The 72,089-nt window shown below is 46.4% G+C and overlaps 1 protein-coding gene across 1 annotated transcript; it reads right to left on the bottom strand.

Moving 5' to 3' along the window:
• Positions 1-25,507: 25,507 nt before the first annotated feature.
• On the bottom strand, positions 25,508-58,390 carry HTRA1 (HtrA serine peptidase 1). Its single transcript, XM_083149198.1, has 10 exons — positions 58,217-58,390; positions 57,385-57,832; positions 56,458-56,557; positions 52,547-52,754; positions 48,244-48,438; positions 43,984-44,016; positions 42,164-42,278; positions 31,140-31,197; positions 28,675-28,770; positions 25,508-26,666 (listed from the first exon to the last, which is right to left on the bottom strand). The coding sequence occupies exons 2-10, from the start codon at positions 57,788-57,790 to the stop codon at positions 26,498-26,500; spliced, it is 1,380 nt and encodes a 459-aa protein (XP_083005324.1). The 5' UTR covers positions 57,791-57,832; positions 58,217-58,390; the 3' UTR covers positions 25,508-26,497.
• Positions 58,391-72,089: the final 13,699 nt, after the last annotated feature.

The raw sequence follows: 72,089 nt of genomic DNA, 5'->3' as shown, positions 1-72,089 counted from the left end.
GCGAGGGGACACAGAATACTTTTTAAGAAATATGCAGCCGCTCGCCACGCTTCGGGCTCGGTGGCTCGATGCGCTCGCCACGCTATATAAAATCAACTCTATGCCCACTTGGATAGTGGGGAAATGAACAGGACCTTCTTAACATTGAATCCTATGCAAAATCGCATCGAATCGCATCGCATCTGATTGTATGCCTTAAGGTAAGGCATACAATCACAAAATCGGACGCCCAGAAACTACATAAGTACCTCCTTTTGTTTAGACTTAGTGCAAGTTCCATTGGTAATCATCTATCATCATCGTTCACCAGCAATCCCTACTGCCTGCTTCCCAGAATTCCAGCCAATTAAAAAAAACATCAGTTATGCCAACATCCGTAAATTATATCATTGGTGGACTCCTACCCATGCCTGTGTTAGTGGTACCTCATCAGAGCTTCATTTACTTACCTGCAGTATATTGGGTTTAATCAAGCGCTTGTATTTAGTAACTGTGCATGCCGGAAAATGAGAAAGTTAGGATAAAAATAACGATAAAAATAAAAATAAATAAAAATAAAAATAAAATCAAAAGAAAATAAATGAAATTGGACAAAAAAGCAATAAAATATAATGCAATAAGCAAGTATTCACTTTGAATGTTTACAGCTCCTTTTGGAGCTATTGGAGTTTTTTCCGTGGGTGTTGAAACGTGGAGCGCACGGGGTAAGTAGCCCGGAGTTTGCCGTAGGTAATGTTTGGGAGGGTGCAGAGGCCCTAACTGTCCCTAGTCTTACCTCTCTAGGTCCAATTTCATTTATTTTCTTTTAATTTTATTTTTATTTTTATTTATTTTTATTTTTATCGTTATTTTTATCCTAACTTTCTCATTTTCCGGCATGCACAGTTACTAAATACAAGCGCTTGATTAAACCCAATATATTGTACAAATCCTTCCTATCGAGCAGCTAACTTGAGCGCAGTGAAAACCCTTTTTTTCTCTACTTACCTGCAGTGTATCCTCTGCTGTCTTCAGAACACTATCAATTGTCAACATCAGTCAGACCAGGTAACCACACTCCTTCAGTTCCAGTCAATTCCTGAACCCTCACTCCCTCAGTTCCATATGATTTCTGTACCCACACCACATTCAGTTCCAGCCAGGGACAGGGGGGGTCTAGGGTAGGGTTACCACCTAGTCCCTTTAATTCCGGACACATATTAATTACACAGGTTCTGTGGCTGGCTGACTTCAAGACTCCACTTCACCTGTGTAATTAACATGTGTCCGGAATTAAAGGGACTAGGTGGTAACCCTAGTATAGGGAGACAAATGTGATGGGCCCCAGAGGCAGACAGGGGTGTAGGGAGGGGAGGGTGACTCTGGAAGAAGTCTATTACCCACCGCTAGGGCCGGCTGGACAGTAAAACTCCATCTCCGCAGCCCCCACAATTTCTCATGTTATTTCAGGGCAAAGAAATCAATTGCCAATTGTCCTGTGCATGAGAACATGCACAACATCGGCTCTAGGATTGTTAGCTCTGGCCTGTATGGCAGAGAGGCTATTACACAGCACCATGCACCTTCCAGAGCTCTCAGGCTGATAAAGCCAGAATGAGCACTGCTAGCAAACTGCAGGATCGTCTGACCATCACATCTTGCAGCAGGTACACCTGCCTTTCTCTCTGATACCTTCCCCCTCTATCTGTTACTCAATGTCCCCTTCTCTCTGAGCCCTGCCCCATTCTCTCTGATCCTCCATGCCCCCTTCTCTCTGAGCCCTGCCCCATGTTCCCAGAGATGTGGCTGTCTGCACTGTGGGCAGCCATTATTTGGTCCTTCTTGCCACCAATACTACCACCCCCAGCCCTTGCGCCACACCACTACTAGCTTGAGGGGGTGGGGGCCCCAAAAAATATTAGTGTATGGGTCCCCAAGATTTCTGTTGACGGCCCTGGTTCCAGCTGATTCTCAGACTCTGCCCCGGTGCTCTTGGACTATACCCACCTACATTGAACTCATGGACTCTCACTGTGAGGCTTACCCATCTACAGTATGTGGACAGATCGAATTAAAACCCTAAGCTTCCACTTCATTCCAGTCCAAGAGAAAGTCACCCTAACTGATCAGGTTCAATCCTCAGGTTTGGCAGGAAGCTGGTACAAGTGATGTCAGTCTCAGTACACCCACTGATCATGCAGATACAGTTTGTACAACATGTAACCAGTAAATCAGTTATAGATGACACACAATTTGTGGTTGAACAACCTTAAATAAAAAAACATTATTCTCAAACGATGTAGGAGAGGGGAAAGTTTCTGCGGGAAGTTCCTTTTTCAGAAAGGGTTGCTGATTGCCACTTCCTGTGCAGTGATTTTACCAATACCAAAGTAATTGTTTTATCGTGAACAAGTGTATGGTGAGAAAGTTCAGCAGGACAGACTTTGCTAATCACCCAAAACGCTCAAACTCTTCTGTGCTCACTGGAAATGATTTTCTTCAGATACTACCTTGCTGCTGGCTACTAATGGTTATTCAGACTGGCGACATGCAGTAGTGATGCAACGTGCAGATTCTCTTGAGAAACTTATTAGAGGAAAGTTGACTGGAGAACGTGTAGACAAATCTCTGGCAATTCAATGCGAGTCTGGGAAAAAGTATTGGCATGAAATTCTTCACAGAATTAAAAGTGCGATCAAACTCCTGTCATCATAGGTCATGTCTTTTGTGGAAATTAATATATCATTGGCTCAGTGCACAATGGTAATTATTTAGGAAGTCTAGAATTTTTGGAAGAGTATATTCATTTCCTTGCTGAACACATTCAGGTGCATGCTAACAAGGGACGAGGACATGTATCATACCTGTCCTCAACATCTTATGATGAATTTAGTGAGGTGATTGGACAACAAATATTACGGCAGATCATAACAGAGATAAAACAAAAAATCTAAGTACTATTCTGTAAGTGTGGACTGAACACCTGATATTTCATACACTGATCCGCTTACATTTATATTTTGGGTACTTGTTTAGTTTCACGGCGGCCGATATATCCGATGCGATCTGATGCAATTTTTTACCTGTTCATAACCCCACTATCCACTACGCATGGAGTTGAATTTATATTATGTGGCGAGCGCAGTAATCCGCGTCCCCTCGCAGGGCTCGCTATGCTTGCCACGCTGCGGGCTCAGTGGCTCGCTGCGCTCGCCACACTATATAAAGTCACCTCCATGCGTAGTGGATAGTGGGGTTAGGAACAGGTCAAAAATCGCATCGGATATTGCATCCGATATATCGGTCGCCGTCAGGGGCGGATCCAGGATAAAATGACAGGGGGGGCACCATGATAAAAAAGGGTTTGGGTGGGGGAGGGGCGGTGTTAGTGGTGCCAGTGTACATGCTAAGAGAGCACCAGGAGAGAGTGGGAATGGAATTTAAAAAGGCCCTGGCATTTAAAGTACGCAGGCCCACCATGGCGACAAAAGTGAAGGATATAGTTGTGCGCGCGCTCCGGAAAAGGGTGTGTGGCCACTCAACAGGGGGCATGTCAACACCATATACAACTTCTACACATTATGCAACAAAATACTAGACCCCTTTATACTTGCCCCTTACACATGATGCCAAATGGAATGAGCCAAAATTGACATAATGCCACATGGATTGAGCCAAAATTCAAATAATGCCACATGGATTGTGTCAAAATAAAATTCACATAATGCCACATGGATTGAGCCAAAATTTACATAATGCCAAATGGATTGTGTCAAAATTTACATAATGCCACGCGGATTGAGCCAAATGCATAAAATGCCATACGGATTGAGCCAAAATTCACATAATGCCAAATGGATTGTGTCAAAATTCACATAATGCCACGCGGATTGAGCCAAATGCATAAAATGCCATACGGATTGAGCCAAAATTCACATAATGCCACATGGATTGAGCCAAAATTCACATAATGCCACACGGATTGAGCCAAAATTCACATAATGCCACACGGATTGGGAAAAAATTCACATAATGCCACACTGATTGAGCCAAAATTCCCATAATGCCACATGGATTGAGCCAAAATTCACATAATGCTACATGGATTGAGCCAGAATTCACATAATGCCACACAGATTAAGCCAAAATTCACAATACACTTCATAAACAGGGACATTGTCCACCAAAGGCTCGCATTAAACATTTACACCATGGGTCTTCAACCTGTGGCCCTCCAGATGTTGTGAAACTACATGTTCCAACATGCATTGCCACATTTTTTCCTATAAGAGCATGCCAAAACTGTCAGGGCATGCTGGGAAATGTAGTTCCACAACATCTGGAGGGCCACAGGTTGAAGACATGTGATTTACACCATAATGTCAATTACACGTTAAGTTACACGCCATTATGTCCATTATGTGTTATGCCAAACACCATAATGCCTATTAAAAATTATGCTATATAAGTGCTGCTTCTCTACATGCTCATTGCCAAGGGTTCCGTGCTCATTGCCAGAGGTTCCATGCTCATTGCCATGTGGGATTACATGCTCATTGCCAACGGGGAATACATGCTCGCAGTAAATGGGGGACAGCCGCCGCCAGGCAGAAGTGATTGCCACTGACAGTGGCAGAGCCTGGCTGTATTCAGAGCACTGCAGGTCCCGGCTATTTGAAATAATACCCCTTTCACATCAGAAAATGCATTCCCAGGTTGGCCCCTTTTACACCAGCCTAGTCCCTGCATTTTCTGGTGTGAGGGGGAGAGAAAACCACCCCTCCCCCCTTTAACCATTTATCTCATTTAACCGGCTATATCTTCGGAACCAACTGACCCATTTACATGAGAGAAGTATTATATTGAAGAACTTTTGAGTGGACTTTGAATGATTTTGGTCCAGTGAAACTGGAACGTTTGGTTCCAGAGTAATCGTCCCTCAAAGTACATGAACAGCCATGAAATTACATTTCAAAAATAAAAAAATTGGTTTACACGCAATATCTCTGGAACCGATTGACAGATTTGGACCAGCCTGGTATTTTATTGAAGGCCTAGTGATTTGGAATAGAATGAAATTAAACACAAGCTTCTGTGATGCCAGGGCGGGAACTGGCAGCCTTTGGAACTGGGTGGGGGTCAGAATTGACGGGTCCCATATTATCCTTAGGGGAAAAAAGTTACAGGTTTGCCAGGCGATATCTCTGGTTCCCGGGGGGCTAGAGACACGGGGCTGGGCTCGTTGGAAAGCCCTGGTCCTCAGCTACAAAATAAAGGACAGGGGGGGCACGTGCCCGGGTGCCCCCCCCCCCTGAATCCGCCACTGGTCGCCGTGAAACTAAACCAGTACTATATTTTGTTATGTGCTTCCAATTGGACCATTGACCGTTTCAATAAACTTATTCCACTACATGAACATACTGGAGAACCCTTGGCAAATACTTTTTTTTGCCATGTGCCGACAGGCGGTATTTCATGCCCTACCATCCACAAGGGCGTGATGGGAGCATAAAATAGTGTGCCGAGCGCAGGGATGCACCGAGCCCAAAGCATGCGAGGGGATGCGGTGCTTTTAAAACAGTGTCCATGTCAATTGTGTTGACATTCGGTTAAAAAAAAACAGTAAAAATCCCCATGTCGACATTTTGACTGTCGACCTAACGCACGTGTCGACATAGACACTTGTCGACCTTTTGCCACGTCGACCTAGACCCATGTCGACCTTGCTGTATGCCGACCCAACCGTGTCAACCTAATGACTGTCGATTCTATTAGGTCGACCCAATGATCCCAACCGCATTGGATAATAGTGGAAAATACAATGTTATGCAGGCCTTGAATTGTCAGAAGGTCATGCTAGCTGAATATAGTCCATGCTATGGGCGTTCCTTATACCTTATTGGGCAAAGTGCTGTAAAATGTTTCCCTGAGGCAGTTTTATGTTCTGAATGTGTTCAGAATGTGTATGTGTTTTTTCTACCTCAATACATTGGGTGAATCTTCTCACAGATGACTTCAAGCCCCTGGATTACCTACATTGATAAGCCTTTCAGATACAAGTTGGTCTTCTCAACATGATTCCCTTAATTCCTTGGGGACAAAAAGGCTATCCAGTTATTGCAGATCTGCTACTCAATATGGCAAATTATATTGTACATCAAAAAGGGAAGATACCTGTTTGGAAGTAAAGGGAGTTTATGGGATAAAATGGGATAATGGTGAAACTCTGGTCCACAATACTGTAATGTTTTGAAAGATTCCAGTTTGGATCTGAACAGAGCCACAGACATTTCAGAATCCTTAAAAATGTTTGTAGATTCCTTTCAGAACTATGGAGGTTATTAAGGTTGAATCACATAAGTGATAACAGCCTAACCCTAAGGTCATTATCACAATGTCAACACATTGACTTTTGACATTATAACAATGTTGACATTAAAACTCTACATTGTGGTGTCACAAAGTGATGGGTGGTTGTGGGGCTTCTCGTATGTTCAAGGTAGTGTATCTCAATGAATGTGAATATGACAGAAAATATAGTGCACACTATGGCATAACATGACATTTTAGAATAAAAAATAAAAACTCATCATTAATGGTGTCGACAGTATTAATATCAACATGGTAAATGTCGAGCTAATGATTACATCCCAAATGAAGGTGTCTGGCAAGAAGTGTGGATAGAGAAAAATGCAGATGGTGGTGCAGCCAAAATGAGACCTAATGTTGAGGGTGTTGATGTTTACCCTGCTGGCCTATGAGGCATCTGTCCTGTTCAAAAGAGCACAGGCCTATTCCAAGCACGTCTGACTTTTGAAAGCTGAAATAGAAGAATATAGGTTTGTTTTTTTAATAATACAATTAGTACTTTTAACCTTTGGCACAAAGAAAATATTTTGTTGGAGTCAGTTGGAAATTTTACCGGGCCAGATTTCGGGAAATTTAATTTATTCTCAGGGATTAGAAAGTGGTTTACATTTCTAACATCTCAGTAAGAAAATCTAATTTATTTAAAAAAAAAAGTACATGTTTCCTAACATGGCGCCCAATTTCAGTACGTACGGTACTGTACTGAAATCGCATTGCATGTCACGTTATAGTGGCATGCGATGCGTGTGATGCGATGCCATTTGAGTACCGCTCCCCTTCCCGCTCCCTGTCATTCCCGCCCTCTGTCAGATCCTGTCAGAATCATTCTGAGGTGAATTTCTGACAGGAATGGCAGCATCCCTCAGACCTGCAGGACAAATATCTGAAATGGCTGTACCAGTGAACATGTTCAGCTTGCCTCAGATGAAGGAGGAGGCTATCCAGTTCTTCCAGCACCATAATCTGCTTCCGCTGATGCAGAATTGCAGTAAGGGACACCCTATGCGGTTGTCAGTTAAGGAATGTATGTGGCGGTGCCATGTGAAAGCATGTCATCTCAAGGTGATCCTAAGAGCGGCCCATTGGTTTCCAGGGTGCCGCTTATCATTTGTCACTATGATTACCTTCATATATTCCTGGGCCCAGGAGCTCACCTCAATTGAGTATTGTGAGCATCAGCTGGAAATATCCTGTATAACCGATGGATGCGGGAGGCTTGCACCATGGACCTTATGGCGCAGCCCCAGTGGCGTATCGGTGGTCCTGGGCACATTGTGGAGGTGGATGAAAGCTTGTTTGTCAAGCGCAAAAGCAACGTCGGCCATACCTTACCACAGCAGTGGATTTTTGGCGAAATTTGTCGCAAAACTGGACAGTGTTTCGTTACAATGGTGCCCAGACGTGATGCCACCACTTTGATTGCGGCTATAAATGACAACATTGAGCCAGGCACAACTATTTATACTAACTGCTGGAGGGCGTACAGCACTGAACAGTTGGAACTGGCTGGTCATCAGCATTCACAAGTGAACCACAGGTTTAACTTCATTGACCCGAACACAGGGGTTCATACGCAAAATGTCAAGAGATTTTGGGGTGCATGCAAATGGCGCAATAAGCACCAAAGAGGCACAGTACGCCACCATCTCCAATCATATTTCCAGGAGTTCATGTGGCGTAAGACTTTGGGTGGTGATAATCCATTTGACCGCATCCTTCGAGCACTTATGCTCCTCCCTAAAGCAGATTGACAGTTTTTTAATATATTTAATTTAATAAATTTTAGTCTGTAATGTTGTAAGTTGATTCATTGTTATTATTATCATTATTTATTGTAATTAATGTGAATAATTCATTATACTTTTTCATTCTAATTATTTAAGTAAATTACAGTTATTCGTTAACACGTCGTCATTACTGTGTCAGATTTATGACATTGCAGGTGTGAATGTGTTCCTAAAACACCACCACTATCCATGCCACCAAGCGTGGCGAGCGCAGCGGAACGCGTCCTCTAACCTTTTCATACCCCTACTATCCACGTCGGCGAGGAGTCGATTTTATAAAGTGTGGTGAGCACAGCAAGCCACCGAGCCCGAAGCGTGGCGAGGGGACGCGGAATACATGTAAAGTAATCCGCCGACACTCGCCACGCTTCGGGCTCAGTGGCTTGCTGCACTCACAACACTTTATAAAATCAACTCCACATCAACGTGGATAGTAGGGGTATGAAAAGGTCGGAGGACACATTCCGCCGCCGCTCGCCACCCTTCGGGTGGCATGGATAGTGGTGGTGACGCAAAAGAATGGCGTACTGTAGGTGCTTTCAATAGTAAGCACCCATCACCTCTCATAGCATGGGTGCTTCTACAATGAAATATCAGATAGCACACATTGCATGGTGCCGTGCGATCACATGCGAAATTTCATTGTATAAGTACTGTTGTGCACTTAATATGCACATAGGAACATATCTCATAGCATGGGTGCTTATACAATGAAATATCGCATTGGATCGCACCCTGTCTAGGGTGCCGTCCGATCCCATGCGATATTTCATTGTTTAAGCACTCCTGTGCACTTAATATGGACATCGCATCGCACGGCACCATACACGCTGTGCGATCCAATGTAATGTGATTTCACTATGGAGAAATCGCTCTAGGAAACAAGTACCGAAAAAATTATAAAACTTGCTAAGTATTATACGTACAGTACCATAAACTGCCCAATCCCATGCCACCCAACTGAAGGCAGGAGATGCCCCCAGTGTGGAGTTCTGTGTGTGTATATGGGAAGCGAGCTCTGTGGACCCAATCTAGGCAAACCCAGATGTATGTCACACACTCAAATGGATATAAAAACAGTCTTACATCATAAAAATTAACCAACATTTCAGATGAATTATTAGAGCAACAAACTAAATAGAAATCTATCAATGTGACCTTTTAATGACAGGGCTGAGAGGAAATGTCCCTCATTGTGTTGACATAAATGTCCCTTGTTGTGTTGAAATAAATTTACGTGCCCTTTATTCTGTTTGAGGCTTTTGTCTGGAACCTGAAGATCAATCCTTTGATCAACCTTAAGACTTTAAACAAACTCCAAATTAAATTTCTCCATGACTATAAATAATGGCTCATTTCACATGCTTAACGCAGAACATTTTATGCATTACTGAGTCTTCAAAGGCAACATATAGCAGTTACTGGAAGGTATCAGGGCTTAAACACCAACATTTAGGAAATGCATGATTAATTTCTCAGTTTAACCCAATTGAGCCTGGACACTCTTCTTCTAGTCAACAAAGTACAGCTATAAAGAATTATCTACAGTATTAGTAATATTCCAGTCAGTAAGACTCAAACATGGGGCACGGTTAGTCAATTGGCTACTGTATTTCTGAAGCATGAGACTCCCTCAGTACTTCTATATGTGGCAAAGAGGGCTGATGAAGTTATATTCCCTCAGTGGGCCCTTCATGCCCCAGTCCGACACTGGCTCCAATGATGCCTGCTCCACCCATTAATGCCACCCCACCCCCCCCCCCCCCAATCGCACCCCAGCAGGCGTGCTAAATTGGGGAGAGGCCATAAAGTCTGCAAGAATGAAGAAAAGACTTCACTCAAGTGCAAGTGAAAAATACTCTACAGCAAAACCAAAAGCGGACCACAAAGACATCTCTAAATACCCGAGAGGTGTCACCGTAAATACTTTATAGTAAATCAGCTCCCATTCTCTGACCAAAGTATTCTCATTCATTTCAGTGGCAGTGACATGTTATTAGTGGCAGGATCCCTATGGCAAGAGAACTGAATCATCCCATATATTTGTTATACTTTACCTGTACAAAAAAGGATTCTTCTTAGAAAACTGCAATGATAAATAGGTAAATTAGGGATCTTGAGGTTTTTGTTTACTATAGAATTATAACATTTGGTTTTTGTCTTGTATGTTTATTGCAATATTTTCTATACAGGAGACAGCAGACTCTGCCGGGGCAAGTTCTCATTTTTAGTTCTCCAAGTACTTATTGGTAAAGATTGTGGTTCACATTTTTCTGGCTGCGATATAAGAGATGCCACGTGATGAGCAGTGATTATGTGGATCAGATTTCTTAGGCAATTACAGTAAAATAGTTGTTTGTTATTCCATTAACTTGGTGAGACTTTTACAATACTGACAAGACGCAATGGAATTGTTGCTGCCATGATTGTTAGAACTTTAGGATAGAGTTAAGGTACAGTGGGACCTTCATTACGAGGAGTGTGCAATGGGTCCCTCCCCCCCCCCCCCCTTCCCCGATGTACAGTGCATTGATTGGTTTTCATTTCAGTGCAGAAGATAGTCCCTGAAAGATGGGGAGTGCTGCAGAAGACCTTTGTCTCCACCATCACCAAGGACAACATTGGTACATTTGAGGTGGAAACAAAGTGACTAAGACACAGAGAAGGATATAGGCATCTCATTAGGATCCATTCATTTGATGCTCTGCACAAAGCTTGATCTGAGCAAAGTTTCTGCATGCTGGGTATCATAGGCGAATCTAGGGGGTGGTCCGGGGGTGCACCGGACCACCCATTAGCCCATTTTAGTCCAATGAGCCCAGCCCCGTGTCTCTAGCCCCCTGGGAACCGGAGATACTGCCAGACAAACCTGGAACGTTTTCCCTATAGGATAATATGGGACCCGCTAATTCCGACCCCCACCCAGTTCAACGGCTGCCAGTTCCCCCTTCGGCATCACTGAAGCTCGAGGTTGATCTCAGTCGAACCCAAATCGCTGGGCCTTCAATCTGACACCAGGCTGGATCCATATAGGTTAATTGGTTCCAGGGATATTGAGGTTAAACCGTTTTTTTTTCATTCTTAAATGTAATTTAATGATTGTTTATGTTCTTTGAGGGCAGATTTCTTTGGAACCAAACAGCCCAGTTTAACGGGACCAAAATCATTCGAAGCCAACTCAAAAGTTCTTCATGGTGTCATGTAAATGGGTCAGTTTTTTCCGAAGATATAGCTGGTTGGTTAAAGGGAGGTAGGGAGAGGGGAGTAGTTGTCTCTCCCCCTCATACCAGAAAATGCAGGGACTAGGCTGGTGTATAAGGGGCAGCCTGGGAATGTCCCTGCATGATCCTGGGACCATATTCCCGGGTAAATCCCTGCATTTTCTGTTGTGAAAGGGGTATTATTTCAAACAGCCATGACCTGCAGTGCTCTGAATACAGCCGGGCAGCCCCCTGCTCTCTGCCCAGTTGTCAATGACTGTCACCCCTGCAGCTTCCGCTCCAATTCTTCTCCCCGCTTTCACCTCAGCCCAGCGTGCTCCCCCGACTTCACGCACAACAACAGCGCACAACAATATTTGAAATGTCCACTCGGCTAGAGGGGACACCAGGAGGGGAGTGTGCTATGCGCTGTGATCTGCTCCTCTCCCCATAGAAGCAGCTGCACCGCTCTCCATCTCTGCCTGCAGCAGCAGCGAAGGCTCATATAAAAATTTACAGTAAGTGGCACTTTTGGGGGCATTGCTTAAGGGACGCTACAAGTGGCGGTATGTGGGGGCATTACGCATAATGTGTGGCTTAATGTGTAAGGGGCATTATGTGTGCAGCATCATGTGTACTGGGTACTATGGTGTGCGGCATCATGTGTAATGGGTACTATGGTGCCATCAAGCAAGAACCCCCTAGCAATGAGCACGTAGGTAAGCAGCACTTATGAGGCAAATATGTAATGGGCATTACAGTTTGTTATATAGTATGTAATGGACATCATGATGTGTGGCACAATGTGTAATGGGCATTATGGTGTGTGGCCTTATGTGTAATTGGCATTACGGCGTGTGGCTTAATGTGTAATGGGTATTACGGAGTTTGCTTAAATGTGTAATGGGCATTACTGTGTATGGTCTAAAGTGTAATACCACTCCCCTTTTTGTGATGCCACGCCTCCTTCCAATGAGGCCACACCCCCTTTTGACGCGCGGCTACGCAAAGGTCCCACTACTATTGTGTCTAGATCTGGGACCACTATTACCATAATACTAGATTCGCCTATGCTGGGTATCCCATCACCTGACTTTAGAGCAAAGAGAGGCTCAAATGATGGTGCAACAACATGCTGGCTAGATGTGATGGCGATCATTCAACCTCTGGGAGATCAACAATGGTGATGAATCCTGGATCTACATTTTCCACCCTGAGATCAGACCTCAGTAAGCACAGTGGACCCCAGTTGGAGGTGACCATGCACAGAAGTTCAGATGCAAGTGCAGCATGGCCAAGAAGATCGTGGCTGTTTTTTGGACCAAGATTCGTCATGTTGCTACCATACTCTTACAGCAGTGCACCATCAATGGGGACTAGTATGACAACCAGTGCCTACTGGAAGCTATTTCCAGGCACTGTCCAAGAATTCTTGCTTATGATGTCCTTCTTCATCAGGCAAAACAGAACCTGCCTACAAGTCCAGGAAAGTGGTAGATTTTCTGGCCCATGAATGCAATCAGGAGCTTGATACAAACCAGACCTGGCTCCCTGTGAACTCTTCATGTTACCACAAATCAAAGCACAAGATGTGTGGGAGTCACTGGAAGCTGCAATGAAGACCATCCAGCATATTGAAGACATACCTGCTTTGGAATGGTCCAGCTGTTTCACCAAATGATTTGAGAGCATGCACAATTGTATAGACTCCTCTGGTGAATACTTTGGAAAAAGGAAATATTACTTTGATTGTAAAGGGTCAGTTAGCCTCTGTAAGTCGGGAACAGTGGCGTATCTACAGAGGGTGCAGGGGATGCAGCTGCTATGGGGCCCAGGCCTTTGGGGGGCCCGAAGGGCAAGCAGGCTATCCCCTGCACCCTTTTGTTTTTTTCCCCCTTTTTTAAATATACTGTATACGGGCAGTGGATACGCTGCTGTCCCGTGTCCCCCTTTCAGCATTACAGACCTGGGGCACAGGAGCGCGGCAAGTCGCTGAGCTGCTAGCAGGATCCCCTGCACACAGCAGATCGGCGCACAGAAAAGCCAAAGCTGCATGTGAGTGTTTGTGCTTCTGGCAGGAGACGCTGCACAAGGAAGAGCCAGGGCTGCATGTGCCTCTGACATGAAGCGCTGTGTACGGGAGAGCTGGAGGCAGCACACACAGTTGAGCAGCGCACGGGAGAGCCCGTGCCTCTAGCTTGGGACGGGGCTGGCGATGTTCAAAAGAAGTGCGGCTAAAAGGGGAGCTCCGTTGATGGCTGGTGAGTGGGGAGTATCGGGCAAATATGCATGGCACAACCCTTTCAAGCCCCTCATCTTCATCCTCTCCACATTCCCGCTGCCTCGCCTCCCCTCTTCTCACTCTCCCCCCCCCCCACACCCTGTTCCCCACCTCCTCTAACTCCCCTGTTCTTTCCACCACTCCCTCCCTCTCTCTCCTGCTCTCTCCCCTATCTCTTCTTTCTCTCTTGTTATCTTTCCTCCACCCCTTTTCTCTCCCCCTGCTCTTATCTTTCTCTCCCCAAACCCCCTCGCTTTACCCTCCATCTCACCTCTATCCTTATCTCTCTCTCTCTCTCTCTATCTCTCTCTTCCCTAGTCTCTCTCTTTCTCCACCCTTCCTCTTTCCCCACACTTTCCCTATCTCTCTCTTCCCTTCTTCTTCTTCTTCTTCTTCTTAACACCCTCTCAATTCATCTCTCCTTCTTCCTCTCCATTACATAATGGGGAGAGACAGAGTCTCTCCTCATTTATCTCCCTTACACCCTCAATCACTCCCTGTCTGTCCCTGACACCCTCTCTCTCGTGACAATGGTGGGGGGCCCCTTCCAAAATTTTGCTATGGGGCCCTCAAAGTTTTAGTTTCGCCCCTGGTCGGGAATTTAACAGTCGAGATTCTGATGACCGTACAGTGACCGCCCTAATCCTGACTGTCGTGAGGTCATCCAGCAACCATTTGTAAATACTATACTTTTTTGTGCATCGGGAAACATATTGCACACCCCTCATATATGGTAGTTGACATCATTGGCACTATTTGAACAAATGTATGTGGCCACACCTGTTTATTATTGAATTCAGGTGTTTCAATCAAACCGTTGCCACAGGTGTATAAAATCAGGCAATTAGCCATGCAGTCTCCATATGCAAACATTTGCGATATGAAATGGGCCATCCTGAAGAGCTCAGTGACTACAAGCGTGGTACCAGGATAGGATGCCACCTCTGCAATAAGATGATTTGTGAAATTTCATCCCTGTTGGATATTCCCCAGTGAACTGTAGGTGATAGAAAGTGGAAGTTTTTAGGAAAAACAGCAAGTCACCATGGAAGACTATGCAATATCACAGAGTGGGGTCAACGACTGCTAAGGCGCCAACAAAAACCATGCAGCAGTAGCTTAATGGATTGGGTTTCCAAAGCACAAGAGCACATCACCAAGTCCGGGTGTGGATTATTAGATAGACAGTAAATAGGTCGACAGTCATAAGGCCGACCACTGTTGGCTGACAGTTAAAATGATGACACATGAAAAAGGTCGATATGCACTACATTAACATTGACAAAAGCGCAACACAAGCAAAAGGTCGAGACGGAAATGGTCAACTGTTGACCATTGTTTTTTTGTGTTTAGGTCAACATCTCTTGATGTGGACCCCCAATTAGTGTAATATGTGCCCTTGCATGTTGGGTGAGTCTGGGATTGGCGGATGCCAGGAGAACATTACCTGCCTGACTACATTATGTCAACTGTGAAACTTGGTGGAGGAGAGATAATGGTATGGGGCTGTTTTTCAGGGTTTGGGCTAGGCCCCTTATCTGCAGTGATTACAGTCTTAATGCCTCGGAATATCAAGACATTTTGAGCAATGCTGCGCCTCCAAATTTGTGGCAACAGTTTTTTATTCCAACATGACTGTGCCCCAGTGTACAAAGCAAGGACTATGAAGACAACGTTTGACGATATATATATATATATATATATATATATATATATCCTACATTTGGCACTATATTTTGTAATCACAAAAGTGATCCCATTGACAACATTGTGATGAAGCAGGAACTGGAGTAGGTCTTCTTTTCTCTGCCTCACAGAGGCTTTAAGAAACTTTCTATGGCAACTGCACATGTGACAACAAGCCTATTCCCTTCTCAGGCACCACAACAGCTTAATGTAGGTGGTGGTGTGGAAATGGAGAGAGGAAACCGGAATGGCAGTTTAAGAGAGAACCTTTCCGGTCCGACATTCCGGGGTCTGTTCTGGTTCCAGTTTAGGAGAAAGACGCAAATGCAACTGCAGCAAAAGATGCATACAGTAGAAGGCTGCAATTGCATCCAACTTAGAACCAGACCCTATGAGGAGGGTTTACAGATCACACCTCCTCAACATTTTGCTTTTATATATTTCCTGGGCTGGTTTTTCATCCCATACTGCCCCTGAATTCAATGTATCTAATGTTGCATATAAATATGCTGATAAGACACATGTACACACCATAAATCAGGCAGACACCTTGTTAATTCTGGTAGCAGTTGATTTCCCAACAGTTGGGATCCCAGCGGTCACAATGCCAACGGCAAAATTCCAACTGTTCAACTGCCTGACAGTTGTAATAATGACCAACAGGGGCTATTCTCCCACGTGAGGGTCCACAACCCCCATAAAGGGAGACTAGAACCTGTGTCGAAGCGAGTCACAGCATGGCAAGCACAGTGAGCCCGCAAAGGGCTATTTTGTATGTGTGTGTGTGTGTCCTGTCGGCATACCGACGGCCGGGATTCCGATGTCGGTATCCCTGCCATTGACAAATCATACCGAACCCATTCATTGCTATATAAGTACACCTACTGCAACTAAAACTTGACAGAGACCAGATTTTTTTATAACTATTCCGCTACTGCCCTCTGGTGGCCACAAGAAGATCTTGTCAGCTCTTTACACAAATATAAAATACTTTGACAAGTTCACCACCTTTATTTCTAACTTAAAAAATAGTAAATATTTTTTTTATTATTAGGAATAGGACACTGAAGAGGAAACCAATGATTTCATATTGAACAAAACCTTAGTCCTAAACATTGGTACAGAAACTGCATCTTTGTAAGCAGGGCCAATGGCCCAGGGGCTTTATTCCAAAAGACATTCTGGGGTATATTCAATGTAGGGGCATGAGCGGCTGATGGCGAGCTATACGGTGAGCAGCGCCGATAGCCGGTCGTCAGTATTCAATGCTCCCCCTGCACCTACCATTTCCACCTTGCCTGCTCCCTAAGGCAAGGCGGAAACGGCGAGTGCGACCATCAAAACAGCGAGGCTTACAGCTATATGCAGTGGCTATATGCAATGAAAATAATAAAGTAATCAGAAATACACTCTATTGATTGTTAATGTGGTAAATGACTATACTAACTGGAAACACCTGTTTTTTAAAGGAATATCTACATAGGTGTATAAAAGCCAAATTCCAGCAACCATCACTCCAGTGTTCTAATGGTACATTGTGTTTGCTAATCGCGTTAGAAGACTAATGTATGATTACAAACCCTTGTGCAATTATGTTAGCACACCTGAAAATGGGTTTGTTATCCCTTAGCGAAGCTATAAATCTGGCCGTCCTTTGAGCTAGTTGAGTATCTGGAGCATCACATTTGTGGGTTCGATTATACTCTCAAAATGGCCACAAAAAGAGAACTTTCATGTGAAACCCGACAGTCTATTCTTGTTCGTTAAAATGAAGGCTATTCCTTGTGAGACATAGCCAATTTCCTGCAAAGGTGTGTACTACTTCCTTCAGAGAACAGCACAGACAGGCTCTAAACAGAGTAGAAAGCGAAGAGGGAGGCCCCGAAGCAAGTCTGAGCAAGAAGACAAGTACATTAGAGTCTCTAGTTTGAGAAATAGATGCCTCACAGGTCCTCAACTGGCAGCTTCATTAAATGCTACTTGCAAAACATAAGTGTCAATGTCCACAGCGAGAATCACACAGAAAAACTTTTGTAAGATGCAGAACAAGTGAAAAGATGCTGGAAGAGAGCCTAACGTCATCTGGCAAGCATGGTGGAGGCAATGTGATGGTCCGGGACTGCTTTGGTGCTGGTAAAGTGGGAGATTTGTACAAGGTAAAAGGGATTTTGAATAAGGAAGGCTGTCACCCCATTTTGCAACGCCATGCCATACCCCGTGGACAGTGCTTGATTGGAGCCAATTTCCTTCTCCAACAGGACAATGACCCAAAGCACACCTCCAAATTATGCAAGAACTATTTAGGGAAGAAGCAGGCAGCTGGTATTCTATCTGTAATGGAGTGACCAGTGCAATCACCAGATCTCAACCCCACTGAGCTGTTGTGGGAGTAGCTTGACTGTATGGTACACAAGTAGTGCCCATCAAGCCAATCCAATTTGTGGGAGGTGCTTCAGGAAGCATGGGGTGAAACTTCTTCAGATTACCTCAACAAATTAACAGCTAGAATGCAAAAGGTCTGCAATGCTGTAATTACGGCAAAAAAAGCATTCTTTGACAAAAACAAAGTTTGAAGGACAAAATTATTATTTCAAATAAAAATCATTAATTCTAACCTTGTCAATGTCTTGTCTATGTGTTCTTTTCATTTTGCAACTCATTTGATTAATAAAAGTCTGTTTTCATGTAAAACTCTAAATTGTCTGGGTGGCCCCAAACTTTTGACCGGTAGTGTAGGTAGTGCGCCGCCCGCGTGTGGTACTGTCATTGGGATCTATACAGTGTGCTTGGTTCCGGAGCTGTCTATTGTAGAGACTCGCAAGATGATGAAGTCATCATCTCGCAAGACCGGAGGTAGCTCCACAGCGGTGCAGCTGATGGTGCAGTGTCTCTAAAATATCCCAATGACTCACCGCGTCCTCCTCTGAGTGTGATCTGCAGCGGCAGTCCCTTTCAGTAAGCAGCACAGTCCACAGTCAGCCCCCTTCTATACCACTGTTTGCACACATAGGGTTTCAGGGGGGAGCTAACTCTATATATATATATGTGATGGCCAGTAGAGGAGAGAGGGTGGGGATGTTTGTGATTTGGACCTTGCAGCAGCAGGGGCATAGGGACCCATTTATCATTTAATATTTGCGGCTGTATCCCCGGGAAAGCCGCAAATATTAAGTATCACCTGAATGTATCAGGAGGAACCACGGCAGGAATCTGTGATCCCTGCTGCAATCCCTCCTGCACAGATGCCGGTCGCATCCCCCATATGTTACTATGGGGAATGCGAACCTCCCCGACGTATCAACTTCAGGCAGCATCTCTTCAGGTCCCTGGGCTACTACCATTTTGAGATGGAGGTAGCCCATTGTAGCCTATGGGCTACAGACCGCACTACCGGCGGGGGGCAGCGCTGGCCACGCATGCGCAGACCCCCGGCACTATATATGATCTTTAATAAATGTCTATAGTCTACTGTATATAACCCCAACACACAGCTCACTGCCTTTTCCAATGTTGACTCCTTCTCAAAGTGCAGCAGCAGCAGCATGCTGTGAGTCCCTCTCCTCCACAGCCTCCAAGCTCCTGATGACTCTGTCTCCATTCCCCCTCTGTGCCTGTCTCCATACCCACCTGCATCTGTCTCAATGCCTCCCGCTTCTGTCTCCATGCCCCCTTTGCAACTGTCTCCATGCCCCCTCTGCCTCTCTCAATGCCCCCTCTGTGCCTGTGTCCATGCCCCCCTGCATATGTCTCAATGCCCCCCCCCCCCCCCGCTTCTGTCTCCATGCCCCATTTGTCTCCATGCCCCCTCTGCAAAGGTCTCCATGCCCCCTTTGTTTCTGTTTCCATGCCCCCTCTGCTTCTGTCTCCATGCCCCCAGTGCCTCTGTCTCCATGCCTCTAGTGCCTCTGACTCTATATGCCCACTGCCTCCCTCTGTCTCTGCGTTACTGCTGTCACTTTCTCTGGTATCACTTCTACTAACCATGACCAATGTGCAACGCTAGTCCGTGCAGTTACATGTCACTGAGCCATCGCCACTTTGGTGGAAACCTGATTTAAGGGGCCCCTAAACATTATACAGTAGTTTTGTGGCCCACAAAGTTTTAGTTACGTCCTTGGTTACTAGTGAGATGTTGCAATTTTTCTTTTTTATTATTTTATTAAAGCATCAAGTGTCATGTTCATATGTAATGCTTTGAACAATAACAGAATAGCTGGACATACTGTTGTAACTTTTTTATTATTTGATTTTTTGGGAGGAACTTCTGGAGGGCAGGTCATGGTTTGTTACATAGTTTAATAGGTTACAAAAAGACAGAGGACCTTCATGTTGAAACTTTCATAAATTGCAATTACATTAAAAGGAAGACCAAGAGTATAACAGTTGATAGGCACCAATTTAGCCTCAGATAAGAACACATCCAAGACCCCAAAATTACATTTGGCAAATTATCTCAATCACAACAATAGTTAATTGTTGGTTACCGTCCTTTCTTATATTCATTGTTACTAATTGGATGTTTTAGGGATTATCACATTTATACCAACTTTTTATTGATGTTCCTTTGTGTGCATTATATTATAATTAAATATAACATTTTAAAGTTTGAGTGTTTCTTGCGCTCTCTATTTCTTATGTTTTCTGTATAGTTATCTCATCACACTTTACAATGGTCTAAAAATAGCTATGTAGGAGGAGATTTATCACAATTTGGAAAAAGATAAAGTAGCAAACAATCAGCTCCTGTAACAGGAAAGTCAACCCAGCTTAGATCAGTACTTACCCCATATACGATGGAGTCTATGTACTAAGCCATGAAGAGAGATAAAGTGGAGAGAGATAATGGACAAACCAATAAGCAAATTGTTTACAAACACAGCCTAAAATGGCAGTGGGGGTTGATTGTCTTGTGCTTAATCTCTCTCCAAGGGCGGGATTCTCTAAACGTAAAATGCGGTAAAAAACCCATTATCCAGGTTTTTACCACATTGTGGGATGCACTAAAGACCCCCCACCGGGTTACCGCGATGGGGGGCATCACCAGCCTATGAGCTTCTACCTTGACCCACCGCCACCCCAAACAGACCCCCGCACGGACCCCCACCGACCCCCCCCCCCCTCACTTGTGTCTGGGCAGCACAGTCAGGGCCGGATTAACAATGGGGCTGATGGAGCTACAGCTCCAGGCCCATTCTCCAAATAGGCCCATTCTGTAGCTGAGGGCCAGAGCTTTCAAACGAGCCCAGCCCCGTGTCGGTAGCCCCCCGGAAACCAGAGATACCGACAGGCAAACCTGGAACGTTTTCCCCATAGGATAACATGGGACCCGCTAATTCCGACCTCCACCCGGTTCCAACAGCTGCCAGTTCCCCCTGAGGCATCACAGAAGCTTGAGGTTGATCTCAGTCGAACCCAAATCGCTGGGCCTTCAATCTGATACCTGGTCCATATGGGTTCATTGGTTCTAGAGATATTGCGGGTAAAACAATTTTTTTTCATTTCTGAAATGTAATTTCATGGCTGTTCATGTTGTTTGACAGATTTCTCTGGAACCAAATGGCCCAGTTTCACGGGACCAAAATCATTTGAAGCCTACATGTAAATCGGTCAGTTGGTTCCGAAGATGTAGCTGGTTGTTTAAAGGGGGACGGGGGTTGTTTTCTCTCCCCCTCACACAAAAAAATGCAGGGACTAGGCTGGTGTAAAACGGTCCAGTCTGGGAATGTCCCTGCATGATCTTGGGGCCATATTCCCGGGTAAGTCCCTGCATTTTCTGGTGTGAAAGGGGTATTATTACAAATAGCCGGTACATGCAGTGCTCTGAATACAGCCAGGCATCCCCCTGCTCTCTGCCCAGCTGTCAATGGCTGTCATTTCTGCCCGGCGGCGGCTATCCCCCAGTTACCGCAAGCATGTATTCTCCCTTGGCAATGAGCATGTAATCCCACATGGCAATGAGCATGGAACCCCTGGCAATAAGCATGGAACCCCTGGCAATGAACATGTTGGTAAGCAACACTTAAGTAGCATCATTTTTCATAGGCATTATGGTGTTTGGCATAATACGTAATGGAGAATATGGTGTTTGGCCTAACATGTAATGGGCATTATGGTGTAAATTTTTAATGCGCGCCTTCAGCGCGCAATGCCCCTATTTATGAAGCATATTGTGCATTATTGCTCAATCTGTTTGGTATAATAATGTGTATTTTGGCTCAATCCATGTGGCACAATGTGTATTTGCCTTAATCTGTGTGGCATAAAGTGAATTTTGACTCAATCTGTGTGCCATAGTGTGAATTTTGGCTCAGTCAGTGTGAATTTTGGCTCATTCCATGTGGCACAATGTGTAAGAGGCAAGTACAGTATAAGGGGGTTACTATTGTGTTGCATGATTTGTATAAGTGGTATATGGTGTGGTAAATTTAGGTAGCCACATAAAAGGTGCTGAAATGTTGTCTACCAAGTTTCGGCTTTCAGTATTTTTTTTATGACTGGAATGCTGCCTCGCCCTGCAAGTATCTTAGAACATCGGTATCCTGCATGTGCACCTTTGGAGGGCACCCACCAATATATCTCCCTGCATTTTTCTTATGCCAGCCCCCTGCCTTTTCCAGGCATATATAATTAGTTGAAAGTATTTACACAAATACAGACACACCCATGAGCACACCACCCAAACAGAACACTGGTCACGCCCCCCACATTATTAGGTGCTGGCCGCAACCCCTATTATTGTGCATAATAGGCCATTGATAATTTTCAGCTCCAGGCCCATTTAGACCTTAATCTGGCTCTGAGCACAGTGCTGTGCTGCTTGGACCAGAGACCTCCTCCTCCCTGCACTGTAAATCCTCTTTTGGGTGCAGGGAGGAGGAGTAGAACCCGCCCCACAGCAGCAGCGCCGGGTAAGGAAGGGAGGGGGGAGCCGCCGGGGACCGCTGCACCGCTGGCTAATGCAAGAGCTGTCCTTTGCCATAATTATCGCATATGTTAGTGCATATGCAATAATTATGTCTGCGGTAGCCGGCGATGTGCGGTCGCAGATGTTAGAGCACTGAGTAGATGTCCCCCTATATTCCTTTACACTCAACACATGACATTTTTTAGTAATGGAGTACAGTCATTGGGCCCTTATCAGACCTGATTGCGCTGTGCAAATTAGCGCCAGCCAGTGATCAGGTAAATGTCACTAGTGTGAAATCCCGCCGTGCGAATGAATGTGCTCACTGAGTGAATAGATTTGTATGGCTGCTAATCTATACGCAGCCCAGAGAATATGGCCAAATCCATTCGTAATCCGCTCACCACTGAATGATTTCCTCGCTGGTCGCCACTTATTGCAGACAGAGTAGCCGGGGACTTACTCAGGGGTTGCGATGAAATCAGCCTAATCGAGGCCGGAGCGGACATCACACACAATCCCCTAAACCGATTGGACACGCCTGCTTTTTCCCTAGTCACACCTGCATTTATCCTGAAATGGACGGTTTACCACCCCCAAATGCTGGATTCCTATCTCAATCACCTTGCGAAGGGCTAGCAAATAAAAAAAAGTAGCAGGATGTCAGTGCAACACAGTGTTGGGCACATGCATCGCTGCCCTGATGCATGCGGTCTATCGATAATCGTCCGCTGTGCAAATTCGCACAGCAGCGATCTGGTCTGAATCGGACCCATTGAGAGGTGAATTAAACAAAATGTGTGGCAGCTGGGTACATCACAGGTAATTATAAGATTGCAACCTCTCCAGTGTTACTGAGTACCTCTGTGTGGTTCCAGTACAAGGTAATTGCTGTGCCTGTGATGTGCGATTGCAGTGATTTCCGCAATGCGGAATGCAGCTCAGGGAAGACCTTTTCATACTGGGTGGCTTTACCCTTTGCAGGACACTCTCGAACATGCAAAAGAAACCTTCAATTGTACCAAAATTGAAGCTGAATTATGTATGCTGTCTTGGCAAAGGAAAGGGTGGTTATCCTCCGCAAAGCATCAGAGGAACATACTATACATGATGTGTTAGAAAAGTCGACGGATGTCGACCACTGCAATGTCGGTTGTATATAATGCCTGACCCATAAGACTGACTTCAGAAAAGTGCTGTATAGCCAAACTGTTGGCTTCAATTTGTCATCTTTGATCAATATTCCTCCCCAATCCAGGACTTAAGGGATAACAAACCTACCTGTCAATAACCTCAGACAGGCTAATAATCCCACACAGACACACCCCTAGATGTACCCATTAGGGCATGACACCCCAACCAAAATAAAGACACCATAATATTAATTGAATTTATTCGAGACAAGTGTGTCGACACAATATAACCGGTGATCCATAATAATTCAAAGAACATCTGTACGCAAAGAGTGAGCCACCGTTTTTAATAAACACACTTTACCCTTCCCCTGTATTCACGTTTTGATGTTACATGTGTGTTTGTCGTATTTCGCTAAGTTTTAAATAAAACTATTAAAGGTTACATTTTAACCAAGACCGTTAGGTGCACCCATCAAGGACATCCTTTTCTTTTTCTTCTTTTGCTAGATTGTATGCTGTCTTGTTCAGGCTCAGCAATGTGAAGAAACATTTCTGTATGTGGCCACTCGGTGGAGCTGTTTGTCTGCACATCCAATATAGGCTATAACCTTTTGTGACCAGCTGCTGTGAAACTAGAAATTTGAGGGTTGTGAAATGATGGGACTTGTAGTCCAACTGCACAGGATGTTCACGTCTGCTATACATTTTTAACTTTACATAGTGCATAGTAAAATTCTTGTTCATTTTACTACGCTAAACTAACCAGGAAAGACTCCGTAGAGTACATGTTTATACTAGATGATTTATATACTATTTCTGACTTTATCAGACTTTGCAGTGTAAAGAATCCAAAGATCCCTCCAAAACACAATCTCTGGGTCTCTATCAGCAACAGGAACCCTGTGCCAGCAGCATATCAGAGCTCTGCATTCTTCCTCCAGTAAGACAAATACAGCGCAGGCCAGATTCCCATGTGAAAGCCACATTTATATGGACATTTACCAGGGAATTGGCAGATGTGCTGGATGTAATGCTCCATGTCCACATTTTCTGCAGGACACACAAAGGTTCAAGTAGTGGCCAGTGCCTGCGAATGGGTAGATTGATGCTGGACAAGAATGTCACTCGTTCTGGGGGCATTTTGTACAGGATCATTCTGCACACGTGTAGAACGTGTACTGTCTGACATGCAGCACCACCTAAGTTGCAGCATGACTGACAGGTTCCTGCCTTTTGGGGGCAGGAGTAGGCAGGGCTGGTCAGCCTTCCTGCAAATGAGATCATGTTGCCCCCATTTTCCTTGAGTGCTGGGGTCACTGTCTTCAGATGAAAAAGTCTTGGCCCCAGCTGGTCACATTCTGAGCAATCTTCGTAATATAGATCATATGCTGCAGATGTGGCAGTCGGATGACAGAGGCTGGCAGGGGGCTTCTCCGTCCTATAGACTCCCCCTCCAGCATTAGCATTTTTACACATTGCTGCTGTTTCCTCTGATCCGGATTGGTTCAATATATCGGATGAAAACTGGAAAAATTGGAGGTGTTTGACAGCAGTCCACAACCGTTGTGCGTTCCTATGTGCATCAAATCGCATCCTGAAGATCATATGTGCAGCACGTTTTGATCTATCAGATCGGACCCATCATGGACACATCGCAGGTGCTTTTTAGCACCCCCCCATGTATTGCATTCATCAGGGCCGTAGGTTTGTGCCAGTGGTGTCGCACCACTGGCACACACCTATAGTCTGCAGAAAGGGGAAGTACCGGGCAGGAGAGGCACTCTCCACGCTCTGTGCCTCCGAGAACCCCCAATTCTTCCCCCACCACTGGCAGCTGAAAAAAGAGGCTGTTGTAATGAAGCGGGGGCAGGAGGTTTTAAAACTCCTATTCAAATGAATGGGTGGCCACTGATTGGCTGAGAGAGCTAATCAGCGGGTGCCCATTTATTTGAATAAGAGTTTTAGAATCTCCTGCTCCCTCTGCTATTGCAGCCCGTTCCCCACCGGCAGCTCCCCAAGTACCAAATCATATATAGCCCTCCCGGGAAGCTGCCAGGGAAATTCAAGGGAAATCTTCTTTAGGCCCAACAAAACAAATGGATTAATACGTTCATAGACCTCTTGAAGACAGAAACAATATTAAAGAGGAGACACAAACAACTTGGTTTAGTGTGTAAAATCACCTTTAGTACAAGAAACAAACAATGGCCACTCCAGGTGACCTTCAGATCTAGGCATCCAATAAAGTGACACAAATTCAACATACAGTGTAAGCAGATAGTTTATGGGCTGAACCAGCAGTAAATGACAACGAAACCTATAAATTCACTCAATTCATCTTAGCAAATGGATAGGCTGACTGTTTACAAATACTGATACAGGCCACAAAACGCGTCAAGCCCAAATCTCCCTATTGTCCAAATTTGGTGTTAAAATTAACAAACCTTGAAAGCAGTGGGTTTGGAACTTAAGTGGTCCTTCCTGCACAGACTTGTGGGCAGGATCTGGGAGAATAGGGGAGGAGTCTCTGCAGATCAGGGTGGGGCTTATTTTGTCCCGATTTTGCATGTCGTAATGTTGGTCTGTATGGTATAGCTAAAGAGACACTTGGCTAGTTGGCAATAATAATCATTCAGTAGGCCCAAGGAACCAGTGAACAATACAGCCAGCAATAGTAAACTATAATTGCTTACTGATCTGTCATTTGACGTAGGTTTATGACATATGGTCAAAAAAAAGGGGTCAACAATATGGCTACCTGCAAGTGAGTTTGAACTTGACTCTTTTTCTTATCAAAACAAGTTGAAATGTAAATTAAATACAAAAGACATACAGATTAGAAAACAATGAGAAACTTCTGAAAAGAAATGTAAATATATAACCTAGATCACCACGTTAAAACGTTAGATCTTTATTTTACCATTCCTTCTACTGCTCCACCAGTAAAGACACAGGATCCAACATGATATTTTAGGGAAGGGCGCGTACCAGCGTTGCAGGTGCAGGAACAGAGGGTTCTGTATTCCAAAGCTATAGGGGGCCTCATGGGTGGGGATCACGAATACACAGTGCTTAAACACAATGTCCTCTCACTGACAGTGCCATCTTGCAGAACTGTATATCGGAAGACCTATGAAACCAGCTCATTTCTCCCATTAAAGATCGATTTCTTTTGGCGTCACTGTGATGGCGACATCCTCATTCCCGCGTCGTACCACCATACGCAGAGATCCTTCCTTTTTAATAGCCTCACTGACATCATTGCTGGATGTTACCGTCTGACTCCCGATACTGATTATCACATCACTTTCCTTCAGTCCGGCCCTGAGACAAAAACCAAAGATAAAATGTCCTTTTACCGTAAGTCGCCGTTTTCTTGTTTTTGTATTCTGTTAGGCTCTGTGGAACACTTGTGGCGCCATATAAACAAACAATAATAAAAATAATGATGGATCCCCCTCAGCTAATGTACCCTCTGATGTCATCAGGCCATGTGAACAGCACAATACCATGGAAAATGACATGTGACCCACGACAGCAAAGGAGAAAGGCAAGATTGGTTGGCTAGAAGGGTGCACCTTTAGGGCCTATTCAGTAAGGCTAGCTAAGCAGCGAAGATTCACTGCTTAGCGAGCCCTTTAATGTCGCCCGCCGAGTGTATTCCCGCCCGCCGCAATGCAAATAAATGATTTGCATACACATTCATTCGCATGTGAGCGTTTAGGTCAAAAATCATTCAATGGTCGACGACCATCTATTTTTTACCCGTCAGTCAGCGCGCGCAGCGTTTTGCTGGGCGCACCCACCATTTTGTTTTTGGAACGCCCAGAAAATGCTGAGAGTCCCCATGCACCATCCCCCTGACCGAGGGGAGAATGGTACTAGCCAAACATACTGCCCTACAGTCTGCTGCCATGGCCACACACCTGCTCCCATAGGCACACACTGCTAACAAGGCCTGCTCCCAAATCTTCTACCTTGTCCCGTAGCCATAGACACTGCCCCATAGCCTGCACCCAAGGCCTCATACACACTTAAAAAATGTAACACACACCCTTAGTAACCCCACTTCGGTTGAAATTAGTTTTTCATGTTTTTTATTTTGGTGCAGGTCCACCTGGTCTATAGCAGGCATGTCCAAACTGTGGCCCTCCAGCTGCACATCCCAGCATGCCTTGCCATAGTTTTAGCATTCCCTAATAGCAAAACTGTGGCAAGGCATGATGGGACTTGTAGTTTCACAACAGCTGGACATGTCTGGTTTATAGTTTACTATCCAAGTGAACATAGAGTTAGAGTATAATCGTGTGCCAAGTGTAGCGAGGCATCGTGCCCAAAGCCAGAGCGGACACTGTGCACATATACAGTATCCACGGGGGACCCCTGTGACATTCGGCACAAAAAAAAAGAAAAACTTGTGTCGACCTTGCTAATGTTGAACGTGTTGCTGTCGACCATTGACAGATGTCGATTTCCCGTCACTGTCTAACTAGACGCGGCTGACGAAGTTTAGGCATCTAACTATGTGCCTTCGACCAATAGTGGTCGGTCATGGTATCATCGACATAAACATGGTCGATTCGATATACCATACCCGACCTAGCCTTATGTACTGTGGCTCAACGGTACAGCGCCTCAGCCGGTGCACAGCCAGAGAGAACATCGGAGGTTCAGCTATGGGAGCAGGGCCTTGCATTGTATTTTTTGTTAAAAAAAAGAATTGTAATAGGTCCAATCCGACCTTCACTGTAACTAGCAGACATTTTGTGACTCACATTAGCTATGGTTCCATCAGTATGTAACACTATAAAAATTCAGTCAGCACAGGGCAAAAACTACTGGATCTGTAGATTAAATGGTTGTCTCCAGAGTAGCGATGTCAATCCCGGGGCATTTTTTCAATCACGGAATTCGTAATGAGTAATGAGCTGGGCGGGTGTGTAATGAGCCGGGTGGGCGGGCTTTTGGGCTGACATTGGAGCCGGGCGGGCTGTTGACTCAGACAGCCAGGCCAGGAGGGCAGCACACCTAGGACAAGGCCGCTGTGTGGGCTGCGCAGCGTGACCTGTGACGTCGTCACGCTGCGCAAAGCCCCACTGCCGGGGACGGGAGAAGCCGGGCAGAGTCTGAGCACCCGATCAGATGCTGCCCAGCATTAAACTGCACATGCGCAGTCTAATACCGAAATCCCGGGATTGGAAACTCCAATCCCGGGATCAAAATCCCGGTGTTTTAGTGGCCAAATCCTGGGATCCCGCCGATCCCGATCCCGGGATTGGCCACCCTACTCCAGAGTGAGTAGGAATCAGAGGAACTGTAACCCCCTACTTACTCTTCTGCCGGCGTATCTGGAATAACTTCTACTATGTAAGCTCCAGAGGTCACATCAGGGAAATCCTTCAGCTGCTCTCTAAGTTCCTTCACTTTGCTACAATGAAAAGACAACGTTAGTTGCACAGTCTTGGGTGGTGAATAGAATAACTTATTATATATACATTTATATAATTAAAATATATATATCAGGGAAAATGGGGCTGCATCTGGCAAAAACACACAGGTTTCACTGAACCTGTGCAGTTTTGCTGAGAAATAGGTCTTTCATCAGGTGATCCAATCGGATAGCCCGATAAAAATAAAAGCATGAAACATCAGGAAAATTTGCAAAAAATGTCTGTTGTGCAAAAACCTCTCTCCACAGCCCTGTACATACCACATGCTGCAATGTGCTGGGCTGGAGAGAGAGGCAGCTGCAGAAACAGCAAGTCCTCTGTCCCACCCATCGCACCAGCCCTCCGGCCGTCGTATCCTTCACCAGCGCTCCCCTGTGTTCTTCTCCTGTGTTTACAACTTTTATCCTTTGGGCCTGATGTATCAAGCTTCAAAAAGTGATAAAGTGACAGTAATAAACAACCAGCCAATCAGCTCCTACTTGTCATTTTTCAAACCCAGCCTGCAACATGGCAGGTAGGAGCTGATTGGCTGGCAGTTTATCATTCTCCGATTTATCACTTTTTGAAGCTTGATACATCAATCTTCTGTTTGATATACAAGACACAATCAGTTCTGGCAGCTGCAGATCAGCCATCAGGGGGATAAGCAGAAGAGCAAACATCACCTAGGTAGGGTGAAATCCCGCCCCTTGCAAGTCCATGAATGGCTTGCAAATCAACCGCTATTCTGCAAATCCATTCGCAACTCACTCACCATCTAATGATTTTCCCAGTCTACACAAATGTTCATAACTCTGACCCTCCCACAGAGACAGGCTGATCGAGGCCAGAGATGACATCACACATCCTCCCTGAAATGCCTGGGCACACCTGTCTTTTCCTGGCATTTCCTCGACAACAGGTTTCCACCCAAAAACAGCGACTTCCAGTCAATCAAACTGCTGCCATATTGTGAATAAAACAATCGCTGATTTTTGTTGCTGTTTGGCATTGCGAATGTGCAGTACAATCCAAAATGCATGAGCAATCATACGATAATCGATCAACTAAGCGATCAGGTTTAAATAACCCCCCATGTCCACAACCACGCGACTGAACCTAAGGATGGCATGGAAGCTATAAGTATTTTATATTTGCTTGTAGAAATACTTTCTGGTGGCTGGGTTGTGTGCCCACTGTCGTGTAACCATACCCCCAGGATGGCACCTAGTGTTATCCTCTGTTCACTTCAACACATGGTGACACCGTTAGTTACTTTATACAGGGCCGTAACTAGGGGGGGCTGGCGGGTCACGCGCACTCAGGGCCGTAACTAGGGGGGGGCTGGGGGGTCACGCGCACCGGGCGCTGGAGGTGAGGGGCGCTGTGAGGTCCGGTGACAGGTATGTCCGTCCATCTCCTACTAGCGCGGCTGCAGGAAGCGCTGATGACTTCGAAAAGACTTGCCGGAGGCTGATTGGCTGAATTCAGCCAATCAGCCTCCGGCAAGTCTTTTTGAAGTCATCAGCGCTTCCCGCCGCAGCGCTAGTAGGAGATGGACGGACATATCTGCGGCTTCAACGGTGAGAGGACTGTGCGGGGAGGGGGGGGGTCTCCGGCGCCAGGGACAAGGCGTCATTTGGTCGGTCCCCCCTGTCAGCTGCTAACTAAGCAGCAGGGAATAAACGCTGTGCGCATGCGCACAGCGTCTATTCCCGCAGCCAGGGGGCTGGGGGCATGGCTAGAGGCTCACAGAGCCTCTGGGTCATGCCCCCATAGCGGCAAAATGGGGGCGTGGCCTCGCGGGAGAGCAGCGATTATAGGCCACGCCCCCAAATTAGGCCAGGCCCCCCCGAAAATTTCGGTGCGCCTCCGGCGCGCAGCAGCATCACTAGGGGGGGAGGGGGCACCAAAAGACTGCCTTGCCCCGGGCGCCGGAAACCCTAGTTTCGGCCCTGCTTTATAGTTACATGTAGAAGCCAGTAAAATAAAATCAACTATACTGTATGTCAGGGGTGGGGAACCTCAGGCCCGGGGGCCATATGCGGCCCCCGTAGCCGGTCTGAGTGGCCCTCACACCCACCCGGCTGCTTTGCCGGGAGTCAAGTACAGGGGAATCTCGCAAGAGGTCAATATTTCTTGCGAGATTCCTCTTAATCAACAGCAGCCGGAGACTGTCAGTCCTATTCAGCGGCAGCCGCCGGAGCGTGGGACAGCTGCAGCAGGACAATTTGTAAGAGAAACTTTCAGTTATGGCCCCCGAAGGATTTTTTCCCCATACAAACGGCCCTTGGCACACAAAAGGTTCCCCACCCCTGCTGTATGTGAACACTCTCTTTCAGTCATAATGAATAATGAGAGTTCTCACCCAGGAGTAAGTGACAGCATCCTTATTCCCAAGTACCGCTTCTTCTTAATTCCCTGACCTGCAAACAGAAGTGTACAGTCATACAAGCTCCTTACAAATAAGCAGATCACTCATCTCAATAAATACTGAAAAGGGTCAAGAAAAATGCTTTGAAACATAGTAAATGTCATTTTAAATCATCTCACTTGCCGCTTCAGTGGTATACAGGGGCGGATTGGCCCACCGGGAAACCGGGCCGTTTCCCGGTGGGCCGCCACCTTTTAAGTCAGAATGGGCCGCCTACCTCACTGGGCTGCCGCGGCATCTACGTGCTGGGCCGCGGCACTGTGCCCTCAATGAAGATGGCTGCGTGTGCTTCGTTCCGTCCGGCTCCCTCCTCCCTGCTGCTGCTGCTGCTGCTGCAATGAGCTGCAGATACAGCCGCTGGCAGCCAGGGGGAGCACCTCTCAGACTGATGACGTCAGCCTGAGAGGGAAGAGAGACGAGGAGCAGCAGCGCTGTGGCCAGGCTTCTCATCTTCCAGAAAGAATTATAATGTGAGTCACACTGTGGGCTCTGGGGACACTGGTTGGCAAACTTGTTAGGGAATGAGGGAGGGGGGGGGGGTGTAAGGGGAGAGAGAGACACTCACCTCTGTCGCTGTGTGTGAGGGACATGGGGAATAAATCTCCCTGCATGTGCCAGTTACAGTGTAGGTAGGCTTTGCTGGAGGGGAATCTGTGTGTGTGACATTCCTGCACATGAGGGGGAAGGGGGTCTGTGACATTAGGGCAGACAGACTCACTGTGACAACTCAGATCCCCCTCCAGCTCAGCTCCCCCATAGGCAGACATGTGACATTCAGATCCCCCCCCCCCATGTCTGTCTATAGGGGCTGTGCTGGAGGGGTATGTAACATGTCTGCCTATGGGGGGGCTGTTCTGGAGGGCCTGGGGCATGGGAATATGTGACAAGTCTGCCTATTTGCTGGGGGGACTGGGGGCTGTGCTGGAGGGGGATCTGATTACGTGACATGTCTGCCTATGGGGGTGGGGGATGTACTCAGGCCCGGCGACAGGGTGGGTCAAAGGGTACAGCTGACCCGGGCCCCGGCGTTCTCAGGGGCCCCAAAGCATGGCTGCGGTGATGATGCACTCAGCCGCCTACACAGCACCCTACTCAGCCGACCGCCCACTTAACCCTCCTGCCGCGCAAGTTCCTTCACCCACCACCCAGCCACACTGTGGGCGTTACATGTATAGGCGTCATTACAACTGCGGGCATTATGTGTAAAAGTATCGTTACTACTGTGGGCATTATGTGTATAAGTATCGTTACTACTGTGGGCATTATGTGGATAAGTGTTGTTACTACTGTGGGCATTATGTGTATAAGTATTGTTACTACTGTGGGCGTTACATGTATAAACATCGATACTACTGTGGGCATTACATGTATAGGTGTCATTACTACTGCGGGCGTTATGTGTATAAGTATCGTTACTACTGCGGGCGTTATGTGTATAAGTGTTGTTACTACTGTGGGCATTACATGTATAGGTGTCATTACTACTGCGGGCATTATGTGTAAAAGTATCGTTACTACTGTGGGCATCATTTATATAAGTGTTGTTGCTACTGTGGGCATTACATGTATAGGTGCTATTACTACTGTGGGCATCATGTGTATAAGTGTTGTTACTACTGTGGGCATCATGTGTATAAGTGTTGTTACTACTGTGGGCATTACATGTATAGGTGTCATTACTACTGCGGGCATTATGTGTATAAGTGTTGTTACTACGGTGGGCATTACATGTATAGGTGTCATTACTACTGCGGGCGTTATGTGTATAAGTGTTGTTACTACTGTGGGCATCATGTGTATAAGCGTTGTTACTACTGTGGGCATTACGTGTACAAGCGTTGTTACTACTGCTGGCGTTATGTGTATAAGTATTGTTACTACTGCTGGCGTTGTGTATAAGTATCGTTACTACTGCGGGCATTACATGTATCAGCATTGTTACTACTGTGGGCATTATGTGTATAAGCGTTGTTAATACTGTGGGCATCATGTGTATAAGTGTTACTACTGTGGGCATTATGTGTATAAGTATCGTTATTACTGCTGACGTTATGTGTATAAGTATCGTTACTACTGCGGGCATTACATGTATAAGCATTGTTATTACTGTAGGCATTACGTGTACAAGCGTTGTTACTACTTCTGGCGTTATGTGTATAAGCATTGTTACTACTGTGGGCATTAAGTGTATAAGTATCGTTACTACCATGGGTGTTATGTGTATAAGTATCGTTACTACTGCTGGCGTTATGTGTATAAGTATGTAAGTCCATTCTGCTGCTAAGGGGCGTGGGAAGGGATGCTATATGGCTGTAACAACGGACAGCCACTTTCAGCATAAGAGGTTGGCGGGCTGTCAGCGCAGTGGGGGACTGGATGTGGCTGGAAGAGCTGACACGCTGCTCAACTCAAAGCAGCGTTTCAGCTGATCCAGCCACATCCAGTCCCCCACCTCGCAGACAGCTCGCTCACCTACTCTGGTGAGCGGTGTATCAATGGCATATGTATAATGGGCATTACGGTGTGTGGCATATGTATAATGGAGCATCACGGTGTGTGACATATGTATAATGGGCATCATGTGTGTGACATATGTATAATGAACATCACGGTGTGTGGCATATGTATAATGGAGCCTCACGGTGTGTGACATATGTATAATGGGCATCATGTGTGTGACATATGTATAATGAACATCACGGTGTGTGGTATATGTATAATGGGCATCACGGTGTGTGACATATGTATAATGAGCATCGCGGTGCGTGACATATGTATAATGGGCATCACGGTGTGTGACATATGTATAATGGGCATCATGTGTGTGACATATGTATAATGAACATCACGGTGTGTGGCATATGTATAATGGAGCCTCACGGTGTGTGACATATGTATAATGGGCATCATGTGTGTGACATATGTATAATGAACATCACGGTGTGTGGTATATGTATAATGGGCATCACGGTGTGTGGCATATGTATAATGGAGCATCATGGTGTGTGGCATATGTATAATGGGCATCATGTGTGTGGCATATGTATAATGGAGCATCATGGTGTGTAACATATGTATAATGGGCATCACGGTGTGGGGCATATGTATAATGGGCATCACGGTGTGTGGCATATGTATAATGGAGCATCACAGTGTGTCGCATATGTATAATGGACATCACGGTGTGCGGCATATGTATAATGGAGCATCACGGTGTGTGACATATGTATAATGGGCATCACGGTGTGTGGCATATGTATAATGGACATCACGGTGTGTGGCATATGTATAATGGACATCACGGTGTGTGACATATGTATAATGGGCATCACGGTGTGTGGCATATGTATAATGGACATCACGGTGTGCAGCATATATATAATGGGCATCACGGTGTGTGACATATGTATAATGGGCATCACGGTGTGTGACATATGTATAATGGGCATCACGGTGTGGTATATGTATAATGGCATCACGGTGTGTGGCATATGTATAATGGAGCATCACAGTGTGTGGCATATGTATAATGGACATCACGGTGTGTGACATATGTATAATGGGCATCATGTGTGTGACATATGTATAATGAACATCACGGTGTGTGACATATGTATAATGAACATCACGGTGTGTGACATATGTATAATGGGCATCACGGTGTGTGGCATATGTATAATGGAGCATCACGGTGTGTGACATATGTATAATGGACATCACGATGTGGCATATGTATAATGGGCATCACGGTGTGTGTTATATGTATAATGGAGCATCACGGTGTGTGACATATATATAATGGGCATCACGGTGTGTGACATATGTATAATGGGCATCACGGTGTGTGACATATGTATAATGGGCATCACGGTGTGACATATGTATAATGGGCATCACGGTGTGACATATGTATAATGGGCATCACGGTGTGCGGTATATGTATAATGGACATCACGATGTGCGGCATATGTATAATGGACATCACGATGTGGCATATGTATAATGGAGCATCACGGTGTGTGACATATGTATAATGGGCATCACGGTGTGTGACATATGTATAATGGGCATCACGGTGTGTGACATATGTATAATGGGCATCACGGTGTGTGACATATGTATAATGGGCATCACGGTGTGCGGCATATGTATAATGGGCATCTCTGTGTGTGGCATATGTATAATGGGCATCACGGTGTGTGACATATGTATAATGGGCATCACGGTGTGCGACATATGTATAATGGGCATCACGGTGTGTGACATATGTATAATGGGCATCACGGTGTGTGACATGTATAATGGACATCACGGTGTGTAGCATATATATAATGGGCATCACGGTGTGTGACATATGTATAATGGGCATCACGGTGTGTGACATATGTATAATGGGCATCACGGTGTGACATATGTATAATGGGCATCACGGTGTGTGACATATGTATAATGGAGCATCACGGTGTGGCATATGTATAATGGGCATCACGGTGTGTGACATATGTATAATGGGCATCACGGTGTGCGACATATGTATAATGGAGCATCAAGGTGTGCGGCATATGTATAATGGGCATCACGGTGTGCGGCATATGTATAATGGGCATCACGGTGTGCGGCATATGTATAATGGAGCATCACGGTGTGCGACATACAGTATGTATAATGGGCATCACGGTGTGCGGCATATGTATAATGGGCATCACGGTGTGGGACATATGTACTGTATAATGGGCATCACGGTGTGTGACATATGTATAATGGGCATCACGGTGTGTGACATATGTATAATGGGCATCACGGTGTGTGGCATATGTATAATGGGCATCACGGTGTGTGGCATATGTATAATGTATATACGCCACCCTGCTTCCCCCTGCCTACCTGAATCCTCCGCAAACCCACATCCTATGCCACTCTGTGTCTCCCCTCTGTCACCCTACATCCAACGCCACCCTGCGTCCCCCCTCCCTGTATCCTCTGCCACCATGCAACCAACGCCACTGTATCCTCTACCACTTTGCGACTCCCCTCCCTGCATTCTCTGTCACTCTGCGTTCCCCCTCCTACACTGCATCCTGTGCCACCATGCCCCCTCACAATCTGCGTCCTATGCCGTGGCGTCACTAGGCAGGTGCGGGGGGTGCGACCCGCACAGGGTGTCACCAGTAAGTGGGGTGACACCAGTGGTGCAAGTATGGCAGTATGGCGTACCGGTAAAAGATATACTGCCGGTACCCCGTACCCCCATAACTAATTCCCCTAAAACTTGTAAATGCGCATGCGCGCATATGTAAGTGGCAGGGGCGTGGCTTCCGCCGCCCCGCCTCTGCTGATAGCGTTCGGAGGGGAGCGCATCTCTCCTTCCCCTCCCTGTGTGACTGTGACACAGACACCAATCAGAGCTCGCGGGCTGGCAGCCAGTCAGGAGCCAGCCCACGAGATAGAAGACGGAGGGGCAGGAGAGACAGAAGATGCGCTCCCCTCCCCAGGGAAGAAGCAAGCAGCGGCGGCAGGGGACAACAGTAAGTTGCACTGTGGGGGCATATCTGGCACTGGGGGCATATCTGGCACCGGGGCATATGTGTTGCACTGTGGGGGCATATCTGGCACTGGGACATATGTGTTGCACTGTGGGGGGCATATCTGGCACTACGACATATGTGTTGCACTGTGGGGGGCATATCTGGCACTGGGGGCATATGTGTTGCACTGTGGGGGCATATGTTTAATGGACATCACATTGTGCAGTGTAATGGGCATTACGGTGTGGGGAGCGTTGGGTAATTGCCATCACAGTGTGGGGTGTAATGGGTATCAAGGTGTGCGGCATAATGTGTAATTAGCATCACAGAATGCAGTGTATCGTGTAATTAGCATTGCGGTGTGGGGCGTAATGTGTAACTGGCATCACGTGTGCCGCATTATGTGTAATTGGCATTACGTCATGTGTAATGGGTATAGTTTGCTAAAATGTGCAATCTGCAGGTACACAGTACAATCATGGTACAGACCACGCCCCCTTCTGATAGGCCACACCCCCAATTTTTCGGCACGCCTCCGGCGCGTACAAGCATCCATTCTCTGTCTTCCAGAAAGTTGGCGGGGGGGGGGGGGAAGGGGTGACACCATGAGTTCCTACACCGGGTGACACCAACCCTAGTGACGCCACTGGTCCTATGCCACCCTGCATACGTCCTCCCTCCCTTCGTCCTCAGCCACCCTGCATCTCCCCTCCCATCATTTTACACCACCCTGCGTCCCCCCTCCCATGCGCCTATTCTGTAGCCTGAGGGGCTGGGGACACAGCAAGCAGCTCGGAGAGCAACTAGCCATGCCCCCACAGCAGCGAAAATGGGGTGTGGCCTCGTTGAAATAGGCCACACCCCCATAATGCTACACACACCCCCATTAGGGCTGCTTCAAGATATTTCCCGGGCTGGTTTTAATTCCCAATCCGCCCCTGGTGGCATATGGTCATATATGCACATTTATAATTAGTCATCAGGGTGTCATGGATTCTGGAAATATCCACGTAGATATGCCTGTCACTGTGAATAATCAGATCTATAAAACTAAACAGATCTATAGCTCAATGTCCGTGCACATGAACATCAAAACAACCCGACAGAACTACTAGTATTGATGTCATATAGAGGTCACAATATTTGCGTCAGCTAATTGGAAAGTGTTTCCAGGGGGGGCCTGGGCCATGACTGTGCCTATCGCTAATTATTATTAATTATAATTATTGTAGCAAGGGTGCTTATAATTGCATCTGCACAATGTTACAATCAGGGTAAAATATCTGTGTGGTCTATGAGACGGTAATTAGGTGCAAGAGATTCGCAGGAGGGATATTTTGCATATACAAAGAAGGTGTCTTTGGCGCTAGGAATTATAGTAGTGTAATGTGTCACCCTGTAGCCACCATGCTGGTGGGATGCCAACCTCCAAATATTAGCACAGACAAAAGAAAAAAAGCGCGGGGCGCTCAAAGGTACATAACAAATACAACATTTTTTATTATTATTTAATAGACATACACACATAAAACATTACATGTAATCTAAAAATATGCACACACTTAATACATATACCATTTGGTCCTCAATAGTTTAAAAGGTCGCTTATTTTATTCAAAAGATGTTTAAGATCTCTTTTGGGGAACAGTAAACTGCCAATTTGGAAGCTGGTTAATAGCTCAGTTTCAAGTTCAGCTAAATTAAATGGCAATAGTCTTTCAGAGTCATCCGGTATATAATGCTGCTTTCCCACTGCCTACACGGGTAAAGACCCGTTTTTTTTAAACGGGTCTTTAAACGGGTAAGAGCCATAAAGACTCTTTCCCACTGCAGCTTTTAAACGGTAAATTACCGTTTAAAAGCTGTTTTTGTCACATTCACACTTACCCGTTTAAAAACCCGTTTAAGCAGTGTAAAGATAGGGGGGGGGGGGGAGAATTTAAAAAAAAAAACGGCGTGGGGTCCCCCCCACTGCCGTAACCAGCACCAGGCTGAAAGAGCCGGGGCTGGTAATAAAAAATCAGGAAACCCGACAAATAGGGGTTCCCTGATTTTTTACAACCAGCCCCAGGCTCCAGGTCCGGGGCTGGTTCCCAAAATACGGGGGACAAAATGACTAGGGGTCCCCCGTATTTTAAGAACCAGCCCCAGGCACAACCAGCCAGCAGGGTAATGCCACAGCCGGGGGACACTTATGATATAAGTTCCCGCGGCCAAAGCATTAACCCTACCGACCAGTCAGCCTGGCCAGGGGCCCTGGGGGAGTGGGGACCCCCCCAATAAAGGGGTCCCCCCCCTCCAGGACTTACCTGACCAGGCTGAAGCCTGGTGCTGTCCCCGGTGACCCTGGAGCGGTGGTCACCGGGCTGATGGTATTGTGTAAAAAATAGAATAAAAACCATTGTCTTTTACTGGTGAACTATGAGTCCCAGCAAGCCTCCCCCGCAAGCTGGGACTTGGAGAACCACAAGTCCCAGCCTGCGGGGCATTAAAGGGCCCGCTGGGTCTTGTAGTTCCACAGTAAAAGAAAGAGTTAAATAAACACACTGACACACGTGAAAAATAAAAGTTTAATACATACATAACACATACATACTGATACTTACCTATCTTGAGCCCGTAGGTAGCCCTGGTCCTGATGTCCTGGTCCGTGTCGGCGTCTGTATCCAGTCGGCATCCCTGTCGGCGACGGCGTCGGCGGTCCGGAGTCCGAAGAAATCCATTTGGGAAGCTGTGGAAGGAAATCCTACTCACCTGTCCCAGCGCGACGTAGTCCAGGTAAGGTCTTTGCAAAAAAAACAAACCGAACACCCGATCCAAGCGGACAGCTGAGAGACGCACGGTGTGTTTACATCGTGCGGCTCCGCCCCCGAATGCCGCTATTGGCCGCCTTGCGGCCTAGCGGCCAATCAGGAGCCGCTAGGCCGCAAGGCGGCCAATAGCGGCATTCGGGGGCGGAGCCGCACGATGTAAACACACCGTGCGTCTCTCAGCTGTCCGCTTGGATCGGGTGTTCGGTTTGTTTTTTTTGCAAAGACCTTACCTGGACTACGTCGCGCTGGGACAGGTGAGTAGGATTTCCTTCCACAGCTTCCCAAATGGATTTCTTCGGACTCCGGACCGCCGACGCCGTCGCCGACAGGGATGCCGACTGGATACAGACGCCGACACGGACCAGGACATCAGGACCAGGGCTACCTACGGGCTCAAGATAGGTAAGTATCAGTATGTATGTGTTATGTATGTATTAAACTTTTATTTTTCACGTGTGTCAGTGTGTTTATTTAACTCTTTCTTTTACTGTGGAACTACAAGACCCAGCGGGCCCTTTAATGCCCCGCAGGCTGGGACTTGTGGTTCTCCAAGTCCCAGCTTGCGGGGGAGGCTTGCTGGGACTCATAGTTCACCAGTAAAAGACAATGGTTTTTATTCTATTTTTTACACAATACCATCAGCCCGGTGACCACCGCTCCAGGGTCACCGGGGACAGCACCAGGCTTCAGCCTGGTCAGGTAAGTCCTGGAGGGGGGGGACCCCTTTATTGGGGGGGTCCCCACTCCCCCAGGGCCCCTGGCCAGGCTGACTGGTCGGTAGGGTTAATGCTTTGGCCGCGGGAACTTATATCATAAGTGTCCCCCGGCTGTGGCATTACCCTGCTGGCTGGTTGTGCCTGGGGCTGGTTCTTAAAATACGGGGGACCCCTAGTCATTTTGTCCCCCGTATTTTGGGAACCAGCCCCGGACCTGGAGCCTGGGGCTGGTTGTAAAAAATCAGGGAACCCCTATTTGTCGGGTTTCCTGATTTTTTATTACCAGCCCCGGCTCCTTCAGCCTGGTGCTGGTTTCGGCAGTGGGGGGGGACCCCATGCCGGTTTTTTTTTTAACGGGTAAAGGGCTACCCCTTTCCCACTGCCGAAAAAACGGCTATTACACGGTAAAAACACTGCTTTTTACACGGGTAACAAAAACCGGTATTTGTTACCCGTGTAAAGCAACCTGGAGCTTTCCCACTGCAGCTCTAGCCGTTTAAAAAGGCTAAAAAAACGGCATTTACACGTGTAAAGCCTGCAGTGGGAAAGGGGTATAAGTAAATGTAAGTAAATGTTTTGCCAAACAATTGGATTGCAACAATGTATCTGTAAAAACTTGGAAACAATTATATTACTTCCAATGTTCGGAGTTCAAAGCCAGTTCTTGAGCGGCATCAGTATCCACTGTTTGAAGTAACAATCAGCTCCTGTAACACCATATACTGGATGACTCTCACTTTCTGAAACTATTGCCATTTAATTTAGCTGAACTTGAAACTGAGCTATTAACCGGCTTCCAAAATGGCAATTTACTGTTCCCCAAAAGGGGTCTTAAACATATTTTGAATAAAATAAGGGACCTTTTAAACTATTGAGGACCAAATGGTATATGTATTCACTGTGTGCATATTTTTAGATTACATGTAATGTTTTATGTGTGTATGTCTATTAAATAAAAAACTTTATATTTGTTGTGTACCTTTGAGCGCCCCACAATTTTTTTTTTTTTTTCTGGGATATTTTGCATGGAGACCTTTTAAGTGGTCCCCTACGCTCTGGTATATAACTAACCACTTGGGGAATTAAAGCAAAAAAATAGATTGGGTGGGATGTGATGTCGCCCAAGTTCCGTGGACAGGCTGTATGTATTTTTTAAAGGGGCAATCACTTATAAGGCAAAACCATGCCTTGTTAGTGATTGCCCCTTTAAAAAAAAACATCCTGTACGGCAGCGGAACTCAGGCGGCTTTACATCCCATCCTTAGCTCCAATACTAATTGGCTGTGTCCTGCAATGTCTTTTTTAACCACTTAGCTGGTGAGCTTTTTTTTTTACAAAACTTTATTAAACATTGTAATGTTATTATAATTTTTATTAGGTGTATAATTTCTATTTAAAAAACGTATTTAAAAAGCAATATGTCTAGCCATTACATACAGTAGCACTCTTTTGACATGTCTAGCAGATCTTTTAAGTATCTCATATGAATGTGCCAGTTGCTAAGCCATCGAGAGAGAGAGAAAGTGAACAGAGATAAAGTACCAGCCAATCAGCTCATAACTGCCATCTTCCTTAATGGGTTTGAAAAATGACAGCTAGTAAGGTTACACATGAGTGAATAAAGGATCAATTAGTACTCTCAAAGCTGTGTGTGTGTGGGGGGGGGTTTGTCATCATTTATGCAGGATGTGTTTGTGCAGCGCTGGGTCTGATTCAGCGGTTTGGCAGGAGAGTCAGGTGACTGGGTCACCACCTGGGTGTGCTTCCTTGTGACTCTGTGCAGTGTGGTTACACTCATTTCCCTTCAAACCTCTGTCTGTAAGCTGTGTGCTGGCATTATCTATGAGTGAAGGCCTCTACACACTACAAGCCTGCAAATGTAAGAACAGAAAGGACACAGTTACCTGCAGACTGTCTGCTGTGTGACTCTGCAAGGAACTTGCGGACTTTATCGGATGGAATAGCAAAGGAGATGCCAGCGGTAACTTTCAGGGTGTTTATTCCAATCACTTCCCCGTCCTGTGGTACACAAACAGAAATACTACTCTGCATGGCTGGAAGTGTTGTTTGTCCACTAAGCAAGCGTTAACATGAATGCTACAGTGACGAGGGAGGAGGGGGTTTACAGGAAATCACATAAAATTGCACCTCCCATATTATACTGCTATAAATTGTCATTTTGCACACTTAGGCCCTTATTCTGATTGAGTCGGATGGCTGCGTGTGCGGTCGGACGGCCGATGTTTGGTGTTGGCGCATATGCAGAGGCATTTCTGCGCATGTGCGAACGCCTCGCACGTCCGAACACGGCGTGAGTTCTGTGCAGAAAACGATCTGTCGGAACCATCCGAGCAGGGGGTGGAGAGGGGCGTGACGGGATGTTTGGGCTCATTACCATATGCGTACGCCCAGCGTTCCCATGAAAATGCTGGGCGTATAAATGGTAATCCGGCCCTGACGCACGTGTGTGTGTGGGGGGGGGGTGGCGGACAGCTGACATAGCCGGATGTCAGCTGCCCGCCCATATCCTTGCTTTCATACGGAAAAATGTCCGAGTGGTCTGGAGCCCTCGGTGCTGCCTGACCGCTTAGTCCATCATTCGATGGTCGGCGACCATCGGAGAATGGGGGAGGTTCCCACAGATGGGGGAGGTGTTCGCATGAAACATCCACTCACGGTCCGTTTCCCCGGCGTCTTACCACATTCGGACGGTGTGAGCGATCCGTACTGTAGGCGGGGCTAAGAACACTCGGTGCCCATCCTAAATACGCATCCATCCGATTTAACTAGAATAAGGGCCTTAGGGCGGTATGTATTAAAATACATTGCTGCCATTCGCCGCCGCAGCGATGCTAGCGCATATGTACTAACATATGACTAGCATAGCAATGCAGTGACGGAGGCCCCCGGCGATACCTATGATGTGGTGTGCAGGGGGTCTCCGTCACATCACGGGCTTCAGCGGCTGTCCCCGGCGCCTCCTCCTCTCCCCTGCAGCCAGAAGGACATAGGTGGGAGGAGGAGTTTGATGGAGGAAGGGACTGGGTCAGCGTCTGCGGCGATAAGAAGCCCATAGGCTTCTATATGGTATCACCGAAAACGGGGGTTTTACCCCATTTTTCCCTTAGTACATCCCACCCATTATGGGGTTTATTTACTAAGATGGGACCCATCAGTAGTGAAATAAACTATTCATAAACAATTATATGTAAAAACAAAAATCCAACAATTGGGAAAAGACAAATGAGATATGTTGGATACAAAAAGGGTAACAGGAATCACATAAAGAAAGGGTTGATGGGAAGGAGAGGATTTGGGTTCTAGTCAGCACATTTGTGGAAATACACTGTTATTTTCCTTTTCTCCTTCTCTCTAAAACTCCCCGCACCCGCTAAGTTACTGGCAGTAACTGGTGCAGTTCTAATCCTAAATCATGCAGCTTTTTACCGTATCTTCCTGGAACATAGGACTTTCCCTCCACCCAAGAGACTTAAACATCCATAAATAAGTTTAGATTTATTGAACTTTTGATGTATAAAAACTGCAGGTGGTTAGTCAGCCAGTCACCGGCACCACCACCCTGTTAGTCTTGCCAACCATGCATAGTTGTCTCATGTAGTAATGAGATGCCAACCGCAAAAACCTCATGCCAGACCATATCAGTCAATGCGTTCTGACAGCATAAGCTCACACACTCCCAGTACCCGAGGGCAGAATCTCTTACCAAATTTACAAGCGGGCCTCCTGAGTTCCCGTACTGTAAGAAACAAAATGTGTCATTAGATATCTTTAGAATATTACTTTATTATTGTATAGCACAACTAATTACGCAGTACTGTACAAAGAATATTTGTCGGTCCGTTCCAGTCTATCAGGGCCAGTGTGCTCACCGGCAATGTAACCAGTGTGATTTTGCAGTGTAAATGATTGCCGCTTTAAAAAAACTGGAGATTTCTTACCAAATCTCTCACTTTCTGAAGCTCTCATCCTATTAAATTTCCCCTAAAGTTACTTGCTTTTTTTAATTTATTTTTTGCTTTACAGATGTGTATACATAAATCTGTCTACCATGTGATACAATTCGTATCATACATAGCACGTGACCTCTGTGTGACTGTACTGCCAGGTGTCTTAGTTTTTAGCCACTTTTTTATTATTAAATAGCATCTTACTTGTATAATGGAGCAACGTACAAGCAGCTCCTGCTGATTAAAATGATCTGCAGTATGTCTATAATCAGTGTGTGACTACAGCTGTATTTGCATGGATCATTACAGTGCCTTCCTGGAAAACAATAAGGTAGCATTGTGATACAGCAGCTGTCACACACTGAATATAGACATGCCACATATTGGCCCTTATTCTGGTCGGTGCGGTAATATCCGCGTGCGTTCGTGCCGCCGATGTTTTGTGTCTGCGCATGTGCAGAGGCGTCTCTGCGCATGTGCGAGCGGGGCGTACGGCCAAATCCCGCATGAAATGTGAACACTCCGAACAGGGGGTGGAGAGGGGCGTGAAGGGCTATTTGGGCTCATTACCATATGCATACGCCCCGCGTTTCATGGGCGTTCCCATGCAAACGCTGGGCGTACGTATGGTAATGCGGCCGTGACGCACGTGTAGGGGGCGGACATATGACATCGCCGGATGTCAGCTGCCCGCCCAGATCCCTGCTTTTGCACGGAAAAATGTCCGTGTGGTCTGAGGTTGCGGGAGCTGGTGGAGCACTCGGTCCTGCATTCGATGGTCTGCGACCATCGAATGATGGGGGAGGTTCCCTGAGATGGAGGAGGCGTATTCCGTGAAAAATACACGTGCGGTCCGTTCGGCCAGCTTCTTACCGCGTACGGACGGAGTTGGCGATCCGTATGGAAGGCGGGGTTTCGCACGCACGGTCCTGGCCGCATAATCGGATCCCGCCGCACCGATCAGAATAAGGGCCATTGTTTTAATTACCAGAAGCTGTTTGTGCATCATATTCACTCCTTTATGCAAATAAGAGGTTATTTAACAGAAAAAAACAAGATGCCCAGTGGTACCGAGTCAGAAAAGGGCTATGTAACGCGAAAGGAGGCGTGAACACATCTGTACTTCCAAATCAGAAATCTGTCAATCTGGTGTTCATTGCAGTATATCAGAGTGTTATATTATAGATAGCAGTGCCAAAATAGATCTTGCACACATCCTTGGATTCATACATGGTGGAGACCTGGGACCAGATGTATCAAGCTCCAATTAGTGATAAAATGGAGAGTGATAAACCACCAGCTAATCAGCTCCTAACTGCCATGTTACAGGTTGGGTGTGAAAAATGTCAGTTAGGAGCTGATTGACTGGCTGTTTATCACTCTCCACTTTATCACTTTCTGAAGCTTGATACATCTCTCCCCTGATGCACAAAATGGCCCTGACAGCACTTCTCTGCCATAATGACATATATACATGGCTTAAAGTGCCCCTAGGAGGTGGTGGAACACATTTCCCCTGCCACCAAACCCTCTCCGCCCAATAAGGCAGAGCTGAACCAGTGCCAGGATTTCCAGCACCCCAAGCAAACTGTGCCCTACCTCGCATACTATATAAAGGGACAGTGGTCTCACAAGGAAGGGGTGTACTATAGTACCCTCAATTCATATTCACAGTAGTCCACATGTAGTGCCCCTGATTCATATTACACCACTTAGTAGTGCCTTTTATATTACATGATGACACAGTTGTGCCCCTTATTCAGTTTATGCTACACAGTAGTACTCCTTTTACATCTATGCCACATAGTTGTGTCACTTATACATACTTCCCACAGAAGTATTGCCGCTTATACACACAATGCCCACAGCAGTAGTATCCCCTACACAAAATGTCCACCGTAAGTGCCCCTTATACACATATCTGCCTCTGTCCCTCAAAAAAGCATCCTTTCATCTGTGTACTCCCAGCCACCTCTCACCTTGTCTTCAGCATGCACAAACCCGGCTGCTCCTCTTAGTGGCTCACATATGCCGTGCTAGAAAAGGAAGGTGCTGGGACAGGCTTTTATGTTGGGTTTATTGTGCAGGGCTGTGGTGGACAGTGTTCCCTCTAAGCTGTGCGCTCGTGCGCGCGCACACAACTCGACGAGCGTGCGCACAGACATTACAACAGAGCGCACAAAGCAGCAGTGGTCCCCTTTTTGCAGTTGTGGACTAAATGAATGTGTGTTTCACCCATTAACTACATCATGTGCTGGGTTTTGAATGTTTAATATCATTTTGAAGTAAAGTTAACACAAATGCTGAACGTCGTTTTCTAGTTATATATAAGTGACGCACAAAAATAAAAAATTCCTTCCAAAGTTGCACAGCCAAAATATTTTGCCGCACACAGCCGTAAAATTAGAGGGAACATTGGTGGTGGAGGTCGAACTGCGTTCCCCCTACCATTAGAGGTTGTGGAACCCAGTCCCAACCCGTTCACCCCCACTTAAACCCCTGCATATGTACAACTACCCCAGTTACAATTTCAGATCTATTTGAAACATAAAGTACACTCAAGATAAGGGAAAGATGATGGAGAAGCACCAACAACACTTTTGTGAAAAATGGGCATACTTAGTTGAAGAAAGTGGTGCTCTTGCGTTATGTAAATCTGAGAAACCAGAAAATCAGAGGAATGCTAGATCTTCAGGTCAGTCAAAATTAAAAGCAGACTATAAGAAGTGTTCCAAAAAAAGTGTCCCTCCTCCAACAAGGTCATCCAGGGTCACATTTCAATGCAACACCAGTAACCTACACAGTAGAGATGTGCCTGAATTCTAGTCTTTTGGTTCTAATTTTATCATTGTGCTTTGGTTTCAGTTTTACAAAAACACCTTCACATGTTCTGGTTGGAATTATGACTTAAAATCAAAATCTTGGGTTTGGGATTCCTTGAAAATCTGGATATAAATTACATTTCAAATTAATTCTAAACGACGGGAAGATCTGAAACGGGACCCAGTTTGGGTCACCTCATGAGGACTCTGTTTGAATCTGCTAAATTCAAATGGATTCAGATTTCTAAAGAACTGAATCACACATCTATACTAAACAGTCTAGCCAGCCCAATGCTGTTGGTCTGTGCAACAATGCTAAAGCTACGCGAGTTATCCAGCCAGGAAATTCCTGCTTATTTCTGCTTACATACCATAGAAAAGTGAGGTAAATGCAGTAAGATTTTCCTCCAGATTAACTTAATATATATGCAGCCACACATGGAGCAAGCAGCAATAACAAAAGAGTAATGTGAGCCTTTGTCTCCATCCTCTACCTCTAAGCTATATCAGTTGTGTACTGGTTTGCTGCTTTGAGATGTCACAGAGCCTCCATTATTTAGCACAATGGCAGTTTCAAGTTCTGACTTTGGGGGACATGTATCAAAATAACCAATCAGCTCAGTGGCGTAACTATATATCTTGCGCCCCCCCGCCAAACTTTTTCGGCGCCCCCCCCCCATACCCATACCTGACAGCCGCATCTGCGGTCACTGTCCCGTCCAGACTCCCTCAGTCACCGCTGCGCTGCTCCAGTCTTCGCTGCGCTGCTGCCCGGCCGCATCTGCGGTCACTGTCCCGTCACTCGCTCCTGCTGATAATGAAAAGTGACTCTTAGAAAATGGCTGCCAAAACTGTCTGCAATACGGGGGCAGCCATTTTCTAAGTGTCACTTTCATTATCAGCAGGAGCCGGCGCCGGGAGCGAGTGACGGGACAGTGACCGCAGATGCGGCCGGGCAGCAGCGCAGCGGGTAACTATAGCACCGCAGCCCCCCCGGCGCCCATAGTTACTCTGCGCCTCCCCGCGACGGCGGGGGCTGCGGAGGCTTAGTTACGCCACTGAATCAGCTTCTAACTGACATTTTACAGGCTGTGTTGAAAAATAACATAAGAGGCTTGGTTGGTTGGTACTATATGAGTACTATAGTAAAAGATCTATCAGTCATCAGGAGAACATAGCTGCTGGACTACTCACATTAATAATGGCATCTGTTTGGATGTAGTCCATATCAGAATTCTTCAGACCCAGTTCCTTCCCACCACGTTGTGCAGTGCTCACAATACCGGTCGTTACTGTGTTCTGAAGGGAGAAGGGACTTCCTATAGCAATGACAAACTCTCCAGGACGAAGGTCTTCAGACCGGCCTAAAAGCAGTACAGGCAACTTAACCTGTGGAGAGAGAGATATCAAATTAAGAAAGGAGACTTAAGATAAACTTGCAATTTTATTTTAACAATTCTTAATGATTAAGCAACAATCCCACATGTTTTTTTCTACAAATACCAAGTGAAGTAGCTATTAGCTCAGTGTTTCTAAGATATCCTCCTACAAATTATTATCTTCATTCAATATTTCTCTGGAGGGAAAACAAATATGGGCAAACCGATGTTGCATTTATTTTTGGTCACCTTTTTTACATGACAGTGTAATGGTAGTCACCTTATTGGCAGCAATAATTATGAATGAGCATGAATAATGAGTATTTCTAATATGTGGACAGTGGTTTTAGCTTATTGTTTCTATAAACAGGAGCACCTTAATGTGTACATAGTGTATACACACAATGCAGGTAGCCATTTTGTCAAGTGAACATACATTCAGCCTAAACACACGATCACGGAGATTGTAAGTCTGTGATGTGAAAGTGTTATCCCAAGATTTTAGATAATAAGAACAGGGTTTTGTTTTATTTTGTCACTGTTGCTGGGGAACATTCACACTCATGAAACATTCACACATTGTTCTCATAACGGCGGACGCACCACATCACTGTCTCTGCCTTTACCAAGAACAAGCGTGCGGAGCTAGGCCAATGCTTGGGACATACAATCAATCTCCATTCTCTGTTGTCTTCAGACCAAGACAGCTGCAGATGAGTCACAGAGCTATCAAACATCTTAAAGCAGGGAGATTTAGCATCTAATCAGACACCTGGTTAGGACTAAATGCCAGTTATTTCATATATCAGTATGCGGCCGGTCAGCTTTGTAATGTCAAAGCTGATTTACGGCAGAACCACACAAGGGAAGAGCTACAGTATATCATTCACCATTTTCATGAAGTCTCTGTGCATCTTGTTCTTGCAATAACCATAAGTACTGTAAGCCAGCCATTATGTTCTGGGATTAGTCACAAATTCTAACCATCTATATTTACAAACAACCGCAGTTTGTCTATAGAAGCAGATTAACTTTTGGAACTTGTTCATCAAAATGACGTAGACTAAGGATGCCGAATCAAATTCAATAGTTTGATTCACAGCTGGCTCTATACAAGTGAATGTAAATACTACCTATATATGAACACTAGTGTGCTACCTTGTGATTGCCTCTGTGTTTATGCATGTGTGAGAGAGATGTAGTTTCACTCACTGCCAACAGATGGTAACGTTTTGGAGACACACAAACAGACACTAGACATATATATAGATGATAACTCACTATTTTTTTGTAATATCAAGAACTTTAAACCTCAAGTGTGCTAAATGCCCAGACCTCATGTGTTAAATGCCCAGACTCCCCCGAACTACCACCGCTGACAGAGACAACCCCCCAGCAGCTGCGAAAACAGCAAGAGCTGCATTCAGTGGCGCACCATTGTTCTCACAACAGTCACTTATTGTCCTCAGTAGCCCTATGATCACGAAGTAAGATGCTGCAGACACTGTAACTATAAGGATACAAAGATATAATGCTGGAGCCAATTAGTATACAGAGCAAACTGTTTACTTGCTACTTTCAAATTAGGGAGCACTCAGCTCATATATATAGATTAAAACGAGTCACGTACGTGCTAGTAAACAGAATGTATTTTGTAATTAATTACTGTCAAAATATTTTAAATTCATTAAAAAAGAAATTCTGTTTATTAGCACTTTCATAATCCAGTGTGACTGCATTTGGGATTGTAGATACAAGCTATGAACAGCCTCAGAAATGGCCATAAGGTCTACATTTGAGTCCCCTTTCCACAAACACGACATGACTGTCAGTCATTTCCCCAAAAAATCCGGTTTGCGACCCTTAAATCACATGTGCAGTGCGACTTAGACACATGCACGACTTCCCCCACTGCTGTAAACGGGAGCTGGGTCAGATGACCCGGCATACCCATTTACACTGCCCTCTACCCAGGTCCTGTCTGTGTTATACCCTGGTCAGGACCAGTGACGTGCGGTGAGATCAGTGGTTGGTGAGGCACTGCCAGCAGACTTGGTGCAGGGGAGTGGCGGGTACTACAAACATCAATGGTGCCATAGCAGCCGCATCCTGTAGTAGTAATGCCACTTCGCTCAACAGCCACAGTGGTACCCTGATATGCAGTACACAACAGTAATACACCTTATACACAGAATGCTAGCCTCACACTAATAATGTCCTTATACACATATTGCCACACAATAAAGCCCTTACACATATGGCACACCTTATTAATGCATTTTTACACATTATGCCACACTTTATTAATCCCCTAATACAAAAAATTCCCCCATACACAAACTGTTTGCTACACATTATGCTCTTTCTCACATAATGCACCTTACACATATGCCCCACATTATTTATGCTCTTATACACATAATGCCCTTATACACTGACTGTATGCCCCACATTTTTAATAGCCTGTACTCAAAATTGCCCTGTACACATATGCCCCACATTATTATTACCCTTATACACGACACATAATGCCCCATACACATATGCCCCACATTATTAATGCCCTTATGCACATGACACATTATGCCCCCCCCCCACATTATTAAATTCACATATACACATAATTCCCTTTACATATGCCTCAAATTGTTAAATACCTTTTTGCACATAATGCCCCACACAATGCTTCTTACATGTGCCCCACATTATTAAAGGCTCTTTTACACAGAATGCCCCTTATACATATCCCCCAGCCTCCACATAGTTTCAAGACCACCAATTCTCCCAGTACCTGCTGCTGAAATCCCATTTCCCGTCTGCCCAGTCCCTGCCCTGGGGCTGTCACTTACATCTCGTCTTGGCCCTCAGGCTCCGGGCACAGCTCCTGGGTTCTCCGGCTGGATGCATGTCCCCTATGTAGCGGCCCCCACTTGGTGCACACAGAAGAGGTGTCTGTGCAGTCACTGGGTGGGAAGGAGGGGGGTTGCAGAGGTCCGTGTAGTCGCCGGGTGGGTACAGACCTCTGACCCACACAGGGGGTGTGCAGACCTAAACTCTGCACAGGGGGTGTGCGGAGGTTTCATCATGCGCACGCCGGGGGGAGGTGTTTGTATCCGTGCAGCCGTCAGGAATGGGGGGGGGGGGAGTGCGCAGGTCCGTGCACCCGCCGGGTGGGAAAGGGGGGTGGGGGGATGTGCGGAGGTTTCATCATACCCACGCTGGCGGAGGGGGGAGGTGTGAGACTCCGTGCAGCTGCTGGGTGGGGAAGGGGAGGGGGATGGAGGTCTGTACCCAGTTCAGCTGGCCTGGGTTGCTTCTGCTGCGCTGACCAATCGCAGCTGCCTCTCTGACAGGTGCGTGCTTTGAAAGCATGTCCCTGTCACTGAGGCACCACTATAGGTGCCGCTTATATAGGTTTTTTAATGGGATTTTGCAGCCTGGTACTTGGCCCTGCCCCCTGCCCGCCCCGCCCCCTGCCCGCCCCTTGTTCCTTCAACCTTAACATTAAGAGCCAGAGGCACTGCTCTAGGTGCCTCCGAAATAGTAATGCAACACAGTATGGTGTCAAAATGAATAGATTAATATAAAGCAGATACTTATGACACATAATATGTGTCATAAGTTTATACTTTGTATTATTTTATTATGTTTATCACTAATGACCGGGTAGGCACTGCCTCCCCTGCCTTCCCTGACTGCACGTCCCTGGTCAGGACCTAGGTAGAAGTCCCGTATAAAGGGACAAGGGTTAACCTCTTTTACACCGCTGCTGACCCGGGTCCATGAGGGAAAAACCTGGGTTTTGGCAGCGGTGTAGAATGGGTATTAGTTTGATTACACCATGAGTGCACAAGCAGGAACATCCCTAAGACCTAGACTGTTGGGGTGCCTTGAATATCGCATTTGCAAACTACTGCACCAACAGTTTCACATATATTATCCTAGTATTCCAAAGAATGAAGTGTATCAAACATTCTAAGGAATGAAGAAGCTGACAAGTAACCCATAGCAACCAATCATCTTCAAGCTAGCATTTATCATGTGATCTATAAAATGATATGTAGAAGCTAATTGGTGGTTATGGGCAGTGTAATAGTTTGAGGCAAATATCTGAATACCTTTGGCTTGATTTTAATTAAGGCGATATCTGCTTTCTCATCCACATCTACGATTTTGGCATCATAGGTGGTTCCGTCGCTGCGCTCCACTTTTAATCTGTGCTTGTTGGTCACCACATGGGCACTTGTAAGTATCAGCCCGTCCTCTGACACAATGAAGCCAGAGCCACTGGCTGACGGCACTTCTCGCTTCCCAAAGAAGTTGAGCCTGGAGACAAGAAATGTGTTGTCAGAAGATGGGTTTCAGCACTGAGGCAAGAACATGATGAGGACGAGCAAAAGATACAGACATCAACACAAATCTTGGCTTAAATCTCTGTAGTCAGTTACAATTGAAAATAAATAAATTAAAAAAAGTAAAAGCCATAAAGTATCATCTACAAGTGGAACTCTACCTTAACTGTGTTTTGTTACTTCAAATGTATTATGTGTGTGCATTCATACTATACATCTGTAGCAATAGTAAATAAATGCATTTTTTGTGTTTTGTTCATGATTGGTCTGGATTACATTTGCATGACACAGACTTCCGATTGTCATGTTGTTCATGTGTGAGTACTAATAAAGATTTATTTTGATATTTCCCTTGAGGCGCAGTTTCTTAAACTCTGTCATTCCAGTCCTGGTCTTCAAGATATACATGCTTGAGTACAAATGGTTATATTAAATTGTCTGAGGTACTTTGTGCTCAAGCATTGATATACTTAAATCATGGATTATAATGGCAGAGTTCGGGAAACTGCCTTTTTAGCTTTCCAGATGAGGTAAATCTGTCTACTCAAGGACTGAATGCTAGGTCAATAGTAATTCCGACAACCCCATAATGTCGACCTGTATTAGATTGGCAGGGACAGAGTGTTGAAAAAATAAAAGTAGGACAGTAGTACAACTGGTACAGAAGCTCAACAGGGTCAAAAAGTTGATATGAGTATGGTCAACACAGAAATGTTCAAAACATTTTTTTTGGGTGTCACTTTGTATATATGTGACCACAATCAGTGGAAACGTTTACTCCCCCGCTTTGCTCACCATGTTTTGGGTAGGTTGACCAGTTGTGGTTCATGTGGTTACTAGTAAATAAAAGTTGGGAAAACATGTGGGAAAAAAACGGAAGTAAAAAAAAAACTGTCAACCATTTGTACCATGATGCATGTTGATTGTTGACCATTTATGGGTCCACCTAGACACTGTCGAAACCCTGAGTTCAATACAACACTAAGGGCCAAATGTAATATGGTGAGAGAATCGGAATGTGAGAGAAGTTGGGAGAGTTTTTCCATTTTTTTAAAGCAGCAATCATTTACACTGAAAAAAAAACAGGTTGATTTTGCCATTTAAAAGAAATGGGGAAACTCTCCTAAAATTTATCACTTTCTGATTCTCTTAAGGTGTATACACACTGTACAATTTTTTGGACCAATTTCGTTGAGACATGTCCCTTTAACCTAGTTTCCTGGACGAAAGATGTTGACAAAATATATTGACGAAAGACGAAAGATCTAGCTACAGTTTATAGGCTATTTTTTGAAAGATATCCAAATTGAGCTGCATGCACAATCTTGATGAACCACTGCCGGGTATGCGCATCATCATTAGTTGTTCGTCACAGTCATACTGAAATATATCTTGACCAATTTCATTCAGAATGGCCGAGATTAACGAAATTGGTCAAAAAAAATTGTACAGTGTGTATGCACCTTCACACCCTATTACATTTGGCCCTAAAAGTGCTTTGAATAATCCAGGTGACATTCCTAGAGGAAGTGCCTCATTGTCAAGCACTAAAATCAAATAGAGGTCTGTTACTCGTTCCCTGTGGTCATGGGTCAATTATCTACTGTACTGTACATGAAGGATAAAGAGAGGGATGAATTGTAGACCATAAAACTATTCATTCCCAAAGTGTTTCTCTGGTAACAATTAAATCCTTGTGCCAGATTCGAATAAAACAAAGTTGGAAGGGTTTTCGCTGATGAGAGGATTCATCATAGGCGCGGCTTGGAGCAAGTGTCCTAGAGCTGGACCCCGTACACCACAGTGCAGAGTGCATGGTGGGAGTGATTCATCCCATAATCAGCAATGGTCAGCTGTATCATTGTCTTATCTGGTAGGTTATAAGTGTTACTAAAACAGGCACTTTACAGAGAACAAATGAAGTTATATTTGTACTACGAGGGAGACTGAAAGGAGAAGTAGGGGTGGGAGGGGGGAAGCAAAGAGATACAAGGAAAAGGGGGGGGGGGCAGGGAAAGGGAAAGTTAGAGAGAGAGAGAGACCAGTGGGAGAGAAAAAAAAGGGCTTCTGGGAGATAGTAAGTAGGGGAAAGGTTTAGAGGGTGAGATATTGAGGTGGAGAGAAGTAAAGAAGAAAGGAGCAGAGAGGGGGAGAGAGGCAGGAGAAGAAAGGTGTGGAGAGTGGCTAAGGAGGAACATTAGAAGCAGTGGCAGCTAAGGATGCCAATCCCGGGCCTCCCTAATGGATTTTTAAAAAGCTCTGCACCCAAAAAACACACACACACCCATGCACACCAGCGGCCCTGCAAATTTACTTACTTATACCCCTTTCACACCAGCCTAAATTCCCGGGTTGAGTCCGGGAACAACCCAGTACTAGCGCTGGTGTGGTGCGCTAATTTGCAGGCAATCCAACCCTGCTAGGCAGCAGGGTTGTTCCCGAGTTCAACCCGGGGACCTGGCTGGTGTGTATGGGGTAGGGTATATTTACCCGGGTTGCTGGTCCTCTGTGTCCTGTCCGGCCGGGAATTGACGCAGGCGGCGGGCGCAAATGATGGGACAGGCGGTGGATGATGACGCAGCTTTCCAGCGGCAGTGAGGGCGCCGGAGAGCTGCGTCATCTTCATCCGCCACCTGTCCCGTCATTTGTGCCGCCATCTGTGTGGATCCCCGGCCTGCGCATAGGACCAACAACTGGGGTGAGTATACTCACCACCTCCTGCCCACCTCCGCCGCCATCCCGCCGGCTGCCCGACGCCATCCTGCCGACTGCCCATCTCCTCCCCACCTCCTGCCGGCCTCCTTCCCGTCCCCTTCACACACCAGAAAATGCAGGGACTTTTCTGGTGTGAATGGGTCCAAACACGGGAATGTCCCTGCTTGTCCCGGGAACTGAATTCCTGGGTTTTTCCCTGCATTTCTGGTGTGAAAGGGGTATTAAGGTGTGGCTGGGAGCAGGGTACACGGCAGCGATATGGCCCCAAAACTGCCAGGATTGGTCACCCTAGTGGCGGCTGTATGTATGTAATATATGTGCTGGCTGGGTCCCCTATGATCGGCAGCGCTGTATGTATCAGACGTAGACCCGTACCCAGGACTCAGCATAAGGCATCACACTCCTTTTAAGCCCCCCCCCCCCAGACTCCCATTGACTAGTGTCAAAGGAGTCTGGGGGTGGTCTTACAGGGAGTGTGACGCCTTACATGCTGAGAGTCTTGGGCTGCACTTTGCCTGATACAGATCCCTGGGGCAACTAGCCAACACACATATTACATACATATGTAACTACATGCATGTATATATGTGCTAAGAGAGAGAGGAGGGGGGATAGACTCAGTGAGAGAGAGGGGATAGAGTCACTAGGTCAACCCCATTTAGGTCAACATGCATTTGGTCGACCACTGAAAGTCGACACCTGAAATATGTCAACATGGCTAAGGTTGACAGGGATGGAAGGTCGACAAGCATAGGTGAGCTGGAAAACGTGAACAGTTGGTAGCTCTCGAGGACTGGAGTTGGCTACCACTGCTCTATGTGTATGCTGTGTATGCCAACTAACAGATCTAACGCTAACGCGTTCCTTATGGTACTAAAAGGAAAACATCCTGAAGTCATTGGAGGTTAGTACATCCCTTGTGAGCCATGTTATACACAGTACATAACAGTGCATTGATTTACATGCGAAACATCTCGATATGCACAACAGCTGGGGCAATCTTCTCCACCACATCGGCAATGAAGTTGTACTTGAAGCGGGGGCTATCTGGGTCCGCCTGGCCTATAACAGAGAAAGGCATTATCAGTGCACTTTGCCTTGGTCTAGTACACTTAGCTGCATGTGAATACATTGGTCACAGTATAAGAGGACTTCAAAATGTAGGGATACGGTCACAAGGTCTACAAGCATTAGGTCGACACCACTAGTCAACATGCATGAAGGTCGCAATGACTAAAGGTCGACATGCAGGAAGGTCGACATGGTTAGGTAGACATGGCGAGCGCAGCGAGTCATACGGGGGAACCCGGTGCTATGATTCAGTGTCCATGTCGACTGTGTCGACATTCGGGACAAAAAAAGTGAAAAACCACATGTCAACATTTTGACTATCGACATTCCCCATGTCGTCATATTGCTTGTGTCGACGTAATGACTCAGTCGACCTTCCTGCATGTCGACATTCAGTCATGTCGCTTTTCCTGCATGTCGACCTAGTTGCTGTCTATCCTACGATCCATACCCAAAATGTAGTGTCCAGGTAGCAAACAATGCTGGAGCTTAAGGAGTAAATATAGACTACAAACTCTGTGTGGTATATTCAGGGCCACATTAACAGGGGGAGAGAACAGTTCCTGGAACAGACTTCCTTCAAAACTGCAGCTGTATATTGGTGCAGCCAAAATATAAACAGCTTTGAACACAGATCAATGGAACATTTTACTGTAAAGTGTATAAAGCAATATTACAGAGGAAGGGTTTGTAAAATACAGGCAATGGTTCTGGATGGTGCTAGTTTATGCTTTAAGATATAGATAGATAGATAGATAGATAGATAGATAGATAGATAGATACTGTAGCAGACAGAGACAGACAGGCATTGTCCTTACCTAGCAGGCAGTCCCCCCTCTGGATGGGGATGATAGCTGTGGATCCCTGCACCGCCTTGTTGGCTGCCTGCAGCTTGCACAGGCTGCTGTAGGTGTTGCCGTCGCTGCCGCACACAGGTAGGGGAGAGGGACACTGACATGTCCGGGAGCCACCAAACAGCTCGCTCTTCACACAGCGCAGCGCGGAGGCGCACATCTGCTCCGCGGGTCCCTCCCCGCACCGCTCCCCTTCATCAGCCGCGCACACCGTGCAGCATCCGCACCGCACTGCGGTCTCTCCGGACGGGCAACTGGTGGGCACTGGAGGACAGGAGGATGGGTCACATCGCACGGGGCACCGGGAGCCGGTGTACGGGATGAGGGCAGCGGGGGCGCCTAACGAGAGCAGCACCGCGATCCACAGCATGGCAGTAACGTGCCCAACCACTAGAGGGCGCAACAATTATACCTATAGGAGACACAAGCGTCACATCAGTGTGTGGTCTACGCATTGCCCCAATCACACTATACCCTGATGATCCCAGGTACCCCTAGGCTAACACACACATGCAGCATAGAGGTGATAAATGCCACAAATGGGCTACATTATCATTATGGGGCTGGGTATTGGCTGGGGAGTTATTATAATTATCAGTAGCCCTTCCCTCATCTAATACATAGTTTACCATATAATTACTAAAGCAGATGAACCCCCCTAATCTGCAGCATGGAGTGTGTATATATATATATATATATATATATATATATATATATATATATATATATATATATATATATATATATATTAGACGCCTATGTACTATGTGGGGTAGGTGATGAGATGGCAAGTTACCTGGCAGAGTCCCCTTGCTGGGCACCTGGGTACAGGCCGGCTGTATTGCGGGCACAGGCTGGATCCCGGGAGGTACTGTGCAGTAAGTACTAGGAGAGTCCCTGTGCAGCCCGTTATGTCCCTGCTCTGTGCTGCCCGCTGGCTGATGATGCTGTGCCGGCCTCAGATCTCTGTCCTCACATCCCTGCACTGATTCAGCGGCTTTTATTTGGAAAAGCCCCAAAACAGAGCATTACTCCACCCCCGCATCTCATGTGAGAGACCCGGGCACCGAGCCAAGGCACAGCGCAGGGAGCACGGGCTGCAGAGCTAAGGGTGCAGCGCACAGGAACTGCAACACGGACAGGGCAATAGATAGTCAGTACAGCACAGAGCACATTACAGGTACTGTACACAGAGTACTGTACATCATGGCAGCACATGCTATCAGAACAGAAGAGTACAGCATAAAGCTCAACATGCTATAGGTACAGTGTACAGCACAGTGTACACCATCATGTGAGCTCTCAGTATACCACCACAGCGTAGAGCACACATGACAGTACAGTAATGCAGAGAGCATCAGAGGCTGAACTACCATTGGTGCAGCAGGTGCATTGCACTGGGGCCCCTGAGGACTAAGGGCCCACTGCTGCCCAGACCAGCAATGAGTTACTGTATCCCCTGGCCCTCCTGCAGATCATTCTTAGCAATGTTGGATGAATGGCTTCGTGCAGAGAGCAGGGTGGGCCCCACTGCCTGAGGGACCTGGCCCTTACCACTTATACGATTTGGGCCCTTTTCAACTTATTCTGACAGATCGGGAAGAAAAATCGGGTGAAATCTCTGATTCTGATCCGATGCGCGGTCACGTGCGCATCGGATCTGGGGCCTGCAGGCAGTGACTGAGGTAGGAGCTTTTATCTGTGAGGTAGGCTGATGAGGGAACTGTATGTAAGAGGGAGGGGTCTGAGCCAGGGCTATGTGTGTGAGAGGGTGGTATAAATAATAGATTGATTGTAGGTTGACAGTCATTAGATCAACAACTAATGGTCAAAAGTGGGTGGGTCAACACCTTTAAATAGTCAACACACTCAAAGTCGACATTGACAGAAGGTTGATACAAGAAAAATGTTGACATAAACATGGTTGACACTAAAAAGGTTGACGTATGTCGGCACAGACACTGTATAAGTGTACCACGTGCGCTCGCCATGCTTCGGGCACAGTGCCTCGCTGCGCTCAGCACATTATTCTGTTCTCACACTTGGATGGTAAGTTGGTCTAACAAAAGAAGGTACTCTTTACCTAGCACGGCGCCCATCGCGGGCATTGAATGCACTAAAAAATCGTGTGCGACGCGACCGACGCAATTTCCCATAGGGAACAATGTTAAATGTCTCAATTGACCCGATTTTCCTGTTCAATGCCTCAATTGACCCGATTTTTCCATAGGAAACAATGTTAAATGGCCCACAGAGGCCAAATAGGCACCCTAAAGTGTGAAATGGCCCCCACAATTGTTAACGCCACCCCACGATCAACGTGAGCCCGAAGCGTGGCGAGCGCAGCGAGCCCGCGAGGGGCGGCGGTACGCGTCCTACGACCTTTTCATACCCCCACTATCCACGTCGGCGTGGAGTTGAGAATAGAATAGTGTGGCGAGCGCAGCGAGCCACCGAGCCCGAAGCGTGGCGAGCGCAGCGAGCCCCGCGAGGGGACGCGGATACCTGTGAAGCCCGCGAAGGGACGCGTTTACCTGTGAAGGTATCCGCGTCCGCTCGCCACGCTTCGGGCTCGGTGGCTCGCTGCGCTCGCCACACTATTCTATTCTCAACTCCACGCCGACGTGGATAGTGGGGGTATGAAAAGGTCGTAGGACGCGTACCGCCGCCGCTCGCCACGCTTCGGGTTGACGTTGATCGTGGGGTGGCGTTAACAATTGTGGTGGCCATTTCACACTTCAGGGTGGCTATTTGGCCTCTGTGGGCCATTTAACATTGTTTCCTATGGAAAAATCGGGTCAATTGAGGCATTGAACAGTAAAATCGGGTCAATTGAGAAATTTAACATTGTTCCCTATGGGAAATCGCGGGCATCGCGTCGGTCGCGTCGCACCCGATTTTTAGTGCATTCAATGCCCAAGATGACCGCGATTTTTTTACCTGCGATGCCCACAATCAAAATCGTGGGCGCCGTGCTAGGTAAAGAGTACCCAAAAAAAACATGAAAAACGTGTCGTCATTTTCAGTGTCGACCATGTCTGTGACAATCCATTGCTTGTTTCAACCACCTTCTCCTCATTGTCAACCTTGAGTATGTTGACCATTTAAAGGTGCCAACCTATCTTCTCTCAGCCATTAGTAATCGACCTAATGACTGTCGACCTAGAGTCATTCTATCATGAGTCCGGATACTGCATGAGAAATAGGTGGCTGGGGTGGGTGTGGATTATTAGATAGGCAGTGTTTACAAAATCAGTCACTAGGTCTACACCAAAAGGTCTACATGCAAAAGGTCGATGGGAAAGGGCAAAATGGTCTAAATGTCGACATGAACATCACAACTTCACATTTTCCCTGCTCCTCTCTACAGCCTCTGGGGTCCAGAGTGAAAGAAAACATGCAGGGTGGGTGAGGCTATTGATCAGCAGCACAGCGGGCACTTGCGATGGGAACCGGCCACTCAGGCTGACTGCAAGTGCCCTCAATGGGGTCACCTTGCAGTTAGCCTGAGTTGCTGGTTCCCACCATAGAAGCCCATTTTAAATTGTACAGCCTGCACCTGATTGGCTGAGGGAAGTGCTGGAAGTCCCTCATTTCGGGGAGGGACTGCACGTGTCAACACACTTGTCGCTCCCTCAGTCAGCTGGAGCAGGGTATTTGGTTTATTTTTTGCACCCTGGATGCTAATTGAACCGAAGAGGACGCGATCTTTGCCAGATGGGATTGGGAGAATGATTTTTTTTCACAGGCACATATGTGAAATCTACTGGACAAGAGGACAGGCCTACATTGGTCCCTATAGGTAAGTGTGTATGAAGTTTGTAATAAAGTTTTATTTTAACAGGTGTGTGTGTTTTCTTGGATAGTAAGACTACAAGGTCCCAGCAGGGGCTTGCTTTGCCCTTTAGTTGTACTATAGAACCCAATATTGTTTTATCTCTTTATTTTTACACTTTTAACACCATCAGCCTGCCATTCACATCCCAGGGGTGGCGGGGACATCCCCAGGCTTCTGCCTGGGCCGGGGTTCCCCTGGAGGAGGGTGGTGGGGGGGAATTTATTCGGAGGGTCCTCACTCACCCAGGCTGAACAGCCACGATGCTCATGCTTTGGCCGGGGGACCTTTTGTGAAAAGTGTAACTCGGCTGTGGCATGACACCACTGGCTGCTTGAGCCCAGTGCTGGTTTCTGATATACAGGGGACCCCTGTTCCTTTTGTTCCACTATTTCAGGGTTGCCGACCTTTTTAATCTTCTCTTCGGGAGGGGGCGGAGCTTGAGCGTGACATCATTAAGTCCCGCCCCCCACAATGGTAAATTACCCAATTTGGCTATCTCCGTGGAGGGGGCGGGGCTGAAATGATGCGATTATGACACTTTAGCCCCACCTTCTCATCGGAGATTGGCAGATCAGGTTATTTAAATGGCGCAGTCAGGGGGTAGGAAGCTGGGGGGGGGGGGAGCGGGGGCCCACCAGAAACCGGGAGGGTTGCCCATCTTTAGGGGGTCCGAGAGGGGGACCCAATTTTTCGGGACCCTCCCCGCCTATCCGGGAGAGTAGACAACCCTGCCCTATTTTTGGGAACCAGGACTAGGCCAAGAGCCTGGTGCTGGTTATAGAAATACAAGAGGGACCTCATTATTTATTTTTCTTGTTTTTTTTTTACTAATCAGTGCAGTCTTCAGCCAAATAAGAATGGAAAATGAAAGGGATTAATACAGAAAATATACAATGGACATTGCTGTTTGACTTCTATTGACACTAAAACCCCATGGTTGGTAAATACAGGCGTTTTAGGCATCAATATACAACATCAATATCCATTGGATTGCAATAATAATAAAACAAATCCATAGTAAATTTACACTTATGTCAGCACAGGGGCTGAGGAGTAACCTGGAGGATAAAGCAACTTTCCATAAAGTTTGGGATCTTTGGAAGTTGTCTGTCCTTGCCTGAAATAATATAACATTTCCTGGAAAGTGTCTCTAAGGACACAGTTTAGTTTGTTTTTCATTTTACTTAGATTACTATTCATTTTGCAATACGTGATATATGCTTTCTGTATTATCAAACTTTTTATTGCTTCTAATACTATCTTTTTGATATAACATTTTGTTTATTACAGGTGTTACTTGCTGTGGGTGGCAGGATTTGGCATTCTCCCCTGTTTACGTCTTTGGAATAACTGAATGTTCTTGTATTGTGTTGTGCTTTTTTTGTATATATTTGTACGGAAAAGTAATGATATTAGAAAAGGAATTTGATCTTGACAGCAATTATTGATTTGAATAAACATTAATACATCAACAATATACACCCCCCTATGAAATATCAGTGCCATGCGAAATGTTCTGAAATCCAAACAACCTCACTTTTTCAGTGACTGATTATCGTGTTACCTGAAATGCAGTGACCAGGGCCGCCAAGAGAAATCCTGGGCCCCGGTACAACAACTTTCCTGGGACCCCATGGATGGAGCTCCCAGTAAAAGTCTGCCGGTGCCGGCTCCCCCAAGCCGTCACGGGGTATGTGGACCCGTTGTTACGCCACTTCTTCCAAGGTGGACACAGGGACAAAAATGTACACCGTAATGCCTATTACACATGTCACATACCCATTACATATGATGCCACATGCCATAAAAGCCATTACACGTTATACCACACACTGTAGTGCCCAGTACACATTATGCCATACACCATAATACCTATGACGTATTTTACCACATGCCGTAATGCCCATTACACGTTATTCCACACACTGTAATGCTCATTACATATTATGCCACACACTGTAATGCCTATTACATATAATACCGCACATATTATGCCACATAAGTTCCGCTTACCTAAATCCTCATTGCTATGGGTTTCATTCTTGGTGCCAGGGGCAAACATGCTCTGTCAGGGGTTAACAAGCTAGTTGCCTGGGTTTAACATGCTTGTTGCCATGGGTTTAACATTCTCTGCCAGGGGTTAACCTGCTCTGCCAGGGGATACATGCTCTGCCAGTGATTAACATGCTTGTTGCCATGGAGTTACAGTACATGCTCTGCCAGGGGTTACATGCTGACATCCAGAGTTGGAACTCAGCCCCAGCAGCATGCAGGGAGGCAGCAGACACAGAGCACCCAGCCACCCACCTTCCACCTTGGAACACAGTGACCTGGACATGGGTGGGGAACCAGGTCTAGAACTGCTGGGCTGGAGACATGGCACTGGCACCTGCTGCTGCTGGTGGAGGCTGGGATGGGAATGCTGGGCGCGGGGCAAGACAGATGCTGCGGAGTGGGTGGTACTCCCATGGGAGGGGGCCTTTCTCTGTCCCAGCACCCAGGGACTACCTACCCAAAGTATACTCCTGTCGCCAATCCACGGTAACCTCCCGAGTCACGTGGTGGGCTCTCAGCAAGCCCTGGAGTCCGAGAGCGAAATGCCGCTCAGAAGGTCGTCAGTGATGCTGCCGCCCCCCATGCCTGCCCATGTCTGTGTTCCTGCCACCGCTGCTAAACAGCTGGTGCACTCGCCACCAAATAAAAAAAACTCTGTGTGCCCGGACGAGCCCCCCTGACAGGCCTGGGCCCGGGTAAAATGTACCTGCTCCCCCCCCTTTCGGCGGCCCTGGCAGTGACATGCAGTGGAGGCTGTGTATAGAGAGCCACTGCCAGTCACCTTGGCCGCAACCCCCGCTGGATCTGCTGTTCAATCACAGCAGCCCCTTCAATGAAGCACTTATAGAAGTGCCGCTTTTGCCATTTGTTAATGGGCTTTTTTAGCCTGCGGCTTTGCCCCGCCCCCGGCGCTTTACCCCCTTACACTTGTCACCGCTTATCGATGGCTCCCAAACTAAGATGTTTCAAATCGCTAAAATAATATAAAGAAAATACTTATGGCACAGAATATGTCATAGGTATATTCTTTGTATTATTTTAAACAGAAGTACAGGGGAAGCACTGCCTCCCCTGACTGCACGTCCCTGCTGAAATGTAAACCTTTTATATTACATAATAATTGTAAATTGCGGTAGATATCCATAAAACTAAAGCATCCCTTGGTTGTATTACAGGGGTTGTGCCATTTTCCGATCACTATGGTAGCCCCCATAAGATTTGCTGTCCCAGAGTTTCCCCTGGCAGCAATCACTTGCAGGAGCAGTCTCCTGTCTTTATACACTCAGCAGAACAGATTTTTTTTATTGCCATGAGAAATGTTGTTAAGGAATTTGATTTATCACGTCTAAACCCCAATAATTAATAAATAGACCCTTGGTTACAATTGGTACTGCTGTGACGTATACTTGCTTATTTTTCCAAAATGCAGACTTGTTCTGGACTCTCAAGACAGCAGGAAACACCAAAATCTCTCCCAAATTACTAATCCATTGGTTAATTTGGGGGATTGATTTGCGCTCAGATTGCATCATTGTGTCTATGTCCCCTCCCCAATATATGATGCGGTAATTGATGGCATTTCCACATGGGACAGGGACATGAATCTCAACATCACACCACCTACACTTGCCACTTGGACCTTTTCTTTAGGGAAATATCATGTGGCCAAGAGGCTAATTCTGCACCTACCATGTCATAAATTAGCCTTTTGCATCAGTTGTGTGTGTAGTTTCTAATGAATTGGTAAGGGGAGTATTGATTCAGCTCAGGAAATGGCACTAAAATGGAAACTACTGAGGAAGAGAGGGATCTAGGTGTCACTATTTCAGCGGACTTAAAGGCAGGTAGGCAATGTAACAAAGCAATGAAGAAGGCAAGTCAGATGCTTGGTTGCATAGGGAGAGGTATCAGCAGTAGAAAGAAATAAGTAATAATGCCACTGTATAAGTCAATGGTACGACCTCATCTGGAATACTGTGTCCAGTTCTGGAGGCCATATCTCCAGAAGGATATAAATACATTAGAGACTGTACAAAGAAGGGCAACTAAAATGGTGCATGGCCTACATCACAAAGGGCCTTATTTTGGTTCATTCTTTCTGACAAAATCCTTCTTAGATGGACAAAACCATGTGCACTGCAGGGGGGGGCAGATGTAACATGTGCAGAGAGAATTAGATTTGGATGAGTTATTTTGTTTCTGTGCAGGGTAAATACTGACTGCTTTATTTTTACACTGCAATATAGATCTCACTTTGAAGTAAAACCCCACCCAAATCTAATTCTCTCTGCACATGTTACATCTGCCCCACCTGCAGTGCACATGGTTTTGCCCATCTAAGAAGGATTTTGTCAGAAAGAATGAACCAAAATAAGGCCCAAAATGTACCAGGAAAGACTAAAATATCTTAATATGTATACTTTAGAGCAGAGAACGGAAAGGGGGAACATGATAGAAACTTTCAAATATATCAAGGGTTTTAACAAGGTACAGGTGGGAGACATTCTTCACAGGAAGAGGAGCAACAGAACACGAGGACATGCACTGACACTAGAGGGAGGAGGATTCAGGGGAAATGTGAGGAAGAATTACTTCACAGAAAGGGTAATAGATAAGTGGAATAGCCTCCTATCAGAGGTGGTAGATGCAGAGGCAGAACTCTGGGAGGCAATGGAGTCATCTGCCGCCGGGCTCCTGCTCCCAAGGGGCACCTCTTCTCCCCCTGGAAGTTTAAATCAGTTATTTAAAAGCCAACTATATTGCTTCTGTGGCTATATATATATATATATATATATATATATATATATATGTGTGTGTCTGTGTTCTCTATCTATCTATCTATCTATCTGTCTATCTATCTATCTGAACAGAAATATATATTTTATACAAGGTTATATAGGGTTGTGTGTGTGTGTGTGTGGGGTGGGGGGGGGGGCACCAATAAATATCTTGCCTCCGGGCAACTGGAACGAACTTACGCCACTGGGTAGATGCAAATACAGTAGAACAATTTAAACATGCTTGGGATAGGTATATTGATATCCTTACACAAAATCAAGGATCAGATATGGTTTGAGGTAACATGTTTATAAAAAGGGGCAGACTAGATGGGCCAAGTGGTTCTTATCTGCTGTCAAACTCTATGGCCCTTATTCTGGTTGGTGCGGCCAGAGCCGCACACGGGGCTCCAGCCGCACAAACCAATCCCCGCCCACCCTACGGATCGCCACGGCCGTCCGTACACGGACGGCTGGCGATCCGCATAAAAATGGTGGAGGCGTACGCCTCCACCATGGTGGGAGCTGCCCCCTGCATTCGATGGTCATCGACCATCGAAGGCAGGTCCGCACGCCGCGGCAGCTCCCGCAAGCTGAGACCACACGGACAATCGTCCGTGTGGTAGCTTGTATGGGGGCTGAAAGCTGACATCCGGCGACGTCAGCTTTCCGCCCCCATGAGTTGCGTCATGGCCTCATTACCATGCATACGCCCCGCGTTTGCATGGGAACGCCCATGAAACGCGGGGCGTACACATAGGGAAATGAGGGCATGATGCCTCTCACGCCCCTATACGCCCCCTTTGCGGCGGACGAAATACGTCTGCGGTGAAGGGGGCTGCACATGCGCAGATTGACCTCTGCGCATGTGCAGTGTAAAAACATCGGCGGTACGGCCGCACGCGGGCCGTACCGCACGAACAAGAATAAGGGCCTATGTTTCTATGAAATGGCTTTCTCCACAGTGTGTAGGTGTGGTCCTACTTTTATGGGATGAGTTACTAGTAGTTGGCTGTTTTTGTATATTTTTCACCTTTCCTGGAAACCCGAGTACTGCTATTTATAGGCCGATATGAGCCAACCTTCAAGTATTACACAAACAAGAAAGTCAATCACAAAATACAAAATACTTGTTTTATGTATAAATTAGATTTTTTTAGAACCCCAATGTTTCTCTGCATTTCACACGTGAAATAAACAGTCTAACCGCAGAGCCAACTGCAATATATACAGGGATCAGGTTTAGAGAACTTTGAGTTTTTTCCAATCAGGAGCCAAGTTTCGGATAACTCGCCTCCTGATTGGCATCGCGCACTTCAAGAGGAGGAGTTCAGAATGTAAATAAACACATTCTGCACTTATCCCCGTGCATGCTGGCATCGCGTTCGGCAGTTTCTGGTTATGCCAAGTACATGGATGCCTACATGGCTCCAAGAGGATGTGATCTTTGCTGGAGGAGCTGGTATAATTTCCTTCCGCGGGTACCCACACATGGATTCTACAGGACAAGAGGACTGATCCTTTGTGTCAAGATAGTGAAGGTGAGTATAGTATGATAGGGCTCTGTGTGTAATAAAGTTTTATTGTTCTGGTGCGTGTGTGCGGTTTTTTTTTTTTATTCTGTAATTTTTATTAAGTTTTGACAGATATACAGAACAAAACATAAACCCCATAAAACTGCAACAGATACGTCTCCGACATATGCTGGAAACACAGAGTAATATGATTGAACGGTGCAAGCCGTATATAGAGAACAAAGGCATTAGGAAATATGTCATACAATGCAATGTATCCGCTCCCCCAATATCTAAGTCATCATACTGATGGTCTAGAGCCCGAGGGGGCCTATCGGGTGAGACCATACGGATTTGTGCGGAATGTACAGTAATACGTTTGTCAGGATAGCGACATAGGCTTCCACCTATATAATAGAAAATACGTAAAACATATATATATATATATATATATATATATATATATATATATATATATATACTAGGATTAAAACAACAACAACAAAAAAAAAGGTTGGCTTTGCACAGCACATATCGAGAGACCAGAATAATACAGCCTAATATAAAATAAAGAAGAAAAAAAATCCCATCCCAAAGCTCCCCACCCTGTATAACCTACAGATAGCGCAGGGCTTGTCTTTGCTGGGGATGGCGGAGGACTCGCCACCCGCCATCCCCCGCCCCGCGCCATCTGTATGTCGGAAGGGGACGCGCGTGCACGAGGTGCACGCGCGTCCCGTTCCGACGGAGCTTTTGCCCGGGTCCCCGCCGGCTTCCCCGGGTCCCCGCCGGTCCACACCGCCCCCCCGCAGCCCCCCGCAGCCCTGCCCGTCTCCCTGAAGCTGGAGACGGGCAGGACTGCACCCGCCGCGCCGCCTCGCCGCCCGGCTATTGAGACGCTCGTGCGTGGGAGACGCACGAGCGTCTCATTCAGCCAGAGCGCCAGATTGCTGGCGGATCGCCAGGGACACGGTCCTGGCGCTCCGCCAGCAATAACAAGCCCTGCTCCATCTGTAGCCCCCAACTTTAGGTATACCTGGATCCCTAGAACTAACTTAGCCTAACCCAATTAAACTATTCTAAATACCAATTGAATATCCCTACCCTACTGCGATAAGGAGAAGGTAAATTAGTGGTTTTAGCCATTAGTAGTGCAAAACTACCCCATTGGCTACTCAACCTCCCTGCTAATCTACCCATCCTATCCCGTTTCACCCACCCACCCACCCCCCTAATATAAAATGTTAGACCCATGGACTGAAGGATTTAATACTATAGTTATGACCGCTTCAGTGTTAAAGACGGTGGGCAATAAGAAAGCACAAAGGAAAAATATATGTAACCAGGAGAAATTAAAAATAAAAAAAGACCAAGAACCCCACCCAGGCCAACCTCACAATTAACCCCACTTAACACGACTATGTTCACAGTGTAAACTTATATAAGTGGACAGGAGCAGAATGTTTCGGAAGCATAACATATGGAAATAGGGAATCAGTTATTATCATCATCCAAAACAGAGAGCCAAAATGTAAACAAGAATTAGTCAGGTCAGGCTTCTATGTCAACCGAGGCATAGGTTGTGACACCAGGATTTTCAGCAGTAGAGTAAGCTCCGAAGCAGACAAGGCCTACATCGCCAGGATAAGTTTTAAGATAATGAGTACTTTCATCACCAGAAGTTCCGCATTCGTGAAGGCCTGCATCACCAGAATACATTTCTAAATAGGGATAGTCTACATCATGAGGATAATGTCCAGTGCAGTGAAGGCTCACATCACCTGGGTGAGTTCCAGAGCAGTTAAGATGGCAGATCCAAAACGGTGTTCGTAGCAGAAGCCGTATATAGGTTATTTGAAGGGGCTCCGCTAGGGGTACAGGATGGTATAGCAGAGTATTATACAGGGCCTTGCTGAGGATTGGATGATCCTGGTGGTGAATGCCCTGAACACATATGGACACAGGAGCCACAGGGGTTATAGCTGCATGGGTCACAGGGCTAACATGCACATCTTCAGGCATTGTTCCATACGCTTCACGGGGAGTAGAGGGAAAAGTATTGTCCCTGGATATGCCCGAGAGTGCAGTAATGAACCTAGAGGTAGAGGCAGTAATGGCCTCCAAAATTTGGTGCAGCGGGTTTCCCATTTTCTCTTGATATACGGAGGTGACAATAGCAGAAAGGCAGTCTCACAGTTATGAATATTGAGAAGAAAGCAGGGGTGGCTAGCACACCCCCTATATCTCTGCCAGAACAGAGAGCGCCTCTCACAAAATGCCCCAATGTAGATATGGGAAGGCTTAGGGATCCAGGCCCGCACCCAAAGAGTAAGAGTTAGAAATGTCACCTGAGGTCGATATCCTCACAAGGCAAGATGGCCGCGGTCCCCACTCGGTGTCCACAATATACGGCAGAACTGCACCCAGGTCTGAGTAATAGGAGATGTTGGGCTCTTTAGGTGGCTGGCAGAGATGCGGCAATATAGAAGTGCACTTGCGAGGCCGTCCAGGTAGAACCGCGTCCGCACAGGACCTCGAGGCTGTTTCCGTGTGTAGCTGCAGCAGCAAGATGGCTCCGGCTCACACGCACTGATGCTACACCTCACCGCTGCGAGAAGGATAATGAAGTATCGGGTGGCCAGGTCCCGACTCTGATAGAACTGGAACGCTGCCAGGAGGTTCCCCCACAGCTACGAGAAGCCAGGAGCACTGAAGCGATCACAGGATTGTTATTCAGGATATCTGTAGCGGGGAGCTCTGAAGGATAGGTCTGTTCACATGGCCATCCAAGCCACGCCCCCCGCGTGTGTGCGTTTTTTATTTATTATTCTTTTTATTTGACTATTGGTTCTGCTGTGGAACTAAGGGGGTTATTCAGATCAGTCCCCACATGTTCGCACGGTGGACCTATTGTTTGCGACTGCGCATAGGTTTTTATGTGCATGTGCAGCCGCTGTGTGTGACCGCCTACAGCGCTCGCACACAGAACTCCGGACGGGGGGGGCGGCGGCAGTAGCGCACGCAGGGGGGGTTTCTGAGTACCCAGAAACCCCCCAGGAGTCTTAGGGCCCTAGGCTGAAAGCTGAGGGTCCCCTCTTTACATGGGTATAAGAATTTAAAAAATCGGCCCTGGGGAACCGGAGATATCTGACTTCAAAGCAGTGGTCCCCATCCAAGCCTGTTAATTGCACTTCCCAGTCAGATATTTCAGGTTCTGTCTGACTTTTTTCTGAGGATACATTCCAAAAGCTGGGACTCTCCTCCTTTGAAGGATACCAGTAGCTTATCTCTACTGTTCCCAGAACCAGAGATATCAGCCTTCCAGCAGCTGGTTACTGCTCCAGCTCCAAACACCTGGTATGTAGTTTTATATACTCGTTGGCAGATTGCTCTGCCTCCTGAAATCTGATCACCTAGCTCCCAATACCATTTGGTAGGTGGGATCCTCTAGTTTTTAATTACATTAAAATCTAAGAAATCTATTTCTGGGAACTGGAGATATCTGCAGCCAAGCAAGCTGTCCTCCCACCAGAAAATTATGAATAATAAGCCCACTCCACTATACACCCCTCCTCTGCATATTAAACATCTTCTACCCCCCCAGAAGTTATGTATCAGGGCCCCTTCATTCAGCCCAATGCCCCCTTCTCCCACCCCATCTCCCACCATCTGCAGGGCCATCTTAACAGCAGTGTGGGCCCCTGGGCAAAGCAATTCACTGGGGCCCTTACCCATGGGGGGTGCTATCAGCAACAGCTTTGATGTCCCATGGGTGGCAGGAGGTGCTCTATCTTCCACTCAACATGTAGGACCTGGAGCAGTAACTTCTGCTAATTACTCCTTTACTGCACAGGTGGTGGGAGGGAGAACACTAACGTGTGGAAGGGGGCACTGAGCTGAATGAAGGGTCCCTTGTAAATGACTTCCAGGGAGGTAGGGGGTGTTTTATACGCAGTGGAGGGTTGGATAATGGAGTGGGCTTAATATTCGTCATTTTCCGGTGGAAGTGCAGCTTATTTGACTGCAGATATCGCCATTATCTGGAAATAGATTTCTTAGCCTTCAATAGTATAAAAACCTAGAGTCCCAACTTTCAGGAGGTGCTGGGAACTTGGGGATCAGAGATCAGGACTGAGCCAGAGCAATCCATTGACAAAAATATATATATATAAAACTGTACACCAGACGTTTGGAGCTGGAGCAGGGACCGGCTGCTGGAAGGATGATATCTCTGGTTGTGGGCATGATAGAGACAAGCCGCTAGTGTCGACAGAAACTTTTGGAATCTGCTCTCAGAAACACTCTACGTCAGAGAGAACCTGAGAAATATGACTGGGAATTGCAATTAACAGGCCAGATGTGGACTGCTGCTTTGAAGTTGGATATCTCAAGTTCCCCAGGGCCGATTTTTTAAATTTTGGTATCCCTGGAAAAAGGGGATCATCAGCTATCAGCATGGGGCCCTTATACACCTGGGGCCCCTGG

This window comes from Crinia signifera, chromosome 6 (genome assembly GCF_055691185.1).
Source record: "Crinia signifera chromosome 6, ASM5569118v1, whole genome shotgun sequence".
Taxonomy (NCBI): domain Eukaryota; kingdom Metazoa; phylum Chordata; class Amphibia; order Anura; family Myobatrachidae; genus Crinia; species Crinia signifera.
This window is presented reverse-complemented; position numbering and strand designations above follow the sequence as displayed.

Coding starts and splice junctions, on each gene's coding strand:
- HTRA1 (XM_083149198.1), bottom strand. CDS start 57,790: ATGCTGTGGATCGCGGTGCTGCTCTCGTTAGGCGCCCCCGCTGCCCTC. Junction 42,279..43,983: donor GAGGCCCGCTTGTAAATTTG/GTAAGAGATTCT, acceptor TGTGTACCACAG/GACGGGGAAGTGATTGGAAT. Junction 31,198..42,163: donor ACACAGCAGACAGTCTGCAG/GTAACTGTGTCC, acceptor TTCTGTTTGCAG/GTCAGGGAATTAAGAAGAAG.